The sequence below is a fragment of the Mixophyes fleayi genome, chromosome 10, assembly GCF_038048845.1.
Source record: "Mixophyes fleayi isolate aMixFle1 chromosome 10, aMixFle1.hap1, whole genome shotgun sequence".
NCBI classification, from domain to species: domain Eukaryota; kingdom Metazoa; phylum Chordata; class Amphibia; order Anura; family Limnodynastidae; genus Mixophyes; species Mixophyes fleayi.
In genome coordinates, this window is record NC_134411.1 from 42400283 (window position 1) to 42455174 (window position 54892).

The following is a 54892-nucleotide window of genomic DNA, read 5'->3' on the forward strand; positions in this document are numbered from 1 at the left end:
TTTTGTCAGAAGCCAATTAACCTACCAGTATGTTTTTGAACTGTGGGAGGAAACTGGAGCATCTGGATTAAACCCCACACAAACACAGGGAGAACATACAAACTCCACACGGATAAATCCCTGGTGGGGAATCGAACCAGAGGAAGACAATGGTGCAAAGATATGTGTAAATACCTTGACTTCTTTTTTAACATAAATCACCTAGTCAGGCTATAAGAAGAAACCTGGAGATTGCCATTTTCTTTCATTTGTTTCTTCAGGCTACTTACTATTAATGATTAATAATATAGTACAGTTTCCAATGTCATCTAACTACCATGGCAACCACAGTTACATGGCACATGATGAAGTGAACAGAAAGACTTTGGAACACCCTTCTGAGCTCTGTCTGCACTATAAAAATCCCCCTCCTTGCCCCCCCCTCTGCCTTCTCAAGACATGCTGAGAGTCTGCATATGTGTGTGTTACTGACAGCCATGCTTGCTTGCCATCCAAAGGGATTTTGAAACAATCAATAATAATGATTTGTCGGAGAACAGGTAAGGAAAATGCATGTCTAAAGAGGACTTAACTTGCATTACTTTATGCCAGCATTCCCTGGGCCCAGGTCCATGTTTATCTTTGTAGTCAGGAAGAGAGATTTACACTGGCCCAGGAGCTTGCTTATATGCAGTTTGAATTAGCATAAACAGTGATAATGTCACAAATATACACAGATAACACCAAGAGAGGTCTTCATTGGTCCAGGGTTGACGATGTTCCAGTAGACTGCTGGTCATAGGTCAGTTCATTTGATCTTTTCACAAAGGAGGAGGCAACTCACTCCAACTGCTTCCTACATGTCTTCCCGCTGAATAACCAGTTTAAACTGACCCATAAGCAAAGTACTTTTTAGTATTAATCTCATATTGCTCATAACCTGTGACCGCCTACTCTGTCATAATCGGGTTAATGCTGGTGAAGTAAGCTTTAATATGAGACAAAACTCTTTACCTTTTAGAGGACCTGAACCATAAATACCTTTGCTATATTATTATCTTTGTATAAATAATCTCTAATATATTTTACTAATAAATAAATGTTGATTGGAACCTTAATAAATGTGAATTATTTACAAGTGTAAGTGCAAAGGTAAATGTGTGTGTTGTTAATGCTTGCGATTGCATCATTACATGTGGCGTACTAATTGCAATTGCATGGTAAAACAATATTAATCAATTTAGCTTACATCATCCAATTATTTGACTTCCACATTCCCAATTCCTAAATATATGGGCCTGAAGCACCTTCTACAGCTTCAGACGGGATCGCACCAATTCTAAAGGAATGTGTGCCAAACTGTGTGCTATCAAGGCCTAGAGCATCTAGCGTGCACTTAAAGACCATTGTGAACTGGTACCGTATGAGGGCGGACCCGTCACGATGCACCAGCCGCAGCAACTCATCCTGCAATCAGAGCACAGCAAACTTGGTTACCACCCATGCTGGGCACATGGAGCAACTGCGCCGGGGTGACAGTGTAACCCATCGCACCCTACCCAATTTATTCATTTTGTACGGCTGCACTTTGCAAGCTACCAAATCAGTGGCTAGAACCACATCTTTGGTCATCATCCCAGAGAGCGGAGCAGACTGCACGAAGGATAGTACCTCACTCACTCGAAATGCATCAAAGAACATCATTACGAAGGCTGTGCCAAATAAACTACTTTCATAGGGATTTTGGGCCACACCAGCAAGTGCTCCTAACAAGCCTACCAAGATCTCAGGACTAATATGTCACCTGCCATCAGGAACAACGGGGTGCTTTCGGGCCCAGCCACTCAGCGTCCTAGAAATCAAGGATGTTGGACATCGCCGCTGTTAGGGCTGAAACTCCTGTATTGCTATATAGAGGTATACTTAACCTTCAATTGACAAGCCAAAGATTATATGTATAATGCTGTATCATCAGTATGATGTATATGATCAATCAGAGCTCAAAGAAAAGAGAGCTGTCTGGTGTCCAAATTGAACTGCTTTACTTCTTCAAAATAGCTCATTTTTGTAAACATCATCGTGTCATAATCACGTCAGTGTAAATCAACCAATCAATTATCAGTGTACTATTTTGATACAGATATATTTTGCAAGAATAACAGATACATCGAAACTGGTAATAAGAGGAAATGGAATTTCTGCAGTATGGCAGAATAGGCATAAAATATCATTATTGTCAACATGTTGATTTCTGATATTTCTCAATATCCTTTAATTCTTCTTGTCTTTTTGATCTGGAATGTTCTGAGGTTAGCGCATTTCTTCATTTTAGCAAACTTTCGCTGACAAATGTCTTGTGGTTGTCCCTTTTATTCAGACAGAACATTAACACAAAATATCTGAATTTGACTTAAAGAAATAAGCTACCTTTAATTGATCTGACAGAAAAACATTGGCTGTTATGAGCATTCATAGCATTATATTTGTTAATACCTTAAAACTTATTTCTGATTAGCTTAGTTTTATGATTATAGCTTAAGGGCCCTAAATAATAAGATAACTTATTCCATAATTCATATGAACACATGAACTTAGACCCCACACCGCCTTGTTCTTGCCGGCGGTATAGCCAGCCCACACAAAGCCCTGAATCTGGTTGAACCAATCTTCACTACTGCCAAGAACCGCATCTCAGTAAGCAAGCCACTCCCATCAGGCACACCGATACTTGTGCAGCGCGACAGGAGCCAAGGAAGTTCCACCAGGCTCCTTACTCCAGCTACACAATCTGCCATACATAAGAGGGACAGGGAGAACCAATGAGAGCCGCCTCTGTGCTAGAGACCGAAATTTGGATCCGAATCCAACATGCGGTATCCGTGAACAGCTGTAACTCAAAACTAGAAATCTGGGGGATTGGGCCAGACACAGACCCTGTTAAAGTCCCATAGAAACACTTCCCACACCAGCAGGTCGTCCCGAATCTCGGACAACATCAAAACCTAAGGTCGCCTGCTCTAACTTATGGCAAAATATCCTACCCATCAGTATAACCCAGCAAATTTGAACAGACCTAGGAGGGACTGGGCCTGTTTCAGCCATATCTTCGGGGACTCCCTAGCTTCGGAGATTATCGCCCGCAATTTTCCAATCTTATCCGCAGGAAACCAACATAACCCCAGTTACGTAACTATCTGAATCACCAGGAAGGTGCACACGCAGGGGTGGGTTCCAGTTGCCTGGAAACCCCATCCCACGGCCACCTGCAGAACTGACTCTTAGATAAGCAGACCAGCTACTTCTCTTGCAGGGCTGATAGGCGGTGATTGCCCCCCTAGTCCAGAGCCTGTCTCCCTCCTCCTCCTCCTCACTCACTGACTGTTTGATGTGACGTCATAATCACGTCCAGGCACCATCAGTGAAAAGCTGCGGCAGGAGAAACTGCAAACAGAAGGGAACACCAGACCATAGGAAGGTAAGTAAAGTATTTTGTAATGAGGGGGGATAGAGGTGTGTGTTGAGAGGGGAACAGAAGTGTGATGAGTTGCCTGGAAACCCCATCCCCCGGCCACCCGCAGAACTGACTCTTAGATAAGCAGACCAGCTACTTCTCTTGCAGGGCTGATAGGCGGTGATTGCCCCCCTAGTCCAGAGCCTGTCTCCCTCCTCCTCCTCCTCACTCACTGACTGTTTGACGTGACGTCATAATCACGTCCAGGCACCATCAGTGAGAAGCTGCGGCAGGAGAAACTGCAAACAGAAGGGAACACCAGACCATAGGAAGTTAAGTAAAGTATTTTGTAATGAGGGGGGATAGAGGTGTGTGTTGAGAGGGGAACAGAAGTGTGATGAAGGGGATCAGAGGGACATTGTGTATATATATATATATATATATATATATATATATTCTATTTATATATTATACACACACGTGCACAGTCAAAGCTATGTCATTATTTTTGGAAAGATTTGGAAACCCCCCTTTACACTTCCTGCGTTTTTCCCTGGCAGGTAAGACAGCCGGGTCATAGGACCCTCTGTCTTATTATGTGCCACAGGCATGCCCAAGGATTAAAACAGGGCAACCAGGGTGGAAAAAGGGTCCCCACAGGTCCCAGACTAGCCCGGGCCCATGACCTAAAAGTCGTCCAGATAGTGGGCAACCCCATGATGACAAGTGCCCGCTACTACGCTCCAATACAGAAACATATTAAACCACTGTTACGGGCACTAGGAGTATCGACACAAGTCCTGCCAATAGTTATTTACTCACCAGAGGTGCGGAGTCTAACACAGCGGCTGGTCTTCTCCAGGAACCCCTGCAAGAGGGTATGGCTTTAGCGGCTTCCGCTACGCAGGTCGCAGCCCTCGAAGAGTATGGCAGAATTAACGGAGGTTCAGCTACACGGGGAGATGGTCTGCAGGCAGCAGGTAAGGTAACAGGAGGTGCTGAGATGAACTGCGGACTGCAGGTAAGGTAACAGGAGGTGCTGAGATGATCTGTGCACTACAGGTTATTACCACTGGAGTGGTGGAGATGTTCTGCGGACAGCAGGTATGGTAACTGGAGATGCCGATATGACCTGTGGACTGCAGGTAAGGTAACAGGAGGTGCTGAGATGATCTGCGGACTGCAGGTTATTACCACTGGAATGGTGGAGATGTTCTGTGGACAGCAGTTAAGGTAACAGGAGATGCTGAGATGATCTGCGGACTGCAGGTAAGATAACAGGAGGTGCTGAGATGATCAGCGGACTGCAGGTTATTACTACTGGAATGGTGGAGATGTTCTGCGGACAGCAGGTAAGGCAAATGGAGACGCTGAGAAGGACTGTGGACTGCAGGTAAGGTAACTAGGAGGTGAGTGAACCACAGCTACCTTAGCAGAATGAGGACCAAGAACAGGCACTGGGAGTAGGTAGAGGGTGCCTTAAATAGGGAGAGGCAGTCTGCCGGCCAATGAGGAGAGATGGGAGTCTTTAAACCTCATTCGAGTCTGCGCATGCGCAGACCACTACCTAAGATGGTGGCCGGCCGCAGCGCTGCACATACACCAGCAGAGGGGTGAGTAAACCGGGTCTCAGTTTAGAAGAACCAGAGACCCGGTGAGTGACAACCACTCAAAGAAGGAGCACAGTCCATGGAAAGGCAATTGTTCACATAGAACCCATTCTCCAGTTTTAATTCCATGAAGGGAAAGGAGTCAGGATGCAAAGGGATAAGCCGAAAGGTGGATTCAATATCAACCTTTGCCAATAAAGCCCCGACCCCAAAGCTGCGTACCAAGTTAATGGCAGATTCAAAGGATTAGTAGGAGACACTGCAAAATCACATTGGAATGGCATCATTCACCGATACCCCAGGTGAAATGATATATGCTAAATGAGACAGAATTTTCCAGGCACCTTCTTAGGCACCAACCCAATTGGGGAAATAACCATGTCCTTCAGCGGTGGCGCCAGAAAGGGGCCGTACATACGCCCCAAAGATACCTCCTTGCCCATATTCTTTGCTATAAGCCCAGGAAATGGACAGATTTAAAACTTTTAACAACAGAGGTCCCAACTGACCTGTTCTTTGACAAACGAAACCCCATCAGGCAACTGGTCCGCAAAAATTCAGCGTCCAACCGGGTTGGTTGTCTGGCCAGGAAACAAGTTAGGCTTGAAAAGATAATGGGGCTAAAAGCCTTACAGAGAGTCCACAGGGATGGGGCCATTGTCTCCACCTCCTTTTTTGGACTTGTCACAAAACCTAGCCGTGTAAACCCCTCCGCAGCGCAAGCAGGTACGAATGAGCCTGTACACCATGCCGGGGACATATTGCCCCCTATTGAAGGCAAAACAGTGCCTTCCACGCTATGAAGGTTCTCCAGGCCTCTCCCGCCACGGGGGGACACCTCAAAGGGAACACTATAACCTTCCTGAGTAACTTTGAGCCATGTGTCAACGTCCTTGAACCTAAACATAAGACTCTCGCGTGTCCGTCATTCTTGCAACTGAACTCCTCATCATACTCTAGACATTTACCGGAACGAACAGACACATACATATCATGAATTATTTCAAGGTACTTAAGCATCTCCATGTACTCCCAGGTCCAAGACTCCAGGTAATAGGCCATGAATAAAAGAAACCTGCACACCCAGTTGCAATATGTTTTAAGACTAGCCTCACCACCACCTTCCTTGACAGAGGCACAGCTTTCTTGGCTTCTCAGTAACAGTGTACATATCAATCTACCGTCCTTTGAGATCTTGTCCCTAACAGATGCCCGTACCCCGCTATAGATGGTTGTATTCTTGCAGCGCAGCATCTCTGACCCTGTGAGCCTGCTAATCCTACCTGGCATGTGGCATGGACTCCTCTCCCGGCAATGCTGATGGGGCACAAAATAATTCTGCAGTGCTCTTGCAAGCTTACGCAGGCAGGCGCCAGAACTATCAGAATCTGCGCTGGTACTCTTACAGTCAGAGAACACAGGCAAGTCATCATGGCAATACATGTCATCACGCTCACGCCGCTGCGAGAACCACAGGTCTGTGATCCCACCTGCTCACCCTCCCAAGGTACTGCCTCAATCACCCAGGTAGCGCCACAGAACCTGGAAATCTGACTGGCACAGACCATGACCCTAGGTGTAGGGGGTACATGTTCAGCATCCATCAGAGGGAGGGAGGTCACATTACTACCTGCCATCCAATCGCGAAGCGGAGGCCCAGTGCCCACCCGAACATTCCCCGCTGTGTTGCGATAGTGCCGGGGCCTGCTACTTCCCCAGGCCACATTGGACCAGAGCCTATCGCTCTCTACAAACACCCTACTAACCTAGGGAGGTGGATAATATGTCTCTGATGGGGCCTAACGCATTTAAAATGATCAGTGGTGGTATAGTGCCGCTAGAGGCGTATACCTGACACTCCAGCGCGATTGCAATGCTGGAGCCTAGTACTCCTTTTTTTTCTATAATCTGTTTTTATTGAAGTTTAACATCGTATACAAGTATATGCAATAACATTGGCTCAAAATTCCAATACTTCAAGCTTTACAATACACTTCAGCAGTTGCGTTTTCACCCATGATGGGGTACATTTGCTTAATTTTCTCAAAGGAGAAAAAACGATAAAATAGGGTGAAGTAATTGTGAAAAAAAAAGGAGGTAAAGAAGTAGAAGGAAAGAGGGAGGTTGGGTATGGGAAAGAGAGGGGGTATGTGGTAAGCTTCATACATTCCACTGAGTGAACAATACTTTATTTTTAAACTCAATCCATTCCGACCACATTATGTAAAATGCTCTATTTTTGTCTTCTGCCGCATAAATTATTTCATCCATTACCATATAGAAATCTATCCGTATAAACCATTCTTTTATGGTAGGGACCAGCGGTGACCTCCAGTGTACCCGTATCACCGTCTTTGCGGCGCCATTAAGATACTTTACCAAGGACTTTTTATATTTGTAGGCTGGCATATTAGTGTCGTTAAGTAGCCAAAATCTTGGGCAATTTGGTAGTTCAGTTCCCACAATCGTTTTTGAGATGAGAATGACCGTATCCCAAAAGGGTCTGATTACCGGGCAATCCCACCAGATATGTAGTGGAGTACCCAAAGCACTCTGACATCTCCAGCATAGATCTGAGACCCCGGGAATCATTTTTGCTAGGAGATTGGGACAACAGTACCACCTAGTCAGTACCTTGAAATGGGTTTCAACCACTCTCACACTGATTGAACTAACATGGGTACGCTGAAATATTTTCCCCCATTCTGTTTCCGGTATGACTATGTCTAACTCCTGCTCCCAGTCCCTTGTGAATTTAGGTAGCGCTTTGGATGATTGTTCGATCAATATCTTATAAATAGATGATAGGGTATGCCTAGGGCAGTGTGCTGCAGTGCAAAGGGCCTCAAACTGTGTGCGAGTCCTGCCAGCCTCCTCACGGATTCCCCTGGAATTGGCAAAGTGTCTCAACTGGATATGTCTCCAAATCTCCACATTAGGTAGACCCCACTTTGCCTGTATCTCAGCAAAGGGTATGACCCCAGACCTGCCCACCAGCTGGCCGACACGGGTTATCCCTGCTTGGATCCAATCTTTAAATGACTGTCTCGATAAGCCAGGTGGAAAGTCTGGGTTGTCAAAAAGTGCTGTCAAGGGTGAGTGCTTTGTGGAGATGTTTGGGATATTACGCAGCTTTGACCATCTGGCCAGGGTGGGGGATATAGTCGGGTGTTTAACAATGGGAAGAGAAGGCTGCCATGGGACAAGATCAATCGCTCTCTTTAAAGCATAATCCTCAATGCAGACCCACTGTCTGTCCCCTAGTACTCCTTTTATACTCCCTACCCCCAATGGCATCCAGAGGCCTAGAACCGCTCCTATATTCGGTGGTGATACAGACTTGCTGGGGAGAGGGGCCACACCCCCCCACAGCCACATAATGTCCACTAGGCCTAGACTTTACATAAGCAACATTGGTGGCAGCGGAGAGCTGGGGGGCCACATGTGAAGCAGTTCCCCTATGGGGATCATGGAGGACACATCCCTCTGCCCCTCCATTGGCAACCTGGTTGGAAGTCCTGGAAGGCAGAGACGCCCGGGACGCAGCTGCTGAAAGTGCCGCGCTGGAAGTGATGTCGAAAATGCGATTAACTAGCTCAAACCTTTACAAAAGTTCATATAGCTAAGATATTGATGCAAGGTTCTTGAAACCTGGAAATATATCTAAGGATCACAATGTTAGACCTATTTTGAAGATTTACCAGCAAAGCCAACATAGTAAAACAATTAGGAGACAATGTTCATTAAGTCATAAAGGTGCAACCTCCATCTGGTCATGAAGCGGTTAAACAAACAAATCAAACAATTCTGAAAATTGATATGAATAATGCAACTGTATTGTGGCATTCCAAAAACAGATACAAGTTTGTTACACCATGAACACATAAAAAAGACAAAATATTAAAGAAAATGAAAAATTAAGAAAAAAAAAAAAAGTACACTCACGGGATTGGAAGGTAATCATCAATTTAGTGAAGAAGAAACAAACATTTCAATTCCATCTTTTTTAAGATATACAAAGCATAGTTCAAATGAGGATTAGTAGTAAAATAGCATCACATATTTCAATGCTGTGTAAAGTACAATAAAGGAAGACATGCAAGCACCTATGGAACTCAGTGAATAACACAAAAGCAGGGGAGGGCTGGTAAATTTTAGCCCAGGGGGTAAGACTCTACTCAGCAGTCTACTAGGAACATTGTATAGAAAACAAAATGCAGGCAGCCCAGTGACCCAGCCCAAGATAGCCCACTATGGAACCGGCCCGGGGTGCAGATGCCCCACTGCCCCCGAGTCCAGCCTACCCCTGCACAAAAGGATCATGTATTAAAAATAGCAAAGGACTGGCTGATGTGAAACATCCCAGCTTGAAAAGGGGAAGAAGGGCGAGTATAACAAAATTATTTATAGTAATAAATATAAATAAAAAGCTGCACATTAATAAAACTATAATCATATATATACAAATATATACAAATATATACATAGTATATACACATATATTGCATTTATACTCACATGCAGCTGGTATGGGATATACCGAGCGTAGGCTTATTTCTTATATGATTTTGTTTCAAATATTGCCTAATGTTGTCTTGGCAGTTGTCTATCAGGCCTATTTAAGGCTGTTTTGGTTGTGGCTCACAGCCAGCCCCCCTAGTTAGACGCAAGCCTTTGAACTGAGAGGTGAGTGCATCTGATTTTAACTGCATTTTAATGGTGTTAAAAGCATATAGGTCAGTGTAGGACCTGCATACAATGAGGTGCCTTTGACGCTGAGATGCAGACTTAAATATATTAATCAAAATATGAACTAATACCTTGTGTTTTCATTTTGCTAGATACACACACATATATGCAGTGTTCAGAATAAGCAATGACAACAACTGTCTTTTTGATATAATGTATATATATATATATATATATATATATATATATATATATATATATATATATACATACACACATGTGTACATATATATATACATACATATATATATATATATATATATATATATATATATATATATATATATATATATATGTGTGTATACATATATAGATAGATAGATAGATAGATATATATATATATATATATATGTGTGTGTGTATAAACATATATATATATATATATATATATATATATATAGATAGATAGATAGATAGATACATACATACATACATACATACATATATAAGTGTGTTTGTGTGTGTGTATATATTGTGGCAATTATGCCTCTTTACCACAGTTCCCCTATGAGGGATCGGATAACAACAATAATACATTTTTATCCACATGGCACAGCTGGCAAGATTCCTCTACACACTCTATTTCTTAATAAATGAAAATATAGAGAATTTATTAATCGTTTAATCTGAGTCTCGCCTCGTTCTGTCCTCTCTCCCTTCTTCTCTGTCTTTCCCCTTACTAACATACCCCCCTTACCCCCCCTTTTTATTTTTATTTTTTATTTTTTTTCCTAGTTCCTTCTTCTCTCTGTTTTCATCTCCTGATTCCTCCTCTTCCCCAGCTTCCTCACATCCTGCCTCCATGGTACTTCTTCTATCTCATAGCGATAACACTAGTAATTTACATTTACTCATATTTTATTGCTCAGGTCGATCATTCCCTCTGTATTTGCACCGGTTTCTGAGCTCTATCTATGTTACAATTTCTCTATGTTCTCCCAGTTATGAGATGGGGTTTTTTTGCTTCATCTGTTGTACCACTTTTTCTTGAAAAAAAAGTCAATAAAAATGTATTTAAAAACAAAACAAAAACACAGCCAGTCTGCAGCAGCAGGCTGCAGACAGGGTTAAAGGTTCCCTGGGATCCTCTTTTAGCACACACACACACACACACGCACACACACACACAGGTGTTCCACATGGGTGTGATTGATTTGCTGTGATTTGTTGTAGTGCTTGAGGTGGAGGATAAAGACACTGTCTGTATGTGTGGGTGGGACCACCAATGCCAGTAAGTGGCCGGCTTGCAGACAGGGAAGTAATGTCTAGCCAGATGTAGGTGGCGGGGGTTTTTTGTGTACTGTTTATGGATATGACTGCTGGACCAGTCATGGAACTGTTTACCATTCTGACAACTGCTAAATAAACAGTTAAATGGTTCAGCATACCTTTGTCGGATTCCTGTGAATGCTGCACTTTTTCACAGGTGATGTCATCGTGGGATCTGTAGAACAGCTAAAACACATCCGTCCTCCCAGCCTCCAGATGCAAAGGTGGTGAGTGGGGCCTGTTAAAAAACAATATAGTGCATCAAACTGTTGTAATGCTTTGTTTCAAATGTGTTGCTGTGAAGAGACAAACCTTTGTACTGGGAACTGATTAGCAGTTGTTTTGGTTGCAAAAGAAAGCAGAAGTTAAACACTGCTGGTCATTGCAGTGCCACACTTCTTAAAGGTCCAAACTGTGAGTTGGGTGTGGTCCAGAAAAAAAAAAAAATTCCCTCTGGCAAAGAGCCTGGACATTTGAGGGCTCAGTGCCCAACGTTAGTAGAGCCTATGGATTGTTCACTAGTGACCAGGGCCGGATTAACCCAAGGTCTAACTGGGCTATAGCCCAGGGGCCTCGGGCATCCAGGGGGCCCTTCAAAGTCCTCAGCAGCATTATTGATCGGCCCGGGGGTGGGGGAGCCCACAGCCCGATCAATGCTGCTGAGCACTGTCAGTCCAGTCGTCCGTCCCCGGCGCTCAGTACTCTGCTTACTGAGGAGATCTCGCGAGTGAACTCTTGCGAGATCTCCTCAGTAAGGAGTTTACAGCGCATCGGGGACGGAGGACTGGACTGACAGGTAAACACTTGGGGAAAGGGGGGCCCTCACTGGGGACGGGGGGCGGCGGGTGGCTCACATTGGGGGCCTCACTGGGGAATGGAGGTGCCCTTAGCCCAGGGGCCTCCATTCCCTTAATCCGGCCCTGCTAGTGACACACAACAGCTATCCGAGCTGCTGTACAATAAGTCCGGTTACCGGGAAGTCCTGCTTGTTCTGCGTGACTGTGTTTGTGAATCACCATCTGGTGCTGGCTCTGGTAGATTCAGTAGTGAACTGTCCTTAGTTTAAAGCTCCATATTACCAGAGAAACTGATGCCTAATCTGCCCAAAGTGAAAGTACTCTGTGTCCATGGGACTGCCAAGGAATATGAGAGGACTCTTTTGCCTATTACTGTGAATGGACAGACAGTAACAGTGGTAGCGGCCGTTGCCCCATACCCTTTAATCCTGGATAGAGACTTTCCGCTGTTCAAGCAAATCCTCCAGGAACGAATCCAGCCGAACATGTCTGTAATTGAAGCACCAGCCGAAAGTCCAGCTTTGATGGAGAAGTTTGAGGGAACAGAGAATGGAAAGTGCCACTATCTACTACGAAACCTGAACCAAACAATTCAGGAAAATATACCTCCTAAGAGGAGGGAGCATAAACAAAGGAGAGCTGCACAAGAGTCGAGCAGAACCGGATCCTAACATCGTTCGTTGGCGTGACATCGGGTGAAGGGGCTACGCCTCCCAATGAGGACTTAGACTGGGCAGGATTGTCTAACTTGTTCCCATTAAGAGACTTTGGCTGAGACCAGCTTGGAGATGATGCCTTAGCTAATGTCTATAAGAATGTACTTAAGATTAATGGGGTAGAGAAGGCTAACAAGCCTGCAGAAGGTATTGCCTATTATATGGTAAAGAATGATCTGTTGTATAGAGTTGCTAATGTACAGGGTAGAACTGTAAAGCAATTGTTAGTGCACAAATCCATACATCACTTCTACTCAAAGCTGCACATACACATCTGTGTGGGGGGCACTTGGGGGAAGATAAAACACGGGAGCGGATATTGCTCAGGTTCTATTGGCCGGGAGTGTACAAGGCAATAAAAAAGTTTTGCCGGACATGTCGAGTATGTCAGAGAACATCGCCAGACTATCGGGCCCCGCTAGTTCCCATCCCTATGGTGCAGACCCCGTTTGAGCGTATTGGTATGGATTTGGTAGGCCCATTAGAGAAGTCGGCCAGCGGCCATCAGTATGTATTGGTCATAGTGGACTATGCCATCAGGTATACCTTTGAGCACTATAAAGTCCAGTACAATAGCAAAAGAATCCTTCTGTATTGTACCAAGTTGGGTATCCCCAAAGAAATCTTGATTGATCAGGGTACTCCCTTTATGTCCCGTCTAATGAAAGAGCTATGCCGGTTGTTAAAAGTGGAAACGGTACACGCATTAGTATATCACCCGCAGACTGACAGGTTAGTGGAACATTTTAATAGGACACTTAAACATATGGTGAAGAAATCAAAAACAGAGAAAACGGGACTGGAATGTGCTATTATCCTAATTAATGGTCGCAGTGAGGGAGGTGCCTCAAGCATCTACCAGGTTCAGCCCCTTAAAATTGTTGTATGGCAGGCAGCCAAGGGGCATTTTGGATGTTCTCAAGGAGGGCTGGGAGCAACAGAGTCAAAAAGAACCCAATGTGATTCAGTTTGTGTTCCAGTTGTATGACAGGTAGGGGAAGATCACCCCTTTGGTACAACAACATATGCATGAGGCACAGGCGAGACAAAAACGAAACTACAATAAGTCAGCTGTATTTAGGGCTTTCCAACCAGGTGACAAAGTTCTGGTCCTGGTACCCACACAAGAGAGTAAGCTCTTCACCCATTGACAGGGCCATATGAGGTGATTGAGGCTGTGGGGCCTGTTAACTATAAATTCAGGCAGGAAGGCAGGAGAAAACCTTTTCAGACATATCATGTCAACCTGCTGAAACCTTGGCATGATAGGGAGGAGCCACAAGCCAGGTTGGTAAACGCAGTTGTGCAGGAAAACAAAGTTCCCATGAGGACGATCTGTCCCTAGGGCGGAGACGACAGACTGAGGAAATGGTTCAGAGGAACCTTGCCATGTTTTCTTAGGTGCCAGGCCGTACCACGCTCATAGATCACAACATAGTTACACCTCCAGGGGTGGTGGTGAGAGTAAGACCGTACCGCATTCCTGAAGCTAGACGTGTAGCTATGAAACAGGAGATTAGAAAAATGTTGGACCTTGATGTCATTGAGGAATCCAATAGCAACTGGAATAACCCCATTGTGTTAGTGGCCAAGCCAAACGGGAGTATTCATTTTTTAAACGACTTTATAAAGTTAAACGAAGTCTCCTATTTTAACACATATCCAATGCCCCGCATTGATGAATTAGTGAAAACCTTAGCCAAAAGTCAATACCTCACAACATTAGATCTAACCAAAGGCTACTGGCAAATTCCCCTAACACCATCTGCAAAGGCTAAGACAGCCTTTTCAACCCCAGATGGGTTGTTCCAGTATAAGGTTCTGCCTTTCCGGCTACATGGGGCTCCCTCCACCTTCCAAAGAGCCATGAATCATCTCCTTAAACCACACCAGGAGTATGCAGCGGCATAGTTAGATGATATAGTCATCCACTCCCAGGACTGGGAGACACATCTATCCAAAGTGGAGGCAGTATTAGCCTCACTCAGGGAGGTGGGTCTAACATTCAATCCAGAGAAATGCGCATTGGCCATGCGTGAGGCCAAATACTTGGGGTATGTTGTGGGTCAGGGTCAGGTCAAACCCCAAGCTGATAAAGTAAAGGCGGTTAGAGATTGGCCCAAGCCTGTGCGCAAGACCCAGCTGAGAACCTTTCTGGGCCTAGTGTGCTACTATCGCCGGTTTATGGCTAATTTTTCCACTAGGGCTGCTCAGTGCACAGATCTACTAAAAAAAGCTTGTCCAGACAAGTTGATCTGGTCAGAAGCAGCGGAGGCGGTCTGGCGGGATCTTCGGGTGGCTCTCTGTTTGGCACCAATACTCCAAGCACTGGATTTCAGCAGGAGATTGTATCTCCAAACAGATGCCTCTGGAGTAAGTTTGGGTAAACTTCTGCCCAGGGAGAAGAAATACTCCACAGTGGAGCAGGAGTGTCTAGCCATCAAATGAGCCGCCGAGGCTCTCAGGTACTACCTCCTGGGTAGGGAGTTCACCTTGGTCACTGACCATGCACCACTGAAGTGGATGCACAGGATCAACGAAGTGAATGCCCAGGTAACTAGGTAGTTTCTGGTGCTGCAGCCCTACCACTTCACAGTGGAGCATAGGCCAGGGAGTCTGCACACAAATGAAGACGCCATTTCCCACCGGGATGCACTCTCTGCAGTGTCAGCGTCACCAAGGTTGGCGACACTAAGGGGAGGGGTTATTGGCAGATATGCCTCTTTGTCACAGTTCCCCTATAAGGGATCGGATAAAAACACAGCCAGTCTGCAGGTTAAAGGTTCCCTGGGATCCCCTTTTAGCACACACACACACACTTCAAGGAGAGAGATTCAATAGTTGTGAAGAAGGCTTCAGGGCACACCACAACATCCAGCAAGCGCCAGGACATCTCCTGAAGTTGATTCAGCTGCGGAATCGGGCACCACATGCAGAGCATGCTCAGGAATGGCAGCAGGCAGGTGTGAGTGCATGTGCATGCACAGTGAGGCGAAGGGGGATGGCCTGGTGTCAAGAATGCAAGCAAAGAAGCCACTTTTCTCCAGGAAAAACATCGGAGACAGACTGATATTCTGCAAAAGGTACAGGGATTGGACTGCTGAGGACTGGGGTAAAGACATTTTCTCTGTGTCAGGAGCCACGGCGGCCACGAGCACTGCCACGACTCCTCTCCCCTGGTCTCCGGCATCTCGGCCATCATTATGACGACCGGGACGTCACTTCCTGTCTCCGCGTCCCAGTTGCCTAGGCAACAACTGGGACGCCTGCACCTATCTGCAGACGTGCCCGGCTAGCTGTCAAACAGCCAGGCGCGTGCGCGCAGGGCTACTCAGAATCAGCCAATGGTGGCTGATTAGGGCATAACTCTGCTGGTATCTCCCTTCCTTTTACTGTCTGCATGCCAGGAATTAATTATGCAGCACTTGCTGGGCTTTGCCCTGATTGGCCCTTTGCATTATTTTAGTCAGTGAGGACTGAGCCTCACTGACGGTTATAGCGTTCTGTTCTCAGTATTGCTGCCTGCTTCTGTGTTGTGTTGCTGTTTAACCTTAGATTGTTCTCCCGTGTATGACCTTCTGCCTGTACCCAGACACCAAACCATTGCCTGTGACCCTGACCATGCTTGTGCCCAACGCCTCCACCGGTGCTCTGTCCAGTCTGCAGATCTCTGGCCTTTCTCTACTCCGCAAATTATCTCCTGTACCTGTGCGCTGCCATGTGAACATAAACTTGTACTACACTGAGTGTAAGTCCTTGGGCATCCGAGTAGCTGTGAGCATAACTAGTCTCTAAGGGAAAGGCGGCTGCTAAAGGTGAAGACCTCTCCATCTATAGTTCGACAAGTTTATGCCACACTGGTTGCCATAACACTCTGATGAATTCCCTTTTCAGATTACTCTGGAAAAACGCTTGTCCGGAGAAGGAAAGGTGAGCGCTACCATCAGTCCTGTGTCATGCTGACATTAAAGCCTACTGAGACCATTTATGTGTGGGGTTGCTTCTCAGGCAAGGAAGTGGACTCACTCACAGCCATGAATAAGGAATGCTACCAAAATATTCCCCAAGAGCAACTTCTCCCAACCATCCAAGAGGAGTTTGGTGACTAACAATGCCTTTTCCAGCATGATGGAGCTCCTTGCCATAAGGCAAAAGTGATAACTAAGTGGCTCGGAAAACAAAACATTGAAATTTTGGGTCCATGGCCAGGAAACTCCCCAGACCTTAATCCCATTGAGAAGTTGTGGTCAATCCTCAAGAGGCAAGTGGACAAACAAAAACCCACAAATTCTGACAAACTCCATACATTGATTAGGAAAGAATGGGCAGCCATCAGTCAATATGTGACCCAGAAGTTGATTGACAGCATTCCAGGGTGAATTGAAGAGGTCTTACCAAAGAAGGGTCAACACTGCAAATATTGACTCTTTACATAAATTTTATGTAATTGTCAATAAAAGCCTTTGACACTTATGAAATGCTTGTAATTTTACTTCAGTATACCATAGCAACATCTGACAAAAAGGTCTAAAAACACTGAAGCAGCAAACTTTGTGAAAACTAATACTTGAGTCATTCTCAAAACTTTTTGCCATGACTGTACACATACATTAACAATTGTATTACCCACACCCACCACACAGGGGTGTGGGAAGAGCCCTAGTGCTTTCAGAACGGGACTGGGTATTCTTAGAGGAGGGTCCCGCACATTTTTTTGTGGACCCCACTCCCTAGGGAATTCAGCCATGGACTGAACAGTCCAGGGTTGGTTTGTCATTATGGCAGGGGGACCCCTGCTGCGTCCCCCCCTGCTATAGTGCCACCAATGCCGTCTGGCTTGCCTAGTGCTGATGTTCATGAGCACAAGAGTTAATATAACGGGGGGGGTGGGGGGGTAGACACGATGATTTTTTTTTGATTTTTTTTTTAAATTAAATTAATTAATTATTATTCCTGAACATTACACATGATTTATAAACATATTTGGTATAATCACCATTGCTATATCAAGTGTGCATAAATAAAATTCTATTTTTTCACAGAAAAATATAAAAAAAAAAAAAACAACAAACATTACTGGCGCACAATGCACATTCTCAACTTTGCGACTGCAAAATTATAATATTAAGCATATTTGATAATGCATTTCAAAATCAACATTTTTGCATTTATCTAATTTCTTTTGCTGTAGGCTCAGGAGACTAGGCCTGGCTGGTGGGTGCCCGTCTGTCACCACTCATCCTCCCACTGCTAAGCACCGGAGTACTGGGTACTGAAGTGGTTGGAGTATTGCTGTGGGTGCTACCATCTGAAGATGGGGGCACCGGTAGGCATGCCATTATCTGCCCACAAATAGTCACTAGATTTTATGGCAACTTACGTACATCCCCATTAAGACTGTTGAGTCCAGTGTTCATTTGCACCAAAAAGTTGTCAATCCTTTCCATTGACGTACACATTTTTATTTGATTGTCCTGAATGTTTTTCAAATATCAAAACCCTTTAGAAAGCTGCCGTTGGATCCCCCTCATAGTTGGCAACCAAATTAGCCTGCATCTCACTGAATTGATGTATGGCTGGTGCCAAATTAGGGACAGATGGTTGTTGTGCTTGACTTGGTGGGGGATTTGGTGGAGAGGCTGGCGGTGCAGATTGAGCACACTCCGACACTTCAGGTACGTACAACACAGTTACCAGGGTAATACAAGCGTCACTTTGAATGTCTGGTGCCTCAATATGTTTAGTGTCCCCAATTGATCTATAGGCTCGTGATGTTCCTTTGAAAATATAAAAACAAAAAAACAAAAATTACTAATGATTAACAGGAGAAATGCATTTACCAGATTTTACGTAAACCTGAAAATGAGAAATACAGTAGTTACACATTATACAATCATCATCATCATTTATTTATATAGCGCCAACATATTCCGTAGTGCTTTACAATTGGGGACAAACATAGTAAACTAATAAATAAACTGGGTAAAACAGACAAAGAGGTGAGAGGGCCCTGCTCGCAAGCTTACAATCTATTGGACAATGGGAGTTTGACACATGAGGTTAAGTCTACATTTGCAGTCGTCCTAGCCAGACTGCAAAGGTAAAAGTGACTCATAAGCTAAATGATCCTGTCACACAACAATGTTGGTCAAGGGGTAGTTGTATAACAGGTGGTAATAGGGTAATGTAGTGAGGTTAAGAGCGTGGCTGAGGAATATTATAAGCTTGTCTAAAGAGGTGGGTTTTCAGAGAACGCTTGAAAGCTTGTAGACTAGAGGAGAGTCTTATTGTGCGAGGGAGAGAATTCCATAGAGTGGGTGCAGCCTGGAAAAAGTCCTGTAATCAGGAATGGGAGGATGTAATGAGTGTGGATGAGAGACACAGATCTTGTGCAGAACGGAGTTGCCGAGTTGGGAGATATTTTGTGACAAGAGAGGAGATGTATGTTGGTGCAGCTTTGTTGATGGCCTTGTAGGTTAGTAAGAGTATTTTATATTGGATTCAATAGAAAACATGCAACCAGTGTAGAGACATACAGAGTGATTCAACAGAGGTATACGATTTGCAAGGAAAATCAATCTTGCCGCAGCGTGCAAAATAGATTGTAGAGGTTTGAGTCTGTTTTTTGGAAGGCCAGTAAGGAGGGAATTGCAATAGTCAATGCGGGAGATGATAAGTGCATAAATTAAGGTTTTTGCATTGTCTTGTGTCAGATATGTGCGAATTCTGGAAATGTTTTTTAGATGTATGTAACATGATTTAGATATAGAGTCAATGTGGGGAACAAAGGATAGGTGTGAGTCAAGGATTACACCTAGGCAGCGAGCTTGTAGGGTGGGATTTATGGTCATGTTATCAACAGAGATAGAAATATCAGGTATGCTCTTGTTGGTTGGTGGGAAGATTATTAACTCTGTTTTAGAAAGATTAAGTTCGAGTTGGCGAGAGGACATCCAAGATGAAATGGCAGAAAGACATCAGTTACACGGGACATCACAGATGTCGAGAGATCAGGAGAGGATAGATAAATTTGGGTATTATCCGCATAGAGATGATACTGAAATCCAAAGGAGCTTATTAGATTTCCAAAAGAGGCGGTATAGATAGAGAACAGCAGGGGACCTAGCACTGAGCCTTGCTGTACTCCAACTGATAAAGGAAGCAGATCAGAGGTGGCCCCAGAGAAATTAACAGTGAAAGAGCAATTAGAAAGGTAGGATAAGAACCAGGATAGAACAGTGTCTTGAAGCCCTAGGGATTGCAGCGTTTGTATGAGAAGAGAGTGGTCAACGGTGTCAAATGCAGCCGAGAGATCCAGGAGTATTAGGAGAGAGTAATGGCGTTTAGTTTTAGCAGTGATCAGATCATTGACAACCTTAGTCAATGCAGTTTCTGTGGAGTGTTGAGAATGAAAGCCAGATTGAAGAGGATCCAAAAGATTGTTTGTGGAAAGGAAGCGTGTGAGAGGAGTGAAGGCAAGTCTCTCTAGAAGCTTGGAGGGGTACGGCAGCTGAGAGATGGAACGGTAATTTGAGAGAGAGTTTGGGTCAGAATCTTGTTTTTTTTAGAATAGGAGTAATCACTGCATGCTTGTATAGTGACGGAAAGATGCCAGGAGAGAGCGAGAGATTACAGATTTTAGTTAGAGGTGAGATGAGCACAGGAGACAGGGATCTACCAATTTGCAAGGGAATAGGATCAAGAGTACAGGAGGTAGAGTAGGAGGATAAGAAGAGAGTAGAAATTTCCTCTTCATTTGTGGGGTCAAATGAAGAGAGGGTGTCAGAGGTTGGTGGGAAGGAATTGAGCCAATTACTTATCAAGGAATAGAATACCAATTCTAGTCTGATCTTGTCAATCTTGTCCTTGAAATAGGAAGCAAGATCCTGGCCACTGATAGTAGACGGAGGGTTTGGGGTGGGAGGATTGAGAAGATCTTTAAATGTCTTAAAAAGGCATTTGGGGTTAGAAGCCTGAGCATAGATAAGAGATTGGAAGTATGTTTCTTTTGCAGTGTCTAGAGCATTTCGATAGGAGCGGTAGATAGAAGTATATGTGAAGAAGTCATTAGAGGTGCGAGTTTTACACCAGTGACGTTCTGCTTTACGGGAAAGTTTTTGAAGGTTTCGTGTTGCTGTAGTGTGCCACGGCTGACATTGAAGTCGACGTGTAGTATGTAGTGTCGCTGGAGCCACTTGATCAATGGCTGTTGCTAAGGTTTGGTGAAAATGAGGTACTGCCATCTCAGGGGAGGAGAATGTAGAGATAGGAGAGAGAAGGTGTTGGAGAGAGGTGGAAAATTGTTGAATATTAATAGAATTAAGGTTTCTGCGGGTATGAGGAGACTTGGTAGAGTTAGACAGTAGAGAGGTTAGAGCACTGGGGGTGAGTGTGTAGCTGATAGAGGGATGATCCGAGAGGGGAAAGGGTGTGTTAAGAAAGTTAGAAAGTGAGCATAGTCTAGAGAAAACAAGATCAAGGCAATGGTCATCCTGATGAGTAGATGATTCAATCCACTGGGAGAGGTCAAGTGAGGAGGTTAGAGAGAGTAGTTTGGAAGCAGCTTTGGAAGGTGGGTTATCAATGGGGATGTTGAAATCACCCAGGATGAGGGTGGGGATGTCTGAAGATTAGAAATGAGGGAGCCATGCAGAGAAATCCTGAATATATTGTTGGTGTGCTCCAGGGGACGATAGATCACCGCAACACGTAGAGAGAATGGATTAAAAATGCGAATAGCATGTACTTCAAAAGATGTGAACGTGAGTTATGGGACATTTGGTAGTACTGTGAACGTGCACTGTGGGAAGAGAAGTAGTCCAACCCCACCTCCTTGTCTGCCTTCAGGTCTGGAGGTGTGGATGAGTTGGAGGCCACCATGTGAAAGTGCTGCAGGTGAGGCAGTGTCTGATTGCATGAGCCATGTTTCAGTTATTGACAGAAGGTTGAGGTTTTTTGAGAGGAAGAGATCATTTAAGTTTGTTACAAACAGAGCGTGCATTCCAAAGGGCATATTTAAAGGACCTTGGAAGAAAGGGGAGGCGGGTAATGTGTTTGAGGTTTGCTACAGAGCGATAGTGTTCTGACATATGTGTGTGTGAGGAGTGTGGGGGACCAGGATTAGGTGATATATCACCTGCTAATAGAAACAGAGAGAGGGAAAGATAGATAAGGGGATTGTAGGATGTGTGACCTTTTATTTTCTGGGGACAGGTGGAGGCTGTACTTGTTAGAGATAATAAATATGGCAACAGTTCATGGGTGTTAGCTAGATGTGAGTGGAGTAATGAAGGTGCAATGTGGACAAATGTTTGTGTTAGGCTATGGGGTGACATATGTGGGGTTAGACGTGTGTGATTTCTACACTATGTGGGATTTTCTCACAAAGTGGACGAAAACGCACAGTTAGACAACACAGCAACTAACCCTCATCCTTCTCTTCTCTTTTCCATCCATACTACTGCTATTCTGAACATTAATCTGTGTAATTCATCCTTGAATGACAACATAAGTGGATTTACCTTCCAAAGAGTCATCACCCTCCGTCATAACGACTGATGTTGGCGGCTGTGTTTGAGAGGATCCTGTGAGTTAGAATTTTTAAACATGTCACAAAATAATAAGTTTTGTTTGTTAAATAAAACCCTTTAAATAGAAACAAATACCATGAAATGTCATTAATATATTATAAAACCAATTTCAGGCAAAGGCTTTCAATGTGCAGAACAATCTAAAATTTACATGATGCTGGATTATTGATTGACCATAATGGAAGATATTAAATTAATTTATATATTGCTCACCAGCTGGAGGTTGGGACAGAGGTTTGTCTGTGCCCCGCATGTTTATTCCCTCAATTAATTAGATGGGGATGAGCTATTTAAATTCCTCCTAGTAGGAGGAGTATGTGAATTCCAGGGCTGGCCCAGCACCAGTCCCTGCAGCTGATCACCACTCCTTTGACATTTTCTTCTTCACTCGCCTTTTGGTATCGGAGATGCGTTTCCTGCAGTTTTCAATGGTCCTTTTGATGGGGCGCACAGCATTGACCGCATCACATACCTGACTCCACAGCTGCTTTTTGCGTGAGAAATCTGTTTTGGCAGCCAGACTGCCCAAAATGCGCTCATAATCTGGTACTAAACTGTGTATAAGTGCACTGTTTTCTTCAAAACTGAAGTGCACACTGCGCCCAGACTTAGGGGTATATTTCTCAAGCTGCGTGTTTGAAAACGTTGAGATGTTGCCTATAGCAACCAATCAGATTCTAGTTATCATTTGCTTAGTACATTCTACAAAATGACAGCTAGAATCTGGTTGCTATAGGCAACATATCCTCTCTTTCAAACCTGTATCTTGATAAATATATCCCTTAGTCTTGCCAAAGAAAGTCCCCACCCAGGGCCTGATCAACCAATAGGCTGATCAGGCTGCAGCCCGGGGGCAGGCGCAGGGGGGGGGCGCAACGCCTGCATACAGAAAGATTTGTTTTTGTGTCTCGTCTCCCCCCCACCCATCCCCCCCAAAAAAAACACTGCCTAACTTAGATAACTTATGGGGGCTGCCCCTGGTCTCTTGAGTCAGCCTATCACTCACCTACTCAATCGGCGCATTTCCAATCATGATCCAGCAGACGTCAGCTAACAGCTAATCAGAAGCTGTTAGCAGCCATCAGTGCGGACACGGTGCACTGTTTAGTTTGGTCACGTTAAGTTTTAACATTTTGTGAGTTTGGTAGATGTTACTATATGATTATAAATAATTTTCATAACCAGTGTGTTAGCCAAGGTCAGCTGGAGCCCTTAATCAGGCCCTGTCCCTGCCTCTTCTCCAAGCTCCTGCTTCTCCTCATCTCCTTGCTCCTCTATCTCCTCTTCCCCACTCTCCCTAGACTCCGCAACTCTCCTTCCTCTCATCATCCTTAACTACAGAACAAACATAAGGGCAAAAATAAAAAAGCAAATAAAAAAAAACACAGAGCAAATACAAACAAATAGCAACAAAGACACTCAACCAAAATACAAAAAAACAAATACTAATAGACAAACAAGGGAAGATAATGAATATAAGAAACAAGAAACAAAAACCTCAATTCCAACACTCCTTTACACACCTAATACTCTCTCCCTCAATTAACACTCCTCTCTCTCTAACTCCTGAAACCTCTATAAACTCAAATAAGGAAGTAGCCTACTTTTTATAATGCGAGGTCAAAATCATACGAGTTTTGCATGTAAAACTTACAATCATTTCGAAATTAGTATTGGTTTGAAAATCGCTATTTTAAATGTAAACACGGGCGATTTGAGAGTTTGTAAAACCACTTCAACTTGCTCGAGACTGACAGTGATTTCTGAATTGAGACTAAAAATCGGTAGCTTATACATAGGGCGACTTGGTGACTCAAATCGCTGTTGATCACTAGCGATTTAATGGCAGCTTGATACATTTACCCCCAGGAGTTTGTAGACAGGTATAGGTAAAGTAAGCATTTCTCAGGTAAAGTGTTTAAACTGATGTGTGATCCAATGGGCATTCTTAGCAGCTACAACCATCTTTGCTGGAGAAATCATAATTATTTGACAAACCCAGATGTAAAGATGGGAAAAAGGGCCTGGGGAGAAACTAAATATAACTCATCTTACAAAATGGAATGTTTAAATGGTACAAAGCAGCCCAAGCCTTAAGTTATAGGGTATCATTTGTGTTTCCCCAGGGTCTGTAATTTGTGGGCTTACTCATGGTTACCCGCTGGGGCTAATGGGATCCTTTTTCATGGCTAGGTGCAGGCTTATCCCAATGGCTGTCAGATATAGTACAATAAATAAATGATGATGATGATATAGTAACATAGTAACATAGTTAATGAGGTTGAAAAAAAGGCATGAGTCCATCAAGGTCAACCTATTTTGGATCTCCTGTGATCCTGCATTTATATTTGAAATTGATCCAGAGTAAGCAACCGCCAACCTGTTTCAATTGTGAAAATCCCCCCAGACTCAATATTGTAGTCCTATTTTTACTCTATATCCACTACTATCCTTCATTTTAATTAACGGTCGTATCCCTGGATACACCTTTCTGCTAAAAATTTGTCTAACCCTTTCTTAAACATATCTATTGAATCTGCCATCACAACCTTCCCTGGCAATAAATTCCATATCTTGACTGCCCTTACTGTAAAGAACCCCTTTCTTTGCTTTTGTGAAATATCCTCTCCTCTAACCTTAGGGGGTGACCATGTGTCCTGTGTATAATCCTTGGGGTAAAAGGTTCCCATGAAAGTTCTCTGTATTGACCCCTAATGTATTTGTACTGTCACAGGCACTAGGAGTCTTGCCCAGGATTTCACCAGATGACTGGGCTTACCAGAGTAGTGAAGCTCACACAACGGTCCTCTGGTAGCGGGGTGACTAGCGGAACAAATATCACAGCAGATGGAGAGAGAATGCCAATGAATAATAGGAAAGTCAGTGACTTGCAGCAATCTTTGGTCAATGAATCAGCGTCTAGCTGATATAATGGAAAGGGAGATTTGAACATGGAGATCAGGATGGACGTGAGTAGATGCAGGGAGGTAGCAGGGAAGTCAGTGGTCTGCGTACAGCAAGTTGTACCACTGCTTATAGTGAAGAGACTTGTCCAGGTGCAGGTAGGTAGTGGGGAAGTCAGTGGTCTGCGTATAGCAAGTTGTACCACTGCTTATGGTGAGAAGACTTGTCCAGGTGCAGGTAGGTAGCGGGGAAGTCAGTGGTCTGCGTATAGCAAGTTGTACCACTGCTTAATAGGTGAGGATGTGTACAAGTGTTGATGAGTGGAAGCATACAAAGATAATAGGATGCAGACACGGAGAGCACAGAGGAACTTGATCCCAATAGGTATGCAGCATATCCAACAAAGTCTATATAACGGTATGTGTGGCGCTGCTTGGTAGAGACTTGCTCAGCACAGATATGTAGGCCAATAATGGATAGTCAATCACAGTTATGCATATAACGACTGAGTAGTACGGTTAATTCCAAACAGTATGCAGTGTAACAATAACAGTCTATAGCGGGTATGGATACCGCTGCTGAGCGTGGAAACTTGTCCTAGCGGATATGCAGAGTAAATGTAGAAAGTCAATAACAGATAGGCATACCGCTATTCAGTAGAACAGTCTGTCCACAGGGAGATGCAGGAACTGCAGAGACGCTGGATGGCAGAGACGAGTGTAGGAACCACAGGTGAGTAGATCCGGTAATCAGAGTCCAGCTGAGGACACAGGCAGGAAACAGGAGACTGTAGCAGGTATGGAAACCAGAGATGAGTAGCACAGGGAATCCACAGGAACTGAAGACACTAGTAGTACACAGGAGATAGTAGCGGGTATGGAAACCAGCGATGAGTAGATCAGGAATCAGCAGGAAACTGAAGACACTAGTAGAACACAGGGAACACCTTCAGAGACTCACAGGGAATGAGACTCCAAGATCAGGCAATGAGGTAATGCACACAGGTGCCTTAAATAGGGAGTTGCCTGATCAACCAATTTGGATTAAAAGCAACAGTCACAAGAGTTCTTGGGAACTGCGCATGCGCAGACCATCAGGATGGCGGACAGCCGCGGTTCAGGATAGGCGCCGGCAGGAAGGCTAGTGAGCCACGCACCAGCGCAGAGGCACTCACGGTCTGGTGAGTGACATGTACATAGTAATCATATCTCCCCTTAGACGCCTCTTTTCTAAAGTAAACATGCCTAAACTAGCTAACCTTTCCTCATAACTTAATGACTCCATACCCTTTATCAATTTTGTCGCCCTTCTCTGAACCCTTTCTAGTTCCAAATTATCTTTTTAATAGAGTGGTGCCCAGAACTGTACTGCATATTCAAGATGAGGTCTTACCAACGATTTATACAGTGACAAAATTACACTGTCTTCCCTTGCATCTATGCCCCTTTTTATGCATGCCAATACTTTGTTCGCCCTTGCAGCTGCTGCTTGACATTGAGCACAATTGCTAAATCTACTGTCTACGAGCACTCCCAAATCCTTTTCCATTATAGATTCTCCTAAATTAATTCCATTTAATTTATAGATTGCGTTCTTGTTTTTGATTCCTGAATGCATAACCTTACATTTATCTGTATTAAAACTCATATTCCATTTGGCCACCCAATCCTCCAGTTTATTTAAGTCCCTCTGTAGAGAAGCTACATCTTGGTCTGATTTTATTACCTTACAGAGTTTAGTGTCATCTGCAAAAATAGAAACTTTACTCTCTAAACCATCATCAAGGTCATTAATAAATATATTAAAAAGGAGTGGCCCCAGCACGGAACCTTGAGGTACTCCACTTAAGACTTTTGACCAATTAGAAAATGTTCCATTTATCACAACTCTCTGTTCCCTATTCTCTAACCAGTTTTCGATCCAAGTACAAATGTTGATTCCTAGACCCAGTTCCCTTATTTTGTAAACCAACGTCTTGTGTGGCACTGTATCAAAGGCCTTTGCAAAATCTAAGTAGACCACATCTACTGTGCTCCCCTGGTCTAAGTTCCCACTAACTTCCTCGTAGAAACTAATTAGATTAGTTTGACATGACCTGTCCCTCACAAGTCCATGTTGATTCCCACTAATAATTTTATTGAGTACCAAGTAATCCTGAATACTATCCCTTAAAATACCTTCCAGTAGTTTCCCCACTATTGAGGTCAGGCTTACAGGTCTATAATTCCCTGGTTGTGATCTCGTCCCCTTTTTAAACAACGGCACCACATCTGCTATTCGCCAATCCCTTGGTACTGAGCCTGATGAGATTGAATCTCTGAAAATTAAGAATAGCGGTCTAGCTATTTCCGAGTATGCCATATGCCATTTCTGGGTGTATAACATCTGGACCTGGAGCTTTATTTATCTTAATATTCTTCAGTCGCCTTTGGACTTCTTCCTCTGACAACCAAGTATTAATTAATGTTATGGCTTAATTTCTATTTTTATGTATTACTCCTACCATTTGTTCCTCTCTGGTAAATACTGAAGAAAAGAAAGTGTTTAATACCTCTGCTTTTTCCTTAGTATCATTTATCAATTCACCCATCTCACTTCTTAGGGATCCTATATTATCTTTTTTAATCCTTTTGCCATTTATATACTTAAAAAACTTTTTGGGCTTTGTCTTACTTTCTTTTGCAACGTGCCTTTCATTTTCTAATTTAGCCAATCTAATTTCCTTTTGCATGTTTTATTACATTCCTTGTACCTACGGAAGGACTCCTCTGACCCTTCAGACTTAAACAATTTAAATGCACGCTTCTTGCTTTGCATTTCTTCCCTTACCTTTTTATTTAACCACATTGGTTTAGACTTAATTCTTTTACATTTATTTCCCATAGGAATGAACTTATACGTGTATGTTTCCAACAACATTTTAAAGACAGCCCACTTTTCTTCCGTATTTTTTCCTTCAAAGGCTTTGTCCCAGTCTATGCTCTTTATAGACTCCTTTAGCATATTAAAATTTGCCTTTCTAAAGTTTAAAGTCCTAGTTGATCCCTTATACCGTTGCTTCTGGAAACGAATTTGAAATGAGACCATATTATGATCACTGTTTCCCAAGTGCTCCCTTACTTGAATATTTGATATTACGTCTACATTGTTTGCTATTACTAGGTCCAGTATAGTCCGGTTCCTAGTTGGTTCCTCTACTAATTGGAACATGTAATGGTCTTTTAGTGTGCTCAGAAACCTATTTCCCCTAGCTGTACCGCAGGTCTCAGTACTCCAATCAATGTCCGGATAATTAAAATGCCCCATAATTAAAATTTGACCTAGTTGTGTAGCCTTTTCAATTTGCTGTAGAAGTTGGGCTTCCTCAATCGTACTAATATCTGGCGGTTTATAGCATATCCCTATCAGCAACTTCTCTGAACTTTTTCCTCCGCTGGATATTTCCACCCACAATGCCTCTATATTATCACCAATATTCTCATATATAACTTCCTGAATACTTGGTTTTAATTCTGGCTTAATATGAAGACATACTCCTCCTCCCCTTTTATTTACCCTATCCCTCCTGAAGAGAGAATAGCCTTCCAAGTTGACTGCCCAGTCATGTGTATCATCCCACCAGGTCTCCGTAATACCTATAATATTATACTGCTCATTCATTGCTACTAGTTCTAACTCCCCCATTTTACCTGTCAGGCTTCTTGCATTTGCAAGCATACACTTAAGTCTATTGCCTCCCTTAGGTATTTCTTTTTGCTTTAAAAAGGGCCTCTCCTTATCGGCTATGCTTCCCTTTCCCCCTTCTCCACCCCCTTGACTCTTGTTAAATTTTTCCTTACTACTCTCAATGTCTATCCCATAAATACTTGCTTGCCCCTCCACCCCGGAGCCTAGTTTAAAATCTCCTCCAGCCTTCTAACCATCCTCTCCCCTAACACTGCAGCCCCCTCCTCATTCAGGTGCAATCCATCACGACAATAAAGATGGCAACTGACCGAGAAATCAGCCCATTGCTCTAAGAATCCAAAACCCTCCTTCCTACACCAATCTTTTAGCCACGCATTAACCTCCCTAATCTCCCACTGCCTCCCTGGACTGGGGCGTGGCACAGGTATTATTTCTGAAAATACTATCTTGGATGTCTTTGCCTTAAGTTTGCGACCTATGTCCCTGAAATCATTCTTTAGGACACCCCTTCATCCTCTAACTCGGTAATTGGTGCCAACATGCACCAAAAACGCTGGGTCATTCCCAGCCCCTCCCAACAATCTGTCCACCCGATTCGCAATATGCCGAGCCCGAGCACCCGGGAGACAACACACTGTTCTGCATGCACGGTCCCGGTAACAGATTGCCCTATCTAACTTCCTAATAATTGAATCCCCTACCACCACAATCTGTCTGGGTCCCTGAGTAACTTTTGTCCCCTCTATGCTGGAGAGACCATTATCCTGGTTGCTAGAGGAAGCAGTCTCATCCAACTCTACCAATTCTGAACTGCCTTCCACAGTATCTTCATCCAATCTGGCAAATCTGCTGGGATTGCTTACATTTCTCACAGAGGTATAAACCTTGGAACACTTGCTCCAAGTGTGCATACATATGACAAGATATGCATTGAGTGAGATCATCAAGCCTGCTACCACTCATCTTATTATGGCTAACCTAACTTCTTATAACCTACAGTGAACTTGAGAGTACTAACCTTTGCTAGCCACTTGCCAGATTAAACCCCTTCCTGGATTCTACTCCTTATTGGATTTAACTCCACACTTTAAACAAACAGCAGTAAAATCACAAGCTCAATGAAATCGCTTACTACCTCCTGTTAAATAGAGCTTGCTCTAGCCAGCTGTATCAACTTATGCAATTAAACCACACCCACTAGCTCTAACAGAAAGAAGACAAAAAAAAGAATAGAGGGACACTTAATAACACACAGAAAAACGAATCCCCTTCAATAAACACACATAGTAATTCCCCAAACTATATCACTCTCTCAACACAGCACAGCAATCCTTACTGGATCTAACTCCACACTTTAAACAAACAGCACTTGAAATCAAACAGCAGTGAAATCACAAGCTCCAATAGTAATAGGTCTTATGTTCCTATTGATCATTTATATATTTGTGAGATATTTTCCTATACTATTTAGTGCCTTATGCAAGCAAGGAAGAAAAAAAAATTTTAATCCAGAAAATAGGCCTGAATATTGAGCATTTTATGAGAATTTTGGAAAAGGCGACTTAATAGTTCAGGCCAATTAGGTGATACCAGAGATATTAGTGGGTTGGATTGAGATAGTATTGTTTGAATAATCCATCTAGGTTACAAAATGGAGTCCAGCAATCATTAATTTACTTATATGTCTCTCCATTTTTCAAGCTTCTTGAAATGTGCTTATGCAAGGCTGTACGGTCCTGTACTAGTTATTATTTAGAAACAATAGGAGAATTAGTGTCTCCAAACCTCAGGGATGGGGCCTCATTTTTACATGCTGTGGTCAGGGAGGCGAATTCTATGAGTAGAGGTGCACATAATTAAGAGTTATTCAATCAGTGTAAATACCAATACCAAATGCCCCTCCGGGTATGGATGCCAAGTTTACTGCTTATAAAACATACTGTATGTGCAACTGTATTTTCATTGATCCGATGGTAATCTAAAACCTGTGCTGGAAACCTCGACAACACACACCACAACATATTCAGTACGAATCCTCAGTAGAACGACTTATTCTTCTGCACAACTGTTTACTATAATAACTTGAAGGACATGCGATTAATGAACAGGGCGGCAGCACACGACGGGAATGTGCACGACGACAGTAATCTTTCTGACTTAAGGCTACATTATGTAAGCCTTACTTAATAACACTGAAGAGGTGGCGCCTCTTTCAACTGCTCCCTTAAGTGTGGAAAGATTACTGTCGGCGTGCACATCTACGTCATTGTGTGCTGCTGCTCTGTTCATTAATCGCAGTTCCTCCAAGTCTCTATAGTAACAGTCATGGAGAACAACAACACCAACATCATTTTTATTAATATTTATTATTACTACAATAATTTTTAATAGATACATATTCTGCAGCACAGAACAATATTGAGAGGCAAAACAATAACATTATCTCAAACAAAAGAATAAGATATCCCTGCCAAGAAATCTTACAATCCACAAGAAAAGGAAATGTGTGAAACATAAGGGGAAAGAAGAAGACACACTGAAGAGTAGATGTTTTAAACATAACATAAGAAACATGGAGAAGTTGATTATGTAAAATGTTTCTGTGACAGGATGGACCGCTTATGCCACCTGTTGTTGCTGGGAACTGACTGGGCTTACTTTGCCACCGTTCCCTTTCGTTATCCCAAATGCGTCCTCTCGCCGCAGTAGGAGGGGCTTACAAATGCTGCCACCACTGGGCTCCTTTACCGGTATCCAGAATCGGGTTTTTTCTGGATAACTGACGCTGCGAGTGTACCCAGTTACTGATGTACCTGGGCTGGTACTCCTGACCTCTTCCTATGGATCAGGGCTGCTGTGGATCGATCCCCCATGGCCTATTACACTGGTCAGAACTGATGGGTAGCGGGTAGAGCAGTGGTACTGGATGCTGGGTCCAAACCTCAGAGACAGCTGGGAACGGATTAGATTTGGGGTCTAATCTGTAGGTCACAGGATAGAGAAGTTTCCAAGCAAGTCTTTGAAGCAAGTGATATTTAGTTGCTCACTCTGGTTGAAGGTATCGGGAAGCAGGTCAGATGGAACAAGAAGAACTATTTCTAATACAAGTCAGTGCTTTTTGTACAGATTTGGACACAGTCTCAAAGGGTAAGCCAGCCCCCTTGAGGTCTGAGCTATTTTTAGAATCAGGATGCGATTTGTTTACCCAAACATGGATTTACATGCAATGCAAAGCTAACAATATTTACACTTTTCTGTGATATCCTAAAAATTGCTGTGATTTTCTTGTTCTGTGTACAATGTTCAGACAGGTTCTAACTCTTTGGACAAAAAGCCACCCAGCAGGGCCGCCATCAGGGGGGTACAGGGGGTACCAGCGTATGGGGGTCGGGCTCACCAGGGGGCCCGCTCTCCTCTTATCCCGGCGTCCTCACTGCTGCATTGATCCTGGCTGTCACTGACAGCCAGGCAGCTTTCAAACACAATCGCAGGGGAATGATCGTTCCACCCCTGCGATCATGTGATCCGTCCGCCTCTTCCTGTCAGCTGACCTCACACTGAAGTTCCTGCCAATGATATAGGGAGAAGCAACAGAGAGGCTGCAGCCTGCAGGAGTCATGTAGGTAAATATTTTTTATTTTAAAAGAGATAGAGGTACTTAATGGAGGGATAAAGACAGCTAGGAGTTACACAGAGAGAGAACTGGATTAAGGGCTGAGCACACAAAGGGAGATTTATTGTTCATATGCAAACCCAGGACAGACTAAGACACCACTTCCATCCATTAGTGAGGTTATTTCTGGGTTCCTGTATGTACACCACTGAAAAATCATCCACACCACTGCCTGATACATGTGTCATTATTAATCAGAAGTGTAGTTATCCAGAGGGTCAGGTGTGAGAGTAGTTTATAAGTGATTCATACTGTATACTGAATTAACACAATTAGAGTAATGTACATTACTGTGATCAGCCACCTATACCAGTTAGGAATAGGGATGTGCACCGGCGACTTTTGAGGTCTCGTGTTTTGTGTTTTGGATCCGGATTTTCGTTATTTTTGGGGTTCGGATTTGTCTCGCAAAACACTTGACGAAAGGTCTCGGTTCGGATTTAAGGTTTTGGATTCGGATTTTTTTTGAAAAAAACATAAAAAGTTTAAAAATCAAGTTTTTGGGCTTATTTTCACTCCTAGGCTATTATTAACCTCAATACCATTCAATAACAAGCATTTCCACTAATTTACAGTGTATTCTGAACACCTCACAATATAGTTATTAGTCCAAAACGTTGCAACAAGGTATCTTTCTGGACTGCGTAGAGGAGTGGGTCACCACAATATATATTAAAAACCCTGAACTTTTATGATTCGCACCAATAAATGTACCTGGACTGCGTAGAGGAGTGGGTCACCACAATATATATTAAAAACCCTGAACTTTTATGAATCGCACCAATAAATGTACCTGGACTGCGTAGAGGAGTGGGTCACCACAATATATATTAAAAACCCTGAACTTTTATGATTCGCACCAATAAATGTACCTGGACTGCGTAGAGGAGTGGGTCACCACAATATATATTAAAAACCCTGAACTTTTATGAATCGCACCAATAAATGTACCTGGACTGCGTAGAGGAGTGGGTCACCACAATATATATAATAAGAAAACCATCAACTTGTTTGATTCGCACCAATAAATGTACCTGGACTGCGTAGAGGAGTGGGTCACCACAATATATTAAAAACCCTGAACTTTTATGAATCGCACCAATAAATGTACCTGGACTGCGTAGAGGAGTGGGTCACCACAATATATTAAAAACCCTGAACTTTTATGAATCGCACCAATAAATGTACCTGGACTGCGTAGAGGAGTGGGTCACCACAATATATATAATAAGAAAACCATCAACTTGTTTGATTCGCACCAATAAATGTACCTGGACTGCGTAGAGGAGTGGGTCACCACAATATATTAAAAACCCTGAACTTTTATGATTCGCACCAATAAATGTACCTGGACTGCGTAGAGGAGTGGGTCACCACAATATATTAAAAACCCTGAACTTTTATGAATCGCACCAATAAATGTACCTGGACTGCGTAGAGGAGTGGGTCACCACAATATATATAATAAGAAAACCATCAACTTGTTTGATTCGCACCAATAAATGTACCTGGACTGCGTAGAGGAGTGGGTCACCACAATATATTAAAAACCCTGAACTTTTATGAATCGCACCAATAAATGTACCTGGACTGCGTAGAGGAGTGGGTCACCACAATATATATAATAAGAAAACCATCAACTTGTTTGATTCGCACCAATAAATGTACCTGGACTGCGTAGAGGAGTGGGTCACCACAATATATTAAAAACCCTGAACTTTTATGAATCGCACCAATAAATGTACCTGGACTGCGTAGAGAAGTGGGTCACCACAATATATATAATAAGAAAACCATCAACTTGTTTGATTCGCACCAATAAATGTACCTGGACTGCGTAGAGGAGTGGGTCACCACAATATATTAAAAACCCTGAACTTTTATGAATCGCACCAATAAATGTACCTGGACTGCGTAAAGGAGTGGGTCACCACAATATATTAAAAACCCTGAACTTTTATGAATCGCACCAATAAATGTACCTGGACTGCGTAGAGGAGTGGGTCACCACAATATATATAATAAGAAAACCATCAACTTGTTTGATTCGCACCAATAAATGTACCTGGACTGCCTAGAGGAGTGGGCACTGGGCACCACAATAAAATATATAAAAAACCTTCAACAGGTCTGCATTACACTACACATACGGCTGCTCCTCCATCCTTTCCATCATATACATGTTGGAGTTTTAGCGTGTGACAACCTCTTGTTTTTGATAATGTCAGTGCATTTTGAATATTTTTCAATTTGCCCCACACCACTGAATGTACTTTATCTATGATACGCATCTATCTATCTTGACTGCGTAGTGTGGTGGCCCCGGTACACAATTTGGTACCGAGGCCACAATATAATTAAAAAACCCTCCACGGGTCAGAATTCCACCAAAAAAGGGTATGGACTGCGTAGTGTGGTGGCCCCGGTACACAATTTGGTACCGAGGCCACAATATAATTAAAAAATCCTCCCCGGGTCAGAATTCCACCAAAAAAGGGTATGGACTGCGTAGTGGGGTGGCCCCGGTACCCAATTTGATACCGGGGCCACAATAAAATAAATACACCCTCCACGTGTCAGAATTCCACCAAACAAGTATCTGGACTGCGTAGTGGGGTGGCCCCGGTACCCAATTTGATACCGGGGCCACAATACCTGCTCCAAACATGGTACAGACAATTCGTCATTGAGATCCCATCAAGTATGTTAAAGACAGACAGGGTCGAAGTGTTATTGGTTGACTTTGTAAACCAAAAAACTGTCCCTGTTGCACATAGTCGTGCAATGAAGACTGACTTTTTCATTTAAAGGCACCATCTTTCAAGTGTAGTGTTTGTAAGTCTAAGTCATATTATACTTTTGGTAAAATTGGTTTATTTTGTTCCTCTTTATGGTAACTACTAATAGAATTAAAGTATTAAATAGAAGCGGCAGTTCCTCTTTATGGTAATTAGTAATAGAATTAAAGTATGAAATAGAATTAAAGTATGAAATAGAATTAAAGTATTAAATAGAATTAAAGTATGAAATAGAATTAAAGTATTAAATAGAATTAAAGTATTAAATAGAGTGGTATAGAGTTGTAGTGTGGTATAGATAGAGTGGTCCCCACAATATAATAATAAAACCCTCAACTGGTCTGAATTCCACCAAACAAGTATCTGGACTGCGTAGTGTGGTGGCCCCGGTACACAATTTGGTACCGAGGCCACAATATAATTAAAAAATTGGGCATCAACTGTCACCGTTGTTTAATATCTGATACACCTAAATATGGACTGCACAGTGGAGTGGCCCCGGTAGTAAATTTGGTGCCGGGGCCACAATACCTCCTCCAACTTCCAAGTGTAGTGTTTATAAAGACAGACAGCGTCGAAGTGTTATTAGTTGACTTTAACCCTAAAATTGTCCCTGTTGCAAATATTCGTGCAATGGACAGTTACTTTTTTATTGAAAGACTCAAGCTTTCAAGTGTAGTGTTTATAAAATATAAACAACAATACAGTAGTTTTAGAGCACGTCAATACCTCTTGTTTTAAATTATGACACGGCATTTTACTTTTGGTTTAATTTCTTGAATTTTTTTAAATTTGGTTTTACTTTTTGAACAAAGCAAACGACTGTTGATTGGTCATATAATGCAAAAAAAAAAGGTCCAAGATGGAATTGTCCTTGGGCCCTCACACCCACCCTTATGTTGTTGAAATAGGACATGCACACTTTAACAAACCAATCATTTCAGCGACAGGGCCTACCAAACAACTTTGGCTGAAATGATTGGTTTGTTTGGGCCCCCACACCAAAAAAGCTATTCATCTCTCCCTGTACAGACTAAACAGGCTCTACTGAGGCAAGATGTCGTCCTCATCCTCAACCTCTGATTCCTCTCCCCCTACAGTGTGTACTTCCTCCTCATCACACATTATCAATTCGTCCCCGCTGGACTCCACAACCACAGGTCCCTCTGTACTATCTGGAGGGCAGTGCTGTACTTCATTGAGGAATTGATTATTCATTTTTATAAACATCATTTTTTCAACGTTGTGAGGAAGCAACCTCCTTCGCCGCTCACTGACCAGGTTCCCCGCTGCACTAAAAACTCTTTCCGAGTACACACTGGAGGGGGGACAACTCAGGTAAAATAGAGCCAGTTTGTACAGGGGCTTCCAAACTGCCTTTTTTTCCTGCCAGTAACAATATGGACTGTCTGACATGTCTACTTGGATGGTGTCAGCAAAGTAATCATCCACAATTTTTTCTATTGTGACAGCATCCAATGCAGCGAGAGTAGACATGTCTGCAATGGTTGGCAGGTCCTTCAGTCCGGACCAGATGTTATCAGCATCCCCGCCAGTGCCTCTTTTGGGAAAACTGAGCTTTTTCCTCGCAGCCATAGATGTGGAAGAAAATGAGGGTGGAGCTGTTGGCATGTCACGGTCCTCTTCAGAGGACAATCTCCTGACCAGCAGGTCTTTGCACCGCTGTAGACTTGTGTCCGCCGGAAACAGAGACACAACATACGCTTTAAACCGAGGATCGAGCACGGTGGCCAGAATGTATTCCTCTGACTTTAAAAGAGTGACCACCCTCGGATCCTGGCAAAGCGTACGAAGGGCTACATCCACAAGAGCTACATGCTTGGTGTAATCGCAATGGCTTACCAGCTCCTCCCTCACTTTCTCCAGCTGCTTCTGCAACAGCCTGATCAGGGGAATGACCTGACTCAAGCTGGCAGTGTCGGAACTGACTTCTCGTGTGGCAAGTTCAAATGGCTGCAGAACCTTGCACAACACGGAAATCAGTCTCCACTGCGCTTGACTGAGGCGCATCCCCACTCCTTTGCCTATGTCGTAGGTGGCTGTGTAGGCCTGAATGGCCTTTTGCTGCTCCTCCATCCTCTGCAGCATATAGAGGGTGTAGTTCCAGCGCGTCACAACCTCTTGTTTGAGGTGATGGCAGGGCAGGTTCATGCTTTTTTGATGTGCCTCTAGTCTGCGGTAGGCACTGGCTGAATGCCGAAAGTGTCCAGCAATTTTCGCGCCACCGCAAGCATCTCCTGCACACCCCTGTCACTCTTGAGGTAATGCTGCACCACCAAATTAATGGTGTGGGCAAAACATGGGACGTGCTGGAAATTGCCCATATTTAATGCCCGCACAATGTTACTGGCATTGTCTGACACCACAAATCCCCATGAGAGTCTAAGTGGGGTAAGCCACTGGGAGATAATTTCCCTCATTTTCTCTAATATGTTGTCAGCGTTGTGCCTCTTATTAAAGCCTGTAATACACAATGTTGCCTGCCTTTGCATGAGCAGCCATTTTGTAGATGCTGCTACTGATGCAGCTGTTGCTGTTGCTGCGGAAGGGGATGCATCTACCCAGTGGGCTGTCACAGTCATATAGTCCTTTGTTTGCCCAGAACCACTTGTCCACATGTCCGTGGTTAAGTGGACAGTGGGTACAACCGCATTTTTAAGAGCACTGAGGACACTTGATCGTACTTCTCTGTACATTTTTGGTATCGCCTGCCTAGTGAAGTGGAATCTCGAGGGGATTTGGTACCGGGGACACAATACCTCCATCAACCCTCTAAATCCCACTCCACTGATGGCGGACACCGGGCGCACGTCTAACACCAACATTGCAGTTACAGCCGCAGTTATACGCTTTGCAATAGGGTGACTACTATCGTATTTTGTGGTCATGGCAAACGACTGTTGGACGGTCAATTGTTTTGTGAAAGACTTAGTGGTCTTACGACTTCCCCTCTGGGAAGATGACCGACTAACAGCAGCAACAGCAGCAGTGGCAGTAGTAGGCGTACCGCTGCAGGATTCCTCGGATGAATCCCGTATTGAGGAGGACTCAGTCTGGCTGCTGACTTGGGCTGCAGGACTGAATCTGATGGAGATTGTGGAGGAAGTTGACGAGGAGGGTGTTGCTGGTGTGTATCCAACTGGACCACGGGATTTAGGTGTCCCTGTACCGATGAGGGTCCTAGCCCCAGTTCCTGAACTAACCACTGAACTATGAAGGTTATTCAGGTGACGTATAAGGGAGGATGTTCCTAGGTGGGCAAGATCCTTACCCCTGCTTATTTGAGCTTTACATAAGCTACATATGGCCATACATTGGTTGTCTGGATTTGGATAAAAATAACTCCACACCGAAGAGGTGCATTTTTTGGTCTTCTGACCAGGCATGACGATGGGCTTTTTCATCCCATGGACATCAGCTGTTTCCCCCCCTGGTGCCTCATTTACAATAACCACATCACCATCCTCATCATCAAGTTCCTCCACAGCGCCAGCTACATCATCAATAGCCTCCTCCCGAGCCACCTCTTCCAGTACAGTGATGGGAAGGTCAGGCTTGACAACCACCAACATCCTTGGACTCGCCTTGTGGATTTGTGATAATTTCTCTTTAGAAGGCAGAGTTGTTTGCTGTTTTGTTGCTGACAGCATAACTCTCTTCAATTTTTTGTAGGGGGGGGAGGAGGAGGAGGGCTAAGATCTGTGGGTGAAGCTGAACCACTAGTCATGAACACGGGCCAGGGCCTAAGCCGTTCCTTGCCACTCCGTGTTGTAAATGGCATATTGGCAACTTTACGTTTCTCCTCAGATGATTTTAAGTTTCTCTTTTTGCTACTTTTTCTTAACTTGGGCTTTTTGGATTTTACATGCCCGGTACTACGAGATTGGGCATCGGGCTTGGAAGACGACGTTGATGGCATTTCATCGTCTATGTCATGACTAGTGGCAGCAGCTTCAGCATTAGGAGGAAGTGGGTCTTGATCTTTCCCACCACTGACCTCAGAAGGACAGAGCACAGCACACAGCACCACTGGACTGATACTGCAGAACACAGCACAGCACAGCACAGCACAGAACTAAACAGCACAGCACAGAACTAAACAGCACAGCACGAGATCTACCAGGACAGAGGACCACCTAACACACCCTCCCTCTACCCTGATCAATGCCCGAGTGAAGATGGCGGCGACTAGCGGGGAATTTATAGGATCCGAGTATCGCGAGATCCGACAACGGGATTATGAGTCAGAGCCTCAGTTTCACATTTGAATTTGGCGCCAATACCCGGATCTGTCTCGGATCCGATTCGGATCCGCAACGTTCGGGTGGGCTCGGATTTATGAATGATAATATCTGAATTTAGTAGTAATTATGTTATTAGAGTTATTTGCCTGTTACTGTGATTTACATTGTATGCTCCTACTCCAATCTTCAACTGAACTGTGTGTATTACATTGTTGTCTAAGTTTGCATCCATTTATCTGCTATTTTACCCAAGCCACTGCACCTCTGCTTATTAACAACCATGCTGTGGTAGTTTGCTCCTATTTACAGGGTGTGTGGGTCGACGTCTGTATATATACACACAAATTGCCCATACCCCCCAACCCTACCTCTTTTGTCAATCAGGCCAGGGGGTGTGACCACTCCTGATATCCAAGCTTATATCCATAATCCAAGCAAAATAAATCTCTTTGCATTTTTTATTCCACTTCATTTTACATCCATATAAACCCATTATCACTAATAGGAGATATATATATATATATATATATATATATATATATATATATATATATATATATATATATATATATATATATATATATATTGTGTGATTTATACCTGCTAACAAGGCTACTTGTCATAGTGTGATAAAAGCTGACTCTGCTTTTCCCACTTATTAGGATTTAGCAGTAACCTAGGCTAATGCTTAGGATGTCTTGAAGGGTAGATATCATTTGAGATGGAGGTATAGTTTTTAATAAATACAATATTGAACAAAATTCAAAAATTGTACCTTAATGGAAAATGCGCATAAGGGAACAATAAAGAAAGCAAGGAAATGATGTTGGTGGATATAAATACATATCCGGTTGCCTAAAACTATTTTAGTTAAATTTTAGATTAAATAATATTCCTCTCCACACTACTTGATGCACAATCACAAATCTATAATTGAGATGTAGTTCAAGTAATTCAATTTCACAGGTATATATGGCAAATCCAATATAACAATAAGTTTATATCTGTGATTCAGTCCCACAGTCCAAAATAAATCCCACTTCCAATAGCGATTCAGAGCACACAAAGTTCAAATATGCTGCTCGTAGTAATTAATGTAGATTTGCATCAGTAATTGATGACAATGCAGTTCAGCGTAGTTCGGCCACATTTACATCTGCCTCCAAATACATAAGCTGGGACAGTGGTTGGCAGGATGCAGTCTGTTAGCGCTGGAGGGGGGGGGGGGTATTTGGTTTTGGGAAGGGGGAGTGTTGGGGAGGTTGTTGGGCTGGAGGGGCCCATGCCCATTTTGTTTGTACTGGGCCCCACCATTTTCTGATTGCAGCCCTGCCACCCAGTAACGACCTCCTGCTGGGTCTTTGGCCAGAGCTGGCATTTAACACTTCACTGCATTTCCTGCTATCAGACTCCCTTCCCACCAGTGGCGGATCCAGAGGGGGCAATTGGGGCATTCGCCCCCTCCTAGCAGCAAAAAGCTAGGTCCCAGCCGCCGATTAAAATGGGAGGGGCGGGGCTAAGCGCGAGCAGGGGGCGGGGCTAAATGTGGGCCAGCCAATCAGAGTGGTCCCAGCCGGCGACCACAACGGGAGAGGGCGGGACCAATATCGGGCGGAAGGCAGGGTTAACGCAGGCCAGCCAATCAGAGCAAAGGAGGGGCGTGATTATGCAAAATCACCCCCCCTAAACATAAAGTCTAGATCCGCCCCTGCTCCCCACATATGCCTAATTGGAGATTTCCTCTAGCAAAGTTAAAAACCAAAAACTAATTTTCTCCCCTGGTCTCAGAAATAAATATATTTCCTTTCCCAAAATACACATAATATAAAATATAAGTACATTTGCAATTACATAAATAAGCGCCCTGCGTTATTCCATTTAAAGAGATGCCATAAGTTACTTTTAAGTGATCCAGTCACAGTTTCCATCAAGCACTATCAGAGCTAATAAGAGGGCAAATGGGTAATAAAGATTAGAAGATTTAATAAGGAAGGGGTGTCACAAAGGGAGGGGCACTTTTTCTGCTGTGTTTTCTTCTCCAGTGCTTTCAGTTAAACATCCTGTCATTTTGAAATAGATGGGTTTTGTCTAGAAGGTATCACAGATTTCCTGCTCTCACAGCTGTTAAAAAGCTGCAAGCCACATAAAGGGATAGCTGATGAACAGCTCCAAACAGACCAAAAAAGTGCTTCATAAAAGAGGATTTTTGTACTTACATTAAATCCATCAAGGGGACACTACTACAATGGCACTTATGGGTTAAAACTCAGAAATCTGAAGCTCCTCCTCTCTTCAGTTCAAAACCTATAAAACCTACAAGGATAGGATAAACAGAAGAACCATTCTCAGTCCAAAAATAACTTCCAAACTGAATAACTTAGTATAAAGGGTAGGACAGCAGTGTCCCCAGATGGAATCAGAAAAATGGATGTAATATAAGCAAAAAATCCTCTCATTCTGGAGGACACTGCTACCATGGTGATGTTTCAAAGCTGCCACTAGCGGTGGGTATGCTCAGACAATGCTGTACAAAAAAAACTTATCTAAAGCTAGTTTATTAGGACACAAAAACATGAATATGGTAACTGTGAGGGCAGAGGATCAGAAAGCTGCCCGGCATACCTGCTCCACCAATGACCCATGTCGCACCGACCAGAAAGCCCTCACTGATCTAGGGAAGTGTGTAGAAATATTTTCTGGAACCAGAATCACTAGAAGCTTAAGGAACATGGCCCTGATATGCCTAGTCTGTTTCGCTGCTGGCCAACTCCTCCTCGGTGCATCATAAGAATACAATATCTTTCCCATCCAAAGATCTGACTACATCCTGCAAGGTGAGCTATTCCTGATCCCTTGAAGATAAAGATTTCTTTAGAAAAGGGAAATGGTTTGAATAAATGAGTAAAAACAAAACAGCCTTATTCTTTTGAAAACTCAGAAAAGGAGATTTGCAGGATAGCACTCCCATGTCAAAAATCTCTGTTCAACTGGTTTCAAAGGTTGAAATGGTGGGGGTTGAAAAAAATCTGAGAACACAGAAACTTCCTTCTATTGGCGTTTCTTAAGAAGCTGAGGAAGCATGAGAACAGGTGGAAAATGGATTCTGCTTGGTAGGATCATGGCATTCACAGGAGTTGCCAGAGGGCCCCTGGTTATGAAGCAGAACCCTTTATGTTGTGACAAGAGCCACTATGTCCACCTTTGGTTGACCCTACTTAATTACCAAAAGGGCACCTGGCCATTACAGACCTGATGTTAGAAATTTTCAGGAATTACATGTTGTAGAAAAAAATATGGAGTGTATAGCAATTCACTGCATACTATGGTGATCTGAGCACGAGCACACTGGATATTGCAGTAATCAAAAGAAGACAGATGCAAACAAAGTTACGGAGGTATTCAAAGGCAGGCTGGGCTCCCCCAGCCCCCTGGGTCGGTCCCATAGAGGGCTACCATGGGCTGGTTCACTGGGCCACGTGCAATTTTTTCCCTTTAAAATGTTACTAATAGGCTGCTGAATTGAGTCTTGTCCCCCGGACTAAAATTTGACAGCCCTCCCCTATAGATAATGCAGGAATATATCAGTGTTTGTAGCAATGCAGAAATATAACACTGTCTCTGTGGAAATGCAGGTATATAATAGTCTTAATGCCCCGCAGAGTGAGCAATGACAATTACAGTAGTTCATGTCTGGGAATACTGTGTAGAGCTATATGAATAGCATACAGCTGCAAAGCCAGGTAGCATAAATCATGAGACTGCTCATTACAGAGCCAGGAACGGCTTCATGCAAAGCCAGAAGCATACAGGACACAGATACAGGAACCAACTTACATGTATGCCATCAATGGCAATGATTGCAGGACAGGTGGGAGCTTATAAACTGCAGCATTCAAATCAGTACTCTGAGGGATATACACTTAAACTGCATATCAGGTCTAAGTAACAAGCAAAATGAAAAGCAGATGGAAATCTAATAGCTGAGCTTTAGAATATTGATAGGCGGTCCCACTTCTTGCAAAGATGTAAGGTCACAGCTCCCCAACCTTAAAGACTCTGCACCCATTGACACTATAGTCCAATTGAAAAGTAAAAATGGGGCAGCCCTTGTTCAGGCTGCCTGCCTTCAACCACTATAGAGGAGGCAAACAAGTCTCTAATTACAAAATGTCTGAAAGTGGAAGTGCATACCACTTCATATGTGGAGCCCAGCTTTCCCATGAGCTTCATGCAGAGAAGGACCAATGGACTCTTGAGATTCAAGACCTTCTTCACCAGTTATTGAATAGACAGGATCTTGTCCTCTGACAAGAAAACCCCCTGCTCCCTTGTGTCGAATAGTAGACCAAGGAACACAATACCCTGAGCTGGAATAAGGCTGGAACTCTGTCATCCCTCCTTTAGACTCCAACAACTGAGCTGAGGCCCACAAGTGGGAGTGCAGAAGGCAAGCCGAATATGCCTTGAGGAGGAAATTGTCCAGATAAGACACCAAAGGTGGTGGCCATAGCCAAACTGAAAGAGCCTGAATTTACCTGAATTTAAGGACTCTTATAGCCCTTTCCAGATACAGATATGAAGCTATTCATCAAGTATATCCAAGGATGCCAATAATTCCCTGTGTTCCATACCCTAATCTATCAGATCAGTTTTTGCATGCGGGCGGCAGTTGGAGAAGGCTGCACGTTAGATCAGCTCTGTGTCTTTCCTCCCACACAATTATCTGTCCACAATTATAAAACATCTAAAAACTTGTGAAGACAGTGGGAAATTATTGTGGGGGTACAAAGGAGTGTCATCATCACTCCAAAGACAAGGCCATACCATCTATCCCTGGCTTATCTGCATCAACTGACCTACTGTGTACCGACCCGGCTTGTCAGTTGGCCCTTCTCCTGCTGAATCCCTGGCTTATCTGTATCAACTGATCTACTGTGTACCGACCCGGCTTGTCAGTTAACCCTTCTCCTGCTGAATCCCTGGTTTATCTGCATCAACTGATCTACTGTGTACCGACCCGGCTTGTCAGTTGGCCCTTCTCCTGCCGAATCCCTGGCTTATCTGCATCAACTGATCTACTGTGTACCGACCCGGCTTGTCAGTTAACCCTTCTCCTGCTGAATCCCTGGTTTATCTGCATCAACTGATCTACTGTGTACCGACCCGGCTTGTCAATTAACCCTTCTCCTGCCGAATCCCTGGCTTATCTGCATCAACTGATCTACTGTGTACCGACCCGGCTTGTCAGTTAACCCTTCTCCTGCTGAATCCCTGGCTTATCTACATCAACTGATCTACTGTGTACCGACCCGGCTTGTCAATTAACCCTTCTCCTGCTGAGTCCCTGGCTTACCTACATCAACTGATCTACTGTGTACCGACCCGGCTTGTCAATTAACCCTTCTCCTGCTGAGTCCGTGGCTTATCTGCACCAACTGATCTACTGTGTACCGACCCGGCTTGTCAATTAACCCTTCTCCTGCTGAGTCCCTGGCTTATCTGTATCAACTGATCTACTGTGTACCGACCCGGCTTGTCAATTAACCCTTCTCCTGCTGAATCCCTGGCTTATCTGTATCAACTGATCTACTGTGTACCGACCCGGCTTGTCAATTAACCCTTCTCCTGCTGAATCCCTGGCTTATCTGCACCATCTGATCTACTGTGTACCGACCCGGCTTGTCAATTAACCCTTCTCCTGCTGATTCCCTGGCTTATCTGCATCAACTGATCTACTGTGTACCGACCCGGCTTGTCAGTTAACCCTTCTTCTGCTGAATCCCTGTCTTATCTGCACCAACTGATCTACTGTGTACCGACCCGGCTTGTCAATTAACCCTTCTGCTGAATCCCTGGCTTATCTGCATCAACTGATCTACTGTGTACCGACCCGGCTTGTCAATTAACCCTTCTCCTGCTGAATCCCTGGCTTATCTGCATCAACTGATCTACTGTGTACCGACCCGGCTTTTCAGTTAACCCTTCTCCTGCTGAATCCCTGGCTTATCTACATCAACTGATCTACTGTGTACCGACCCGGCTTGTCAATTAACCCTTCTCCTGCTGAGTCCCTGGCTTATCTGTATCAACTGATTTACTGTGTACCGACCCGGCTTGTCAATTAACCCTTCTCCTGCTGAATCCCTGGCTTATCTGCACCATCTGATCTACTGTGTACCGACCCGGCTTGTCAATTAACCCTTCTCCTGCTGAATCCCTGGCTTATCTACATCAACTGATCTACTGTGTACCGACCCGGCTTGTCAATTAACCCTTCTCCTGCTGAGTCCCTGGCTTATCTGCATCAACTGATCTACTGTGTACCGACCCGGCTTGTCAATTAACCCTTCTCCTGCTGAATCCCTGGCTTATCTGCATCAACTGATCTACTGTGTACCGACCCGGCTTGTCAATTAACCCTTCTCCTGCTGAATCCCTTGCTTATGTAGACCAACTGATCTACTGTGTACCGACTCGGCTTGTCAATTAACCCTTCTCCTGCTGAATCCCTGGCTTATCTGCAGCAACTGATCTACTGTGTACCGACCCGGCTTGTCAGTTAACCCTTCTCCTGCTGAATCCCTGGCTTAACTGCATCAACTGCATATAAAACATTATTTTATATGCCATTATTTTGTTTTTCCTGATTGTACATTTACAAGTTTCTACTTTTTACCTGTTATTATTCTACTATTTATATGCCTTTATCTTGTTTTTCCTGATTTTATATTTACCAGCAACTAGTTTTACCTGTTATTATTCTTGCCTATTTCCATTGTCCTTATTACCTCTCCTTCTATTATTCTTTGCCTTCCACGCCCTAATTGGTTATTGTCCTCCATCTTGCTATTGTCTCCCTGCTTATTCTTACCTGTTATCCGCTGTCCTTATTATCTTACTTTTCTGCTATCATTCTTACCTGTCTTCATTGTCCTTATTATCTCACTGTACTGTTGTTCCATGCCCTCCACGCCCTAATTCGTTATTATCTTCCACCTTTTCATTGTCTTCCTGCCTTTGTTCTTACCTGTTTTTCACTGTCCCCACTATCTCACTGTTCTGTTACTCTCTCTCCCTACTATGCCTCCCCGCTCTCACTCCATACCCATACTCTCCCCCCGCCCTACCTCTCCCGTTCCTCCCCGCCATCCCCCGCGCGCTGCTCATCTTGCTAACCTCATCCCCATTTCCCCCCTCTCCTCTCCCACTTTCTTCTGTGCCCTCTGGAACGCCAGATCCGTCCGCAACAAGCTGACTGCTATCCACGACCTCTTTCTATCCAACTCCTTTAACCTTCTTGCCGTTACTGAAACCTGGCTCTCCGATTCTGATACTACTTCCCCCGCTGCCCTCTCCTATGGTGGTCTCTCCTTCACCCACTCCGCCAGGCCTGGTGCCCGCCCTGGCGGTGGAGTTGGCCTCCTCCTCTCCTCCACCTGTACTTTTCGTGTCATTCCCCCTGAACCCTCCCTCTCCTTCTCCTCTTTTGAAGCTCACTCCATCCGCCTCTTCTACCCCATCCATCTCCGTGTCACTGTCATCTACCGCCCCCCTGGCCCCACCTCCCTCTTCCTTGACAACTTTGCTAGCTGGCTTCCTCACTACCTCTCCTCCGATCTCCCCTCGATCATTCTCGGTGACTTTAATATCCCCATCGACAACCCCACCTACCCTGCTTCCAGCAAACTGCTCACCCTCTCTTCCTCCCTTGGTCTCACCCAATGGACCTCCTCCTCTACCCACTGCCTTGGTCACTCCCTTGATCTTGTCTTCTCCTACCTATGTAATCTCTCCGACTTCTCCATCTCTCCCTTTCCTCTATCCGACCACCATCTCCTCTCCTTCTCTCTCTCCTCTTCTCCTGCTCCCCTCCCCCTGCCCAAACCTACTCTGTCCATACGCAACCTCGATGCTCTTGACCCTGCCTCTCTGTCCTCCTCTCTCGATACCCTCCTTTCTCCCCTTTCCTCCCAGGCCTGCCCCAACCAGGCGGTCTCCCTCTACAATCACACCCTCACCTCCGCTCTGGACGCGGTCGCCCCTGCCCACTCCGTCCACCCCCGCTGCTCCAAACCCCAACCCTGGCACTTCAAATTTACCCGCTTCCTCCAAAAATGCTCCCGTTCCGCCGAACGTCACTGGAGAAAATCCCGCTCCCTGGCTGACTTCCTCCACTTTAAATTCATCCTTTCATCCTACAGCTCTGCCCTCTCACTCGCTAAACAATCTTTCTTTAAATCCCTCATCTCTTCCCAGTCCTCTAACCCCCGCCGCCTCTTTGCCACCTTCAGCACTCTCCTGGCCCCCTCCCCTCCCCCCACCCCCTCCTCCCTGACTGCCTCTGATTTCGCCTCCTTCTTCTCCTCTAAAATCGAGGCCATCCGACTTGAAATCTCCTCCTCCACTCTCTCTTCCACCCCTCCCACTCTTCTGTCCTCCCCCCCAACCACCTTCCCCTCCACTCCTTCCGTCCCACCACCGGCGAGGAAGTCCACTCTCTCATTTTATCCTCCCCCCCCACTACCTGCCCCCTGGATCCCATCCCCTCCCACCTTCTTCGCTCCCTTTCCCCCACCACCTGCTCCCACCTCGCTCACCTCTTTAATCTCTCCCTCTCCACTGGCATCTTCCCCTCCTCCTTCAAACATGCTCTCGTATCCCCCATTCTTAAGAAACCTAATCTCGACCCCACTTCTCTCTCGAACTATCGCCCCATATCTCTTCTCCCTTTTGCCTCCAAAATTCTTGAGAGGCTCGTCTGCAGCCGTCTCACCTCCTACCTTTCTGAATATTCCCTCCTTGATCCTCTCCAGTCTGGTTTCCGCCCCCTCCACTCCACTGAAACTGCCCTGGCTAAAGTCACCAATGACCTCCTCTCTGCAAAAGCCAGGGGCCACTTCTCCCTTCTCATCCTCCTTGACCTCTCTGCAGCCTTTGACACCGTTGACCACCCCCTCCTCCTTCACACCCTCCAGTCTTTCGGCCTCTCCGGCCCAGTCCTGTCCTGGTTCACCTCTTACCTTACTCACCGTTCCTTCTCTGTCACCACCTCTGGGTCTCTCTCCCCCCCATCCACCCTTCCAGTCGGGGTCCCTCAGGGCTCTGTTCTGGGACCCTTACTCTTCTCTCTATACACCTCCTCCCTGGGTGAACTCATCAGCTCCTTCGGCTTCAGCTACCACCTTTACGCTGACGACACTCAACTATACCTCTCCTCTCCTGATCTCTCTCCCTCCCTCCTCTCTAGGGTGTCCGCCTGCCTCTCTGCCATCTCCTCCTGGATGTCCTCTCGATTCCTCAAACTTAACCTTGCCAAAACTGAGCTCATAGTTTTTCCTCCCTCTCATACCCCATCCCCTTCTGACCTCTCCATCACTGTCGACAACACCTCTATCTCCCCTGTGCCTTGGTGTCATCCTCGACTCCTCTCTCTCCTTTGGCCCCCACATCCTCTCTCTTGCTAAATCTTGCCGCTTCCAGCTGCGCAACATCGCTCGCATCCGGCCCTTCCTCTCCCAAGATGCCACCAAATGCCTTATCCACTCTCTGATCATCTCCCGCCTGGACTACTGCAAACTCCTCCTCACTGGCCTCCCCCACTCTCATCTCGATCCCCTTCGATCCGTCCTTAACGCTGCAGCTAGGCTTATTTTCCTCTCTCGCCGCTCCTCTTTTGTCTCCCCCCTCTACCTAGCCCTTCACTGGCTCCCATTCCCCTTCAGAATCCTCTTTAAGCTCCTCACACTCACCTACAAGGCCCTCGCCAACTCCACTGCACCCTACATCTCCACCCTCCTCTCTATTCATGCTCCATCCCGCCCTCTCCGTTCTGCCTCTGACCGTCGCCTCTCTTCCCCCCTTATAACCTCCTCCCACGCGCGTATCCAAGACTTCGCCCGCGCTGCCCCCCTCCACTGGAACAAGCTCCCTCCCTCCATCAGAACTTCCCCTAATCTGTCCAGTTTCAAACGGGCCCTAAAAACCCACCTTTTCCTTAAAGCCTTTCTGTCTCCCACTTAACTTCCTACCTTATCTTCTGCCTCTGTCCCCCTACTCTCCCTCTCTCCCCTGCGTCTCTCTGTCTGTCCACCCCTCCCCTTAGATTGTACGCTCCTCTGAGCAGGGCCATCTCTCCTCCTGTTTCCACCACTTCTAACTCTGCTCTCCAGCTACTTAGCCCTCCTCCTCAAAGGTCCTCCACCCCACGTCCACTTTCGCTCCCTCCTCCCCCCTGGGGGTCTCCCTGTCTTCCGCGCCCCCCTTCTTGGACCCCGTCGTTTTCGGATCCTCCCTCCCCCTTCCCCGCCCTCTCTAGCTGTGCATTGAGCGTACTGAGTTGCTGTGTTTACTGTACTGTGCTGTCTCCCATTGTATTGTGATTTTGTTTGTCTCTGTACGGCGCTGCGGATGCCTTGTAGCGCCTTATAAATAAATATTAATAATAATAATAATCTTAGAGACGTAAGCCTGAACCTGTCCACCCAATGACTGGAACTTTGAATCCCTTTTGTAGTTCAAGGTTTTCAGGTTCAAGTTTGCCCGAAATTACTTTTCTGGCTTCTGCACAAGAAATGGGTTAAAAAAAAAAAGTCCCTGAGACTTCCGTTCCTGTGGGACAGGAACAATCCCTGCTGAATAAAGAAGGAACAAATGGTCTTCTTTCGAGTCAATCTTTTGGCCTTAGCCTTCTTGAAGGCCAAAGCTGCCACCCTGGAGGCACCTGGTAGTCTAGGATGTAGTCCCTCCCTTGACTCTGACCCACATATGCGGAGATAAGGGCAACCTAATGCCTTGAGGCTAATTGAGGCCATTTTGGGGTTTTTCGGTGAACCACAAAAGGAACAAAATCTTGGTTCCTTGCATTGTAGCTTGACAGATGATTTAGTCAGGTTCCAACCCAACCAAAACATTGCCCTCAAGTAAGAGTTTTCAAGACATTTTGGACTCCACATCAGCTTTCCAGGACCTGAACCAAAGCGCTCGACTGGCAACCACTGCTTGGCTAGAGATCCAATAAAGGCCACAACTCCAAGGTATTTAGATGCTTCACTGAAATTTTGCTACCAAGGGTAGAAATGCAGTGTGTCTGATTGCATATCATCCAATCTCTATTCTGACCAATTCTCCATGGCCCTGTGAACCCAAGCTGAACCTAATGCAAGTGGTGCACTAACAGCTACCTCAATAGACTTTAAAATGTTTTCACATTTTGTTGGTCTGATTATCATCCTTTAGAGATGCAACTCCAGAAATGGGCCATGTAGTAGATTTTGAGAGATGCGCCAGCAGAGTGTCCACCTTTTTAGGCAGTTCCCACTTAACCATCTATTCATGAACATAAGGAATATAATATAGGGAATCTCCAAAGAACAAAAATTTTCTTGTCTCTCTTAGGCCAATTCTGCCCTAGCAGTTCAGATAACTGTGAAGAGGATGGAAAGGAAATAACTTTTTTCTTCTTCCTTTTTAATAAGGTCACATCCAGGGCTTGAGCATCCTCTAAATCCAACATGTCAATGGCCTGTCAAACTGTTATAACTAGTCCATTAATGCCCTAAGAAATGAAGAAATCTTCATTTAATACATACGGATCCCCTAAATTCAAATCACCCAACGTTTACCACAATATTGTGAGTCTGAGTTTTTGTGCAATAGAACCTGAGCTATCTGATGATGCTTACGTAGTCTGTGAGTAGTTTGAATCTCTCCAATGTTCTGGACCACTGAGGCACAGACTGCACCACAACAAGTGGTATTTGAAGAAATCTGGGTGACAATCTCCTGAACAGGAGTGTCCATTCCAGATCTTCCTGAAGGGACATTTACTCACCTCTTTAGGATTAGGCGAGGGATCATGCCCAAGCAGGTTCTACCATCTTGGCTCAATCCACCTAAGACATGCTTGTGCTATGATATTCCTCTGCTTTGCAGGCCACACTCTGGGCACCTTGATCCTGCCATCTACTAGGTGATTTAGAATAATACCTGGAACTGGTAAAATAAATCACATTTTTCTCCCTTTCTAATCCTTGTCCAATGACGGAAGCCGCCAAACAAGTCCCTCCATACTCTTGTATGAGTTGGGGGTAATGTAGAATGTTATTATCGGGATTGTAGTTGCAGCCACCATCTTTGAAAATGGTGCTTTAAGCGCCAGTTGAAATGGAGGACCTGATTCACCAGCAAAAAAAATATATGAAAAGTAATCCCCTCCACAGAGCATGTTCCCAATGAAAATGGGGCATAGGAGGTGTGTGGTCGAATGGCTTTCTCCTGAAAATACACTTGCACACAGGAATACTAAAAGTGTCGGAAATTGACACGGACTTCAGTATATAAGGAATCTGAAAAATAAATTAAATTAAACCATAACAGACAGCAAAAAATCCCAAGCAGTATAAAATCTGAATCAAAAAAGAAAACCTAAACAAGTTTATTGTAAAAAAATGTTTTAATTTTTGTCACTCACTGTAAAATCCCTTTCTCTTAGTCCATTGGGGTACACTGCGACACATTGGGTATAGCAGGTGGTCCTGGAGTCAGAGGCACTTTAAACTTAAGTGCTCGGAGTGTAGCTCCACCCCAACTAAGCCCCTCCCAGAGGATCTCACTCAGTTTTTTTTAATAACAGAGCCTCAAAGAAAAAGGCCTAACAAGATTAAGAAAAACAACAGTCAATCCGCACACAGAGCAATGGGTGGGCACACAGTGACCCCCAATGAACTAAAAGAAAGGGATTTTATGGTGAGTAACAAAAAGCCTATTTCCTCTGTCCCCCTATTGGGGGACACTGTGACACATTAGGGACATACCAAAGCTGCCCCTAAGGGAGGCAAAAAACGTAATACACCAGCGCTGAGTGTGAATCGGAAATATCTCCACTAATACCATAAAGCATGGATATAGAAATAAAATGACAATTTATTTAGCATGTGCATAACAAATAAATAACACATTAACTCATAAATGACCAGCTGATCACATTTAAAAACTATAACAAATCACTCAAAGAGTCGGCATTCAATAATGGTCTCATAGGGAGTAGATGAGTGATTGATGGCCAATAAGTAACTCCTCAAGAGACTCTAGATTAGTGATGTCTCGAATGTTCAGAAATGAGCGGATAATGATAGGACACAAACTCTGTGAAGTCTGTGAAGCAGGTGTGTCTGCTAGATCAAGAGTGCTCGTACAATTAATAGATCCACGGGATATCTCAATAAACCAATGTCTCTAGTAAATCAAATGGAGTGTGATTAGTCTCCAAGATTTTGAACAGACGATATTCTGTATGTGGTATAATAACACAATTCATCCGGTATTGGGTAAACATGTAGATGGAAACAATAATGTCTCTATTCCTTCAAACCCAGTAATAGGTCTCCATGAAGTAAACGGATCGATCTCTATATGTGAAAATATTGAAAAACTTCATCCGGTATAAAGCAAACATGCAGATACAATACCGTATCGAGATGAATCCACGAGATCAGTCCCGTTCAGTCCGGCAAATAGTTCACCACCGGACAATGAGAACTCGGATATGCCAATAGCGGGCCTTCTCATAAATGGAATGGTAGTCCCATAAACAGATGGATGTATGCTTGTTTGATGACACATCCAAAGGTGATAGCCAATAGTAAAAAGGACTCTGTCAAGCGCAACTAGCAACACACCACTCGATCTCCACTTCAGAAATGAATCAATTCAGCTGGTCACGTGAACTGATGCGTTTCATCACCGATTGGTGATTTCATCAGAGAGCAATGGGTGGGCACACAGGGACCCCCAATGGACTAAAAGAAAGGGATTTTATGGTGAGTAACAAAAACCCTATTTCCTCTGTCCTCCTATTGGGGGACACTGTGACACATTAGGGACATACCAAAGCTGCCCCTAAGGGAGGGATTGCTCTTAAATGTCTTCCCGCAAATCTTGCAACCTGAGATGCAAAGCTCTGCAACTTATACAATTTTACAGAAGTGTGGACAGACGACCACGTAGTCATTCTGCACAACTGCTTGGTAGAAGCTGACGTGACGCCCAGGAAGCACCAACAGCCCTGGCTGAATGAGCCGTTAAGCCTACTGGCACTGTTGTAGCCAACTGAACGAGGGTCAAACTAATAGTGAAATTGATCCATCTTGCCAGTGACAGGCGAGAAGACAGCCAACCGCGTTTCTGCGCATCATATAGCACAAACAAATCTGAGGTCTTGCAAACTGTTGTCATATGGTCCACATAACACTAGAGAGCCCTGACCACATCCAACAGCAACAAGGACGGATCCGCAGACTGTGATCACGAAGACAAGGTCAGCACTACAATCTCCTGGTTCAGATGAAACCTGGAGGCCACTTTTGGGACAAAAGAGGGCTTTGTGAAGATGGAACACCAGAAAGAGGGTTGTTCAACACAATTCCCCCAACTCAGACACCGTACATGCTGATGAGAATGCAAGAAATAATTTCTCCTGCCAGGTGAGATAATGGAGATGCACCGACTCCAACAGTTCAAATAGATGTTTTAGAAGGGCCCTGAGCACCAAATTAGAGTCCCATGGTTCAACCGGGTGCATAAATGGGGGTTGAGCATGTAAATTCCCCTGCACAAAGGTCTGAACATCCTTCATACTTGCCAACTTGCACTGGAAAAACTTAACAGTGCAGACCCCTGCAGTGTTAAGAAGGACAAACGAAGGCCTTTGTCAAGACTTGCCTGAAGGAAGGAGAGCAACTGAGACAATTTAAAGCGAGAGGTGTGGAATTACTTTCCCATGAACCAGAGAACATAAGCCTTCCACACTCGTTCCTCTTCAACTTCTTGAGTACCCGTGGAAGCAAGGGAAAATGTGGAAGCAGGTATATTAGTCTAAACTACCATGCAATCATCATGGCTTTGACAAAACCTTTGACTGGATCCCAGGATTTTACGCAGAAGAGTGCAATCTTGAAGTTCAGATGGGATGCCATGAGATCTATATCTGGCTGACCCCATCACTAAACAAGAAAGGCAAACACATTCCTGTGGACTTTGTTTTGACTGACTGAGACAGTTGGCTTCCCAGTTTTCCACACCTGAGATGAAGATGGCCAACATCACTGTAACGTGATGTTCCACCCAAGACATAATCTTGGGCGTCTCCTTCATGGCCATGGCACTACATGTGCCCCCTGGTGATTTAGGTAGGCCACCAGAATCGCATCGTTCGACTAGACCTTTAGCGGCTTGCCTCTAGAAACCTCTGGACCAGGACAAGTACCTTGTAAACTGCTTGAAGCCTCAATACATTTACGGACAGAAACTCCTCCTGAGAGTTCCAGAAGCCCTGGAATCAGGGAGCGCAAGTGACCCTGCCAGAAACCAACAGACTGACATCTTTGGTCACAAATGTCCACTCCCAT

At 44.4% G+C, this 54892-nt stretch overlaps 1 long non-coding RNA gene across 1 annotated transcript; it reads right to left on the reverse strand.

Annotated features, from left to right (window-relative positions):
• Positions 1–11829: 11829 nt before the first annotated feature.
• LOC142104111 (uncharacterized) lies at positions 11830–30894 on the reverse strand. The gene is made up of 3 exons (XR_012679513.1): positions 30766–30894; positions 22093–22155; positions 11830–18348 (listed from the first exon to the last, which is right to left on the reverse strand). It is a non-coding gene; the product is annotated as an uncharacterized LOC142104111 (long non-coding RNA).
• Between the last annotated feature and the right edge of the window lie 23998 nt (positions 30895–54892).